Source organism: Arachis hypogaea, chromosome 18, assembly GCF_003086295.3.
Source record: "Arachis hypogaea cultivar Tifrunner chromosome 18, arahy.Tifrunner.gnm2.J5K5, whole genome shotgun sequence".
NCBI lineage: Eukaryota > Viridiplantae > Streptophyta > Magnoliopsida > Fabales > Fabaceae > Arachis > Arachis hypogaea.
The window spans coordinates 46,392,066-46,464,154 of NC_092053.1; the positions used below are offsets into that span (position 1 = coordinate 46,392,066).

At 38.3% G+C, this 72,089-nt stretch overlaps 2 non-coding genes across 2 annotated transcripts; both read right to left on the reverse strand.

Annotated features, from left to right (window-relative positions):
• Positions 1-16,404: 16,404 nt before the first annotated feature.
• On the reverse strand, positions 16,405-16,512 carry LOC112773457 (small nucleolar RNA R71). The gene has a single exon (XR_003188006.1). It is a non-coding gene; the product is annotated as a small nucleolar RNA R71 (small nucleolar RNA).
• Positions 16,513-58,985: 42,473 nt separating this feature from the next.
• On the reverse strand, positions 58,986-59,093 carry LOC112773459 (small nucleolar RNA R71). Its single transcript, XR_003188008.1, has one exon. It is a non-coding gene; the product is annotated as a small nucleolar RNA R71 (small nucleolar RNA).
• Between the last annotated feature and the right edge of the window lie 12,996 nt (positions 59,094-72,089).

Sequence of the window (72,089 nt, forward strand, 5' to 3'; positions counted from 1 at the left end):
TTTTTATTTTTATTCAGAGGGATAGGTATTGTATGTGAGTTTACATTGAATCTAATTGTATAGTATCTATTATTATTAATAATTATGTGATTTTAATTACTAAAATCTATTTTCTGAAATTTTCTTAAAAACAGAAACGCGATATCGACGTAAAGGCTCAATAGTAAATTTATAATAAAGGAAGTGAGGTCCGTAACGCCTTACTTTTGGTACGATCATGACGTGCTAAAAGTTAGGGTGTTACATTATGTATTTTATTTTATTTTACTTTAACAAAAAATTAAAACGTACCTTTTTAATTATTTTTTTAGAAAGTATAGTAAAATGAGTTATATCAATTATAATTAATTATCTATAATTAAACTAATTGATTGTGTTAATTTGTAAGATGAATAATACATAATAAATAATGTGAAATTAATTATAATAAATTAATAATTAATAAATAAAAAAATAAAGAAAAAACTTTTTTTATTGTCTTTCGATAACTACACATTTTTATTCGTTCACTTTTTCTTTATCTCTTCCTTTCACATTTATTTCTTTTAATTTATTGAACCAAATCAAGTATACTAATTATTTGTATTAACTAATTAAGTATTTTTTTATGGGCTCTACTAACTGTGCCCTTAGAGCATAGACTAAAAATTATTAAAAAATAAATATTTTTAAAATGTGTCCTTAAGAAATAACTTAGCTAAATTATTTTTTAATTTAATATGTTTGATTTATTCAACTGTATTAATTATAACTAATTAATTATATTTAATTTGATTTTATTAAAATAAATAATATTTCATCATTTAATATTTTATTTGATTCATTAAATTACATCAATCATAACTAATTAAATATTTAATTTAATTAGAATAGATATTAAATTCTTTAAAATTTTGTTTGACTCATTAAACCATATAAATATTAAATAATTTAATAAATAATATATAAGGCGATGAAATAAATGAATTTATTTAATTTAATTTATTATCTTATTATTTTATATATATATATATATATATATATATATATATATATATATATATATAAAACGAGTATTAATTAATTGATGCTTAAATAAAATGAGTATTAATTATTGAGAAGGTAACGAGTTTATACTTTGTATTAATTAATAGATACTTAAATAAATTATTTAAACTGGTCACATATATTTTTTAATTACTCTCTTATTAGTACAGTCCAGTAAATAAAATAGATATTAATAATTGTAGTGAATGAATATTTATTATTTTTAAATCAATTCATTTAATTTATTTAAAAATATTGAAGGATTCCAATTCTATATGCTACGATTTTATTTTGTTATTAATGTATATATACTCCTATATTATATATTCTATGATTCTTATATTTTCAGATAATATTTTCAAATTTTCTTTAGTTTAATTTATTATTTTTAGTCATCAGAATTTATTATTTTTAGTAATTATTTTTAGACATCAATTCAGTTTCTTTAATTCAATAATTCAATAATATATTTTAATTATATATAATTAGAATGTGCTTTTTATCCCTTTTTCCTTTTTATTTTGTGCTTCGGGTGTAATATTTGTAGTTTCTTTATTTTTATTTTTTCTATCTTAATTTTGCTAAATATTTTTATAATTTTTTTATATCAATTATTTTTTTTATATATTTTGATTAATAAAATTAATTTTTAAAGATGTTTTGAATTTGTTATAATATTTTTATAAAAGTTAATTAATAGGTTTTTCTTTAAAAAAATTTTCTTAAAATTTGTTTAATGAGATCGTATTTTAATTTTTCTCCTTTATCTATTATATTCATTGATTATATTAATCTTCTATTACAATACTTTTTTTATTTATTTCACACATTATTTATTTTACCTTCTTTTACTTCTTTTAATTATTCTCTTTGTTTTATTTTTAATTTTTTATTTTATTTTTACTCCTCATATATAAATTTATTATAATTCATCACATGTATATTCTTTTTTAATTTAAGTAACTTTTTTAGGTTATATTTTACCATTGATGCTCTATATTGTTTAGCGTGTTATTTGTTTTTAATTTTTTAATTATGTGTAAATATATTCATAAAAATATGATTTTATTTTGTCCAATATTTAGTACCGCGTTTAGTAGATAACTAACAAAATTTTCATTTATTGTTACATTGATTGAGTTTGAAGATTTTATTTTTACTTTTATACATTTGTTTATATTGTATGATTTGTATTTGTGTTAGTAACATCACGACGGTTCATACATTTTAATATTTGTGTAACAAATCTTATAAATTGTTTTTACATGTTATAATTTATTTTTGTTTTATTTGAATATTCAATTTTTAATAATAATTTTTATTTATTTATAAATATATTATTTCCTATTTTTATTTAAAAAAAATTATAAAATCGTAAATATAAATTTTTTAATTTTATCCTTAATATTTAGTTTTAGTTTTATTCTTGATATTTTAATATGTTGCAGTTATACTACTAAATAAATAACATTAAGTATAAATAATTAATTATACTAATTATTTGATTTGACCAAAATAAATATTAAATTATTTAATAAATAATGAATAAGAAAATGAAATAAATGAATTTAATTTAAATTTTTTACCTATTATTTTATACTTTTTTTTTGTACTTCCGTTATAATTTTTGTAGTTTTTTTATTTCGCCAAAATTTTCTATGATTTTGTTTTATATATTTTTTATGTATTTTGATTAATAGTTTTTAATGGTGTTACTATTTTATGAGAATGATATAGCTTGAACTTTGGTTATTTAGGAATTTACTAAGTGGCTAGAGTAGTTTCACGCCATAAACCAACGAATACTAGCAATTAGAATGATAAAAAAGACTAGCCAATCGGGGACTAAATAGGGATCGATAAACTTTTACAGGTGAAGTCTTGTCCATGTGAAATAGACTGGGATGGGATATATATATATATATATATATTCATTTTTTAAATTTGGTAATCCTAATTTCTGTCTTCAATTTAAACTCTTTTTTTTCTAGACTCATTGAAGAACGAAACTCTCGCGCGATCTAGAATTTTCTAAAAATAAATTTCCGTTGTAAGTATAGCTTCTAGACCGACAAGAATTCCTTCCTTACAAAAGTTTTGTTTGTCACTAAAGCAAACCCAATAAAATTGATAACCGAGTATTTAAACCTCGGGTCGTCTTCTCAAGGAATTGCAGGGAGGTATAATTTATTATTGGTTATGGAAAAAAATATATTTTTGGATTTTTAATGTATAAGATAAAAAGCAAGAATAGTAAATGGCAAGAAAGTAAATTGTAAGGAATTAATTTAAATAAATAATAAAACTCTTCGCAAGGTATAAGAACTGGAAGTCCTATCCTAGTTATCCTTATCAATTGTGATGAGAATTGGATTTTTCTCCCACTTTGTTAACCTCTAACTATGAAGGTAAGTTAAATGGATGAATTAATTTGAATCCTCAAGTCCTAGTCTTTCCTTGGGAAAGGCTAGAGTTATTGAAACTCGAATTAATTCTTGAAGAATTCCAATTTTTAGTCAACACCTCGAGTTTGATAACTCAAGCATCACCAATTATTTAACCAAAGCCAAAAGGGAAAATTCTAAATTAAATTAAAGACATCATAAATAGAATAAAGCAATCATAAATCTAAAACACATCAAATTATGTTTAAACATAAATTCAAATCTAACATGAAAAAGTTCATAAAGTAAATTGGGAAAATAAATAAAAGGAACATTGAACCTGAAACTCAGAAGAAATTGTAAGTTGAAATAATAAGAAGTCCTAATTCCTTTAAGAGGAATCCTAATCCTAAATCCTAAGAGAGAGGAGAGAGCCTCTCTCTCTCTCTCTAAAACTACATCTAAATTATGAAAAGTGAAATATCCATCGTCTCCCTTCATTCCTCTACTTTGCAGCCTTTAATCTGTATTTTTGGGGCTTAAAACTGGGCTGGAAATAGCCCAAAAATCGCTGGGACCGAATTCAAACACGTGCAGGTCGCTGGAATTTCTGCAGAACAACGCGTCCGCGTGATTCACGCGTGCCCGTCATTTTTCTGTACGGCCACTATAGCGAATTATATATCAAATCGAAGTACCAGACGTTAACTTTCCAATGCAACTAAAACCGCATCATTTCGACCTTTGTAGCTCAAGTTATGACTGTTTGAGTGCGAAGAGGTCAGGCTGCACAGCTTAGCAACTTCTTCAACTTCTTGTATTCCTTCCACTTTTGTATGCTTCCTTTCCATCCTCTAAGCCATTCCTGTCCTGTAATCCCTGAAATCACTTAACACACATATCACGGTATCTAATGGTAATAAGAGAGAATTAATATTAGCAAATATAAGGCCAAAGAAGCATGTTTTCAATCATAGCACAAATTATGGGAAGGAATTGTAAAACCATGCAAATAGTATGAATAAGTGGGTAAAGAGTTGATAAAAACTACTCAATTAAGCACAAGATAAACCATAAAATAGTGGTTTATCAACCTCCCCACACTTAAACATTAGCATATCCTCATGCTAAACTCAAGAGAAGCTATAAAGGAGTGAAGAGGAATGATAGAGAGTATGCAATGCAACCTATCTATGTGAATGCAACTACATGCAAAATATTTCTACCTACTTGGTTAAAAGTGAATAAGTTCTTCAAGACAAATACAACCCAAATTCCACTAATTCAAATTGTACAATAAAAAGCAAGTAAACTTGTAAGAAGATAGCTCATGAAAGCAGGGAACATAGAATTAAGCACTGAACCCTACTGATAGTGTATATCACTCTAACTCTCAAGTGTCTAGGGTCAATCACTCTATTCTTCCCTAGTCATGCTTTCTCAACCTTGTTCTTCATCTAACCAATCAACAAATATTCAGCATACCAATGCAAACATCATGAGGTCTTTTCAGGGTTGTAATGGGGCTGAGGTAAAGGTAAGGATATATGTATGGACAAGTGAGCTAAAATATGAATCCTTGAGTAATCTAAGCTATCACCTAACATATATACATTCTATATAACTTCTAAAATCATGCATAGCTACCCATAATTCCCACTTTTGCATCATATACTCATGTATCAATTTTTCTTTTAATTTGTGTCACATATGCATTGATCTTTTATTAATTTAACATTGGGGTAATTTTGTCCCCTTATTTATTTATTCATATATATATATATATATATATATATATATATATATATATATATATATATATATTCTTTTTTTCTTTTTCTCTCTCTTTTTTTTATAGAGACATAAAAACTAAAATAACATATCAATGCATATGGAATTTTTAATTTTCTGTTTTACATGAGTAGGTACCCAAATTTCTCAATATTCAAAATTAGAAACATGATATATTCCCTTATTAACCCATGTTCCTACAGTTTTCCCAAACTTAGTTGATGCACAACCTCTATCTTAAGCTAACCAAAGATTCAATTGGGATATTTAATTTGTTTTTTTCACTTAAGACTAGTGATGTGGTAAAATATAGAACAAATGGGGATTAAAAGGCTCAAAGTGGCTAACAAAGGTAATTAAAAGGGTAGGCTTATTTGGGATAAGTGAGCTAAACAAATAATGGCCTCAATCATATGCAAGCATATAAATATACTAAATAATGGACATATAGAATGGAACAAAATATAGATTACAGTTATAGAGAAGAAAACACACAAGAATAAAAATTTATGGTTAAATAATGTAACGATATAAATAAGCTCAAAATCTCACAGGTTGTGTGTTCTTTACTTGAAAAACCATGTTCCAATTTACGATCTTCAAACAAATTTAACACATAGAAAATTTTAATTTTTTTAATTTAAATTAGTAAAATTTTTCAAAAATAGGATCTTAGAAAGAAACTTATTATTTTTCAACCAAGTAGTACTTAAATGCAAACAATCAACTACACATGCAATCTATTATGCAATGCAACATTGAACAAACAAAGAAAATGGAGTATTGGTGTTGAAAAGAAGGTAACTAACCCCTGAAAGTCGGTATCGACCTCCCCACACTTAAAAATTGCACCGTCCTCGGTGCATGCTAAGATGTGCAAGTGGATGGGGGTTGGTTCCTTAGCTGGGGCTCTTTTTGTTCCTTTCCTTGCCGGTGGTTTGGGAGTAGCTTTCTTTTTACCCTTCTTGGTGGCCATCCTGAAAAGGGAAAAAGAAAGTAACTTTTAAAGCTAAGGGTTAGAGCAAGAAAGAGAGCGGGAAAGGTGGTAATCAATGCACAATAAAGAAGAATGACGTTAACACATGGTCATGACTACATGTAAAAAGTTCATCAATGGAAATATAGCAAGTACATGTAATGACAATTAAATACAAGATGTTTATTGGCATACTGGCAAAGGCATGAGTAGCATAGATCAAGCATTTCATATCCAAGTTAGATTACCAAGTCTTTTAAACTAACATGTTTGAATAACAATTATATTTAATTAATAAAATATAAAAAGGATTTTGTGAAAAGCAAGCATTTAGAGTAGTTGAATAAAAGAAATCTAAAAATAGTGCACAATGCCAAACGGGCATTTTCACAAACACATAGCATGCATGGTAAATAAGTTATTGAATGTATTAAATTGAACATGCAAGCAACCCTTTAAAAAGTAATATATAATTGTCAAACAATTATTTTAATAATCCACAAGCAAAATATAGAAAATAATGACCCAAATAAATTTCTAACACCAATGAAAATAATGCAATGAATGAAAGTATGCAAATAAATTAGATGAAATAGAATGGAAGTGAATAGGGATGAGAAGTTAAAAATATGAAGTAAGAAAGAAAGAAGAAAGAAGAAAAGATAGAAAAAAATTAGGATTAGAAAAGAAAAGATAAGATAATTGGCGCTGATCAGGATAAGTTGTGCGACGCGGACGACGCGAGCGCGTGAGTTATGCGTTCGAGCGGATAGCGCTTCTATGAAGTGACGTGGATGTGTGGGTCACGCGTTCGCGTGGAGTGATTTGTGCCATTAGCGAGAGGGCAGCCTCGCGGTCGCGCAACTCTCTGTTTTAAATGCATTTTGCCAAAAATCTGGGTGACGCGGTAGCGTGGTTGACGCGATCGCGTGAATGGCGATACATTGAAAAACGACGCGGACGCATGGGGCATGCATTCGCGTGGCGGGGCTTGTGCTTCTAGCGCGGTTCTAGCCCCACTCCATCACAACTTGCTGCCATACACCTGTTTTACGTCGATTTTTTGGGTCACGCGTTCACGTGGGTGACGCGGACGCGTGGGAGGCGTAATGTCCAAATGACGTGGCCGCGTGGTTGACACAGGCGCGTGGGCATGTTTGTGCCAAAGGCACGCCTCCAGCCATGCTCTCGCGTGACTCTCTGTTCAATTCTCTTTTCTTCAAAACGCACTGGTGACGCGGACGCGTCAGTGACGCTGCGCGTCGCGTGCATGTTTTTTTTTTGTGTAGAATGCAAAATGCAATGCTAATGTGGATGTTATGAATAATTCCATGTTCAATAAAATAAAATAAAACTTAAAAATAAACAAAACGAAATAAAATTAAAATTGAAAAAGGAAAGATCATACCATGGTGGGTTGTCTCCCACCTAGAACTTTTAGTTAAAGTCCTTAAGTTGGACATTTGGGGAGTCCTTTGTTATGGTGGCTTGTGCTTGTACTGATCCTTGAATCCCCACCAATGTTTGTAATTTCAATGGCCTCCAGGATCCCAAACTAGTTGTATAAATCCTTCAAGCAAGTTAAAGCAAGTGATAAGGCCCCATGAGTGTTGATTGATGGAATGAATTCCGGGGTCCCAGACCTTGCCTTTGCACCCGTCTTCTTGTTGATCATCATGATTCCATCCGGGTGGCACGCAATTGAAATTCTCACTAAGACATCCAAACAGCTTCCTAGATCCATTCAATTTAATATTCTTCCAACCATGATACTTCAGCCGTGAGCTTCCTACCATAATGAACCTAAGATTGTGTTGCCAATCGCTAACCATCTCCCTCTTACTCTTAAAGCCACAAAGAGCTCTAAGTTGTCCATCCGTCTCAAGCAAAGCATATTCAAGTGAGCTAATTAAGCTTAGAGATGAGAGATTTACGCACTTGAATGAAGGGATGAATGGTGATGGCTTTGGGGGAGAGGTCTCCAACAACTTTGGCAGGGTGATTTCCAGCTCCATTCCCTTGAGCTCTTCATTGACAACTTCCACCTCTTTGCAAGCTTCTTCAATTTCAATCTCTTCCTCTTGGTAGATTTCTTTCAATTCAATCTCTTCTTCATTACTTACCAAGGGCATAGGAGGTTGTGCTTCCTCTTCTTTAATCTCCATCTCTTGATCAACCTCTGCAAAATCTTCAACCATGATATGCCTTGGAGGTTGTACACCCTCTTCAACATCAAATTCAAACTTCTCGGCGGAATCCTGTATAGTTCTCGATTCCCATGGAGGTTCAGCATCTCCTAAATCTTCAACCATTTCTTCCTCTGCAACTATTATGGCTTCCTCCACTTGTTCCAATACAAAGCCATGTTCCTCATTGTCCACCGAAGTTTCTAGTGTCTCCTTCATGCTACGCTCTTCTTTTGATTCTCCACATGCAACCATGGGAGTACTTTGAGTGCTCAGATGTTCTGTAACACCCTAATATTCAAATCCTTATGCTCGAGTCATAAGTCAATGATATTACGGTGGTACGACTCTCAGGTGGATTTTTAATAAATAAATATAGGTAATTTCGAAAGGAGTATTAATCGAGAAGCCTGAAAAGAGTAGAAATAAAATCGCGAAGACGTATCTCTCACGTTTCGACAACAAAAGATAAACCGTGAAGCCGAAAACGATATACGGACAAGGCGTAGAGGAGATTAGGAGATAGATAACAGATAGATATATATAACATAAGTAAATAGCCACTAGTCGCGACCCGCGAAGTTTAGGTCGGCTAGGGTACAGTATGAAAGTAATTGACAACAGTATATCCTAATCTCTCCCGAAGGAAACATGAGAGCCTCTATAGGCAAATTCAAAGAGTTCAATACATAATATAAACTTTCCAAAACAAAGGTGGATAGATTCTAATCAAAACACAAAGTAGAGGAAATAAAGATCTTCGCCGTCTCTCAGACGACCCACAACTCACTTCTGAGCACCTGGACCTGTATCTGAAAAACAAGAGATATATACGGAATGAGAACCCCGGGCCCATGGGTTCCCAGTACGGTAAAAGTGCCAAATAAATTCAATGTACTGCAATAAAAACTCACTAAGCATCCTAAACTTCTTCACCAATTATTCATCTTAGGTTCTCGCTAATCCATGAATAGGCAACTATCATAAGGGAGTGCTAAATCTAATTCATGTTTCACATCTTTCCCAACTCGCTGACTCTTCCACGAATCAGACTTAGAATTATAAGCAAAACCATCACCAGTTGTTCTGCCTCAGCAATTCTATATCAATACATCATACACTCGCCTGGAGCTAGTGAAACCGCATCACTGCGTCTACCCAGGGAGCTACAATTATCTCATTCAATAATCATCATCATCATCATGCAATCGCATCATCAATTCATCCCATCAAGAACAGCCCTCACACCCACCGACACCAGCATGAGAGGCCTCTCAGTTGTACAAACACAAGCAATACAAGCATGTAATACACAAACATGGTACAAGTAGAACAGGTAGCATATAGTCAGGTAACATGGCATATATGATGTAGAAATCCAAGACAAATGGCAAACCCAAACAATTCAAACATATGCAAATTATGAATGCCTGCCCTGTGGCTGATGATATCATCTGTCGGTTATATAGCCAACCCGACATGTCTTGGTAGCTAACCATTGGACAGAAACACCCATTGCGGAGCAAGTAGGTTTGAGCTATAACCCCCTTGCTACTACCCGCTCAACCCAGAGCCAGTGGAATAACCACTACTGCGGCTACTACGCAGGCGGGTGTTTAAAAGCTCAACCTGGAGCGAGTGGATTTACCACTACTGCCGCTACTACCCAGGCGTCACAATCTCTGACATGGAGCAAGTGGGACGAACCACAACCGTTGCTACTACCCAGGTATCTGAAGCATTGGCCCGGAGCAAGTGGGACGAACCACAACCCTTGCTACTGTCCAGGTATCTCAAACATATATCCATTCAATCTCAATTCATATTATCAACATTCATTGTTACCAAATCTCAAACATTAACTTGGAGCAAGTGGGACAAACCACAACCCTTACTACTACCCAAGTATCACAAATAAACATTTATTCATAATCACCCTTCATTATTATCAATTCTCAGACAATGACCCGGAGCAAGCGGGACGAACCACGACCCTTGCTACTACCCAGGTATCACAAATACACATTTATTCAAAACTCCATGATTAAACTTGTTTATCATAATCCTCCTTTCCCGTCTCATACCCGGAGCAAGTGGACAACGCCACTGCCTACTACCCAGGGTCGCACATCACATTTCAATATTTTTTTCATTATTATCCATTTAACATATTCATTCATTAATCACATATATGCATTTATACTCAGCCATAAACAATAATGGCTTTGCCGTAACCCGGCAATAACTCAGCCATCCGGCTCATGGTTCAATCAAGAACCGGCCATTTGTCAAAAAATATAGCCCTTCGGCTCGTGGCATACATGGTACTTCCACCGTCATCCTCCATATCTCATATAATCATCTTTGATCATCATTGATCATAACTTTTCCCCTTGCTTCACTCGCAAGTTACCACATCCCCTAGCTCCTTTCTCATTGCTAGGCATATCATGATGATTTAATACATAAGGGGTGAGATCGGAGGCTTAGAAGTATGAGATTTGGCTTTAAAAACTCAAAAATCAACTTTGGCATAAAAACAGGGCCACGCGTATACGCACTCCACGCGCACGCGTGGATGGCCAAAAACTCATCGACGCGCAAGCGTCAGCCATGCGTACGCGTGGGTGCTCTTGCGCCCAGGCACAAAACTGCCACAACCCTGGCACAACTCTCTGGAAAATGGCTGGGCAATTGGTGTAGCGCATCGACGCGCACGCGCCAAGTGCGCCTACGCGCGTAGGGTCGTTCTGCTAAAAATTTTCTAAGTTAAAAGCTGCAGAATTTACAGATTCAACCCCCAATCTTCCGACGGTCATAACTTTCTCATTTTAAATCATTTTTCACCCGTTCTTCAAACGGCATGGACATCCCGGATCCAATTTCATTTCTAAACAGATTTGGCAGAAAACAGAGATCCATAGTCCAGGTTATGTGCCGTCAAAGTATGCCCAAAAAACCATGTTTTCATACAAAACCACAAAGTGCCATTTTCAACTCTTTCCAAAGTCAACCAAAACATGCCAATTTCAACCCTTTTTGAAATCAATCAAAATGTACCAAAATCAACATCAAGCCATCCTCAACTCACACATTGACACTTTCTCAAACTCAAATACATTTACATATCATATACTCTTCCTCATGCCAAATTTCAACAACACTATTTCCAATCAACCATCATTATACATAATCAATATCATACTCACTATCACGTGGTTTCACCCACAAATCAACCTTAATCACTCCTCAAGTATATATCACAACATACATATCTCTAATGCATCATAATACCATCAAGGCATCAATAATCATAATCACATATATGACCACATAATATATCTCAACCAAAACCAAACATGCCTCATCTATAAAATTTCACCCAAATTTACCAAATTCCACACTTCAACTCCTCAAACCTTATTGTTCAATAACCAACCCAATCATTCATATATTTATTATCTGAAATTCATCCAATCACTTGTGTCATCATACAATGCACACATCAACTTACCTTTCTTACCTTTTCCCGGCCTCCGGCCCAAAATTCACGGCCTCCGGCCCAATTTCACAATTTAAATGGATAAACCACAAATCAATACTCATTACCCAGTACATCAAATTCTCAATACACCAAGCATACAAGGTCACACAATTCTCAACCACAATCATTAATTCACATTACATATCAACTATGCATATTAGCACCAACCATTTACACAATCCAAACTTAATCCTAGGGGCATCTAGCCTAGGAATTCTCATCACAACACACGATACTTAAATGAAACTTAAACCATACCTCTTGTAGCCAAACCAATTGAGCCTCTTCTACAGAAGTCTTCACCAACCTTAGCTCGAAGCCTGATGAGCGGATAATTTATACGCTTTTTGCCATTGTTTTTAGTATGTTTTTAGTAGGATGCAGCTACTTTTAGGGATGTTTTCATTAGTTTTTATGTTAAATTCACATTTCTGGACTTTACTATGAGTTTGTGTGTTTTTCTGTGATTTCAGGTATTTTCTGGCTGAAATTGAGGGACTTGAGCAAAAATCAGATTCAGAGGTTGAAGAAGGACTGCTGATGCTGTTAGATTCTGACCTCCCTGCACTCAAAATGAATTTTCTGGAGCTACAGAACTCAAAACGGCGTGCTTCCAATTGCGTTGGAAAGTAGACATCCAGGGCTTTCCAGAAATATATACTAGTTCATACTTTGGCCAAGAATAGACGACGTAAACTGGCGTTCAACGCCAGCTTTCTGCCCAAATCTGGCATCCAGCGCCAGAAAAGGAGCCAAAACCAGAGTTGAACGCCCAAACTGGCACAAATACTGGCGTTCAACTCCAAAAAGGACCTCTAGACGTGCAACACTCAAGCTCAGCCCAAGCACACACCAAGTGGGCCCCAGAAGTGGATTTATGCATCAATTACTTACTTTTGTAAACCCTAGTAGCTAGTTTATTATAAATAGGACCTTTTACTATTGTATTAGGAATCTTTGGTCTCAGTTTTAATCCATTGTTCATCTTAGGAGACTATTGATCACGTTTTAGGGGGCTGGCCATCTCGGCCATGCCTGGACCTTCACTTATGTATTTTCATACGGTAGAGTTTCTACACTCCATAGATTAAGGTGTGGAGCTCTGCTGTTCCTCAAAGATTAATGCAAAGTACTACTGTTTTCTATTCAATTCATCTTATTTCGCTTCTAAGATATTCATTCGCACTTCAACCTGAATGTGATGAACGTGACAATCATCATCATTCCCTATGAACGCGTGCCTGACAACCACTTCCATTCTACCTTCGACTGAATGAGTATCTCTTAGATCTCCTAACCACAATCTCCGTGGCGTAAGCTAGAATGATGGCGGCATTCAAGAGAATCCGAAAAGTCTAAACCTTGTCTGTGGTATTCTGAGTAGGATTCAATGATTGGATGACTGTGACGAGCTTCAAACTCGCGAGTGCTGGGCGTTAGTGATAGACGCAAAAGGAGGGTGAATCCTATTCCAGCATGATCGAGAACCGACAGATGATTAGCCGTGCTGTGACAGAGCATGTGAGCATATTTTTCACTGAGAGGAGGGGATGTAGCCACTGACAACGGTGATGCCCTTGCATAAAGCCAGCCATGGAAAGGAGTAAGACTGATTGGATGAAGATAGCAGGAAAGCAAAGGTTCAGAGGAACGAAAAGCATCTCCATTCGCTTATCTGAAATTCCTACCAATGATTTACATAAGTACCTCTATCCCTATTTTATTATATTAAATTCGAAAACACCATTATCAATTTATATCTGCCTAACTGAGATTTGCAAGGTGACCATAGCTTGCTTCATACCAACAATCTCCGTGGGATTCGACCCTTACTCACGTAAGGTATTACTTGGACGACCCAGTGCACTTGCTGGTTAGTTGTATCGAAGTTGTGAACCATGGTATTGGCACCATGTTCTTGGCGCCATTGCCAGGGAAAGCAAAAGCCATGAATTTTACATAATCAAAGTGTAATCACGATTGCACGTACCAAGTTGCTCACGTTGCCAAGGATTGTTTGAACCTGGACATCACAATTTCGTGCACCAAGTTTTTGGCGCCGTTGTCGGGGATTGTTCGAGTTTGGACAACTGACGGTTCATCCTGTTGCTCAGATTAGGTAATTTTCTTTTTGTTTTCTTTTCAAAAATTTTTCAAAAATATTTCTAAAATTTTCTCATCTGTTTTCGAAAATAATATAAAAATGTTTTCAAAAATTTTATTCAAAATTTTTAAGAATAAATTCTAGTGTTTCATGAAGCATGTTGAAGCCTGGCTGGCTGTAAAGCCATGTCTAATTCCTTTGGGAATGAGTATGTCAGGCGTGTCATGTCTGAATTACATGCTGAAGCTTGGCTGGCCATTGGCCATGTCTAGTATTTTGGACCGGAGCTTTCATTGAAAGCTTGGCTGGCTAGTGAGCCATGTCTAATTCCTGGACTGAAGCTTTAGACTAAGAATGCAAGATTCCTGGAATTCATGTTAAAAATTTTGGAATCCTTATTTTTCCTTTTTCAATTAATTTTCGAAAAATACCAAAAAAAAAAATTCAAAAAAATTAGAAAATAAAAAAAAAAGCAAAAATATTTTTCTGTTTCTTGTTTAAGTCTTGAGTCATATCATAAGTTTGGTGTCACTTGCATATGCATCTTGCACTTTTCGAAAATATCATGCATTCATAGTGTTCTTCATGATCTTCAAGTTGTTCTTGGTAAGTCTTCTTGTTTGATCTTGATGTTTTCATGTTTTGTGTCTTTTCATGTTTTACATGTGCATTTTTCGTTTCTTAGAGTCTAAACATGAAAGATTTCTAAGTTTGGTGTCTTACATGTTTTCGTTGCATCAAAAATTTTTCAAAAATGTGTCTATGATGTTCATCTTGGCATTCATAGTGTTCTTGGTGTTCATCTTGACATTCATAGCATTCTTGCATGCATTCATTGTTTTGATCTAAAAATTTCATGCATTACATAATTTTCTTGTTTTTCTCTCTCATCATAAAAATTCAAAAATCAAAAAAATATCTTTCCCTTTTTCTCTCATCAAATTCGAAAATTTGGATTGACTTTTTCAAAAGTTTTTAAAATCAAGTTGTTTCTTATGAGTCAAATCAAATTTTCAATTTGAAAATCTTATCTTTTTCAAAATCTTTTTTCAAAAATCAAATCTTTTTCAAATTTCTTAGTTATTTTCGAAAATTCCAAAAATATTTTTCAAAAATCTTTTTCTTATTTTTATATCAAATTTTCGAAAATAACATAAACAATTAAAGTTTTGATTCAAAAATTTCAAGTTTGTTACTTACTTGTTAAGAAAGATTCAAACTTTAAGTTCTAGAATCATATCTTGTGATTTCTTGTGAATTAAGTCATTAATTGTGATTTTAAAAATTCAAATCTTTTTCAAAAACTAATTTTTATCATATCTTTTCAAAAATATCTTCTTATCTTATCTTTTTCAAAAATTTTTCAAAATATCTTTTCTAACTTTTCAAAAATAACTCCTTACCTTTTCAAAATTTGTTTCAACTAACTAACTAACTTTTTGTTTGTTTCTTAACTTTTTCAAAACTACCTAACTAACTCTCTCTCTCTAATTTTCGAAAATATCTTCCCTCTTTTTCAAAAATTTCTTTTTAATTAACTAATTATTCTTATTTTTATTTTTGATTTTAAAAAATTTTCAAAAAATACTAACTTTTTCAAAAACTATTTTCAAAAATCACTAACTCTTTTTCAAAAAAACTATTTTCGAAAATTCCTTCTCTCTCATCTTATTCTATTTATTTATTCATCTACTAACATCTCATCTCACATCTCTGCCATCCTCACAGTTGTGTTTCTTCCATTATATTACATTCTTTGTCTCCCCCTCTTTTCTTCCACTCACACAGGGATCCCTATACTGTGGTATAAAGGATCTCTATTATTATTATTATTTTTTCTGTGCCCTCTTCTTTGTCATATGAGCAGGAGCAAGGACAAGAATATTCTTGTTGAAGCAGATCCGGAACCTGAAAGGACTCTGAAGAAAAAATTAAGAGAAGCTAAATTACAACAATCCAGAAATAACCTTTCAGAAATTTTCGAACAGGAAGAGGAGATGGCAGCCAAAAATAATAATAATGTAAGGAAGATGCTTGGTGACTTTACTGCACCTAATTCCAATTTACATGGAAGAAGCATCTCCATTCCTGCCATTGGAGCAAACAACTTTGAGCTGAAACCTCAATTAGTTTCTCTGACGCAGCAGAACTGCAAGTTTCATGGACTTCCATCTGAAGATCCTTTTCAGTTCTTAACTGAATTCTTGCAGATATGTGATACTGTTAAGACTAATGGAGTAGATCCTGAAGTCTACAGGCTCATGCTTTTCCCTTTTGCTGTAAGAGACAGAGCTAGATTATGGTTGGATTCTCAACCCAAAGACAGCCTGAACTCTTGGGATAAGCTGGTCACGGCTTTCTTAGCCAAGTACTTTCCTCCTCAAAAGCTGAGCAAGCTTAGAGCTGATGTTCAAACCTTCAGACAGAAAGAAGGTGAATCCCTCTATGAAGCTTGGGAAAGATACAAATAGTTGACCAAAAAGTGTCCTTCTGACATGCTTTCAGAATGGACCATCCTGGATATATTCTATGATGGTTTATCTGAGCTATCAAAGATGTCACTAGACACTTCTGCAGGTGGATCCATTCACCTAAAGAAAATGCCTGCAGAAGCTCAAGAACTCATTGACATGGTTGCTAATAACCAGTTCATGTACACTTCTGAAAGGAATCCTGTGAGTAATGGGACGCCTATGAAGAAGGGAGTTCTTGAAGTTGATACTCTGAATGCCATATTGGCTCAGAATAAAATATTGACTCAGCAAGTCAATATGATCTCTCAGAGTCTGCATGGAATGCAAGCTGCATCCAACAGTACTCAAGAGGCTTCTTATGAAGAAGAAGCTTATGATCCTGAGAACCCTGCAATAGCAGAAGTGAATTACTTAGGTGAACCTTATGGAAACACCTATAACTCATCATGGAGAAATCATCCAAATTTCTCATGGAGGGATCAAAAGCCTCAACAAGGCTTTAATAATGGTGGAAGAAACAGGTTTAACAATAATAAACCCTTTCCATCATCCACTCAGCAACAGACAGAGAACTCTGACCAAAATACTTCTAATTTAGCAAACTTAGTCTCTGATCTATCTAAGGCCACTGTAAGTTTCATGAATGAAACAAGGTCTTCCATTAGAAATTTGGAAGCACAAATGGGCCAGCTGAGTAAAAGGATCACTGAAATCCCTCCCAGTACTCTCCCAAGCAATACAGAAGAGAATCCAAAAGGAGAGTGCAAGGCCATTGACATAAGCAAAATGGCCGAACCCAATGAGGGAGAGGAGGACGTGAATCCCAAGGAGGAAGACCTCCTGGGACGTCTAGTGACCAATAAGGAGCTTCCCTCTGAGAAACCGAAGGAATCTGAGGCTCATCTAGAGACCATAGAGATTCCATTAAACCTCCTTATGCCCTTCATGAGCTCTGATGAGTATTCCTCTTCTGAAGAGAATGAGGATGTTACTGAAGAGCAAACTGCCAAGTTTCTTGGTGCAATCATGAAGCTGAATGCCAAATTATTTGGCATTGATACTTGGGAAGTTGAACCTCCCTTGTTCATCAATGAACTAAGTGATCTGGATCAACTGACATTGCCTCAGAAGAGACATGATCCTGGAAAGTTCATAATAACCTGTACCATAGGCACCATGATCTTTAAGGCTCTATGTGACCTTGGTTCAGGAATAAACCTCATGCCCCTCTAAGTAATAGAGAAACTGGGAATCTCTGGGGTGCAAGCTGCTAAAATCTCATTAGAGATGGCAGACAGTTCAAGAAAACAGGCTTATGGACAAGTAGAGGACGTGTTAGTAAAGGTTGAAGGCCTTTACATCCCTGCTGATTTCATAGTTCTGTATACTGGAAAGGAAGAGGATAAATCCATCATCCTAGGAAGACCTTTCCTGGCCACAGCAAGAGCTGTGATTGATGTTGACAGAGGTGAAATAGTCCTTCAATGGAATGAGAACTCCCTTGTATTTAAAACTCAAGGATCTCCCTCTGCAACCATGGAGAGGAAGCAGAAAAAGCTTCTCTCAAAGCAGAGTTAACCCAAGCCCCCACAGTCAAACTCTAAGTTTGGTGTTGGGAGGCCACAACCAAACTCTAAGTTTGGTGTTGAACTCCCATATCCAAACTCTAAGTTTGGTGTTGGAGAGTTTCAACAAAGCTCTGCACATCTGTGAGGCTCCATGAGAGCCCACTGTCAAGCTATTGACATTAAAGAAGCGCTTGTTGGGAGGCAACCCAATTTTTATTTATCTAACTATATTTTCCTTAGTTATATGTCTTTGTAGGCTCATGATCATGTGGAGTCACAAAATAAATATAAAAATTAAAAACGGAATAAAAAACAGTAGAAGAAAAATCACACCCTGGAGGAGCATCTGTCTGGCGTTCAGTGCCAGAACAGAGCATGGTGCTGGCGCTGAACACCCAAAATGGGCAGCTTCTGGGTGCTGAACGCCAGAACAGGCATGGTTCTGGCGTTCAACGCCAGAAATGGCATACAGCTGGGCGTTGAACGCCTAAAATGGCCACCAACCTGGCGCTGAATGCCCAGAGTTGTGTGCAAAGGCATTTTTACATGCCTAATGGGTGCAGGGATGTAAATCCTTGAACACCTCAGGATCTGTGGATCCCATAGGATCCACTCAGGATCTGTGGACCCCACAGGATCCACTCAGGATCTGTGGACCCTACAGGATCCCCACCTACCTTCACTTACTTCTTCTCACCACTCTCTTTCACACAACCCCATAAACACTCTTCCCCAAAAACCCTTCACCAATCACCTCAATCACTCTTCCCCAAAACCCTTCACCTATCACATCCACCCACTCTTCCCAATAAACCTACCTCATAAACTCCACCTACCTTCAAAAATTCAAAACCAATTTCCCACCCAAACCCACCCATATGGCCGAACCTTAACCCCCCTACCCTCCCTATATAAAGACCTCCATTCTTCATCAAATTCACACAACACACCCCTCTACACCCTTCTTGGCCAAAAACACTTCCCACTCTCCCTCTCCTCCATTTCTTCTTCTTCTTCATCTTTTCTTTCTTTTATTGCTCGAGGGCGAGCAAAATTCTAAGTTTGGTGTGGTAAAAGCATAAGCTTTTTGTTTTTCCATTACCATTGATGGCACCTGAGACCGAAGAATCCTCTAGAAAGGGGAAAGGGAAGACAAAAGCTTCCACATCCGAGTCATGGGAGATGGAAAAGTTCATCTCTAAAGCCCATCAAGACCACTTCTATGATGTTGTGGCCAAGAAGAAGGTGATCCCTGAGGTCCCTTTCAAACTCAAAAGAAATGAGTATCCGGAGATCCGACATGAAATTCAAAGAAAAGGTTGGGAAGTTCTAACAAATCCCATCCAACAAGTCGGCATCCTAATGGTTCAAGAGTTCTATGCTAATGCATGGATCACCAAGAACCATGATCAAAGTAAGAACCCGGATCCAAAGAACTATGTTACAATGGTTCGGGGGAAATACTTAGATTTTAGTCCGGAGAATGTGAGGTTGGCGTTTAACTTGCCCATGATGCAAGGAGATGAACGCCCCTACACTAGAAGGGTCAACTTTAATCAAAGGTTGGACCAAGTCCTTATGGACATATGTGTAGAAGGAGCTCAATGGAAGATGGACTCCAAAGGCAAGCCGGTTCAACTAAGAAGATTGGACCTCAAGCCTATAGCTAGAGGATGGTTGGAGTTTATTCAATGCTCAATCATTCCCACTAGCAACCGGTCTGAAGTTACTATAGACCGGGCCATAATGATCCATAGCATCATGATTGGAGAAGAGGTGGAAGTTCATGAGATTATACCTCAAGAACTCTACAAGGTAGCTGACAAGTCTTCCACTATGGCAAGGTTAGCCTTTCCTCACCTCATTTGCCACCTATGCAATTCGGCTGGGATTGACATAGAGGGAGATATCCTCATCAAAGAGGACAAGCCCATCACTAAGAAAAAGATGGAGCAAGCAAGAGAGCCCATTCATGGAGCTCAAGAGGCGCAAGAAGCTCATTTCCATGAGATCCCTGAGATGCCTCAAATGCACTTTCTTCCACAAGATTATTGGGAGCAAATCAACACCTCCCTAGGAGAATTGAGTTCCAATATGGGACAACCAAGTGTGGAACATCAAGAGCACTCCATCATGCTTCATGAAATAAGGGAAGATCAAAAAGCAATGAGGGAGGAGCAACAAAGACAAGGAAGAGACATAGAAGAGCTCAAGGACATCATTGGTTCCTCAAGAAGGAAACGCCACCATCACTAAGGTGGATTCATTCCTTGTTCTTGTTTCTTCTGTTTTTCGTTTTCTATGTTATGTGCTTATCTATGTTTGTGTCTTCATTACATGATCATTAGTAGTTAGTAACTATGTATTAAAGTTATGAATGTCCTATGAATCCATCACCTCTCTTAAATAGAAAAATATTTTAATTCAAAAGAACAAGAAGTACATGAGTTTCGAATTTATCCTTGAACTTAGTTTAATTATATTGATGTGGTGACAATGCTTCTTGTTTTCTGAATGTATGCTTGAACAGTGCATATGTCTTTTGAAGTTGTTGTTTAAGAATGTTAAATATGTTGGCTCTTGAAAGAATGATGACTAGGAGACATGTTATTTGATAATCTGAAAAATCATAAAAATGATTCTTGAAGTAAGAAAAGCAGCAAAGAACAAAGCTTGCAGAAAAAAAAAAGAAGAAGAAAAAAATAGGCAAAAAAAAAATAGAAAGAAAAAGAAAAAGCAAGCAGAAAAAGCCAAAAGCTCTTAAAACCAAGAGGCAAGAGCAAAAAGCCAATAACCCTTAAAACCAAAAGGCAAGGGCAATAAAAAGGATCCCAAGGCTTTGAGCATCAGTGGATAGAAGGGCCTAAAAGGAATAAAATCCTGGTCTAAGCGGCTAAACCAAGCTGTCCCTAACCATGTGCTTGTGGCGTGTAGGTGTCAAGTGAAAACTTGAGACTGAGCAGTTAAAGTCAAGGTCCAAAGCAAAAAAAGAGTGTGCTTAAGAACCCTGGACACCTCTAATTGGGGACTTTGGCAAAGCTGAGTCACAATCTGAAAAGGTTCACCCAATTATGTGTCTGTGGCATTTATGTATCCGGTGGTAATACTGGAAAACAAAGTGCTTAGGGCCACGGCCAAGACTCATAAAGAAGCTGTGTTCAAGAATCATCATACTGAACTAGGAGAATTAGTAACACTATCTGAACTCTGAGTTCCTATAGATGCCAATCATTCTGAACCTCAATGGATAAAGTGAGATGCCAAAACTATTCAAGAGGCAAAAAGCTATAAGTCTCGCTCATATGATTGCACCTATGTTTCATTGATAGTTTGGAATTTATAGTATATTCTCTTCTTTTTATCCTATTTGATTTTCAGTTGCTTGGGGACAAGCAACAATTTAAGTTTGGTGTTGTGATGAGCGGATAATTTATACGCTTTTTGGCATTGTTTTTAGTATGTTTTTAGTAGGATGCAGCTACTTTTAGGGATGTTTTCATTAGTTTTTATGTTAAATTCACATTTCTGGACTTTACTATGAATTTGTATGTTTTTCTATGATTTCAGGTATTTTCTGGCTGAAATTGAGGGATTTGAGCAAAAATCAGATTCAGAGGTTGAAGAAGGACTGCTGATGCTGTTGGATTCTGACCTCCCTGCACTCAAAATGGATTTTCTGGAGCTACAGAACTCAAAAAGGCGGGCTTCCAATTGCGTTGGAAATTAGACATCCAGGGCTTTCCAGCAATATATAATAGTCCATACTTTGGCCAAGAATAGATGACATAAACTGGCATTCAACGCCAGCTTTCTGCCCAAATCTGGCATCCAGCGCCAGAAAAGGAGCCAAAATCAGAGTTGAACGCCCAAACTGGCACAAATACTGGCGTTCAACTCCAAGAAGGACCTCTAAACGTGCAACACTCAAGCTCAGCCCAAGCACACACCAAGTGGGCCCCGGAAGTGGATTTATGCATCAATTACTTACTTTTGTAAACCCTAGTAGCTAGTTTATTATAAATAGGACCTTTTACTATTGTATTAGGAATCTTTGGTCTCAGTTTTAATCCATTGTTCATCTTAGGAGACTATTGATCACGTTTTAGGGGGCTGGCCATCTCGGGCATGCCTGGACCTTCACTTATGTATTTTCATACGGTAGAGTTTCTACACTCCATAGATTAAGGTGTGGAGCTCTGCTGTTCCTCAAAGATTAATGCAAAGTACTACTGTTTTCTATTCAATTCATCTTATTTCGCTTCTAAGATATTCATTCGCACTTCAACCTGAATGTGATGAACGTGACAATCATCATCATTCCCTATGAACGCGTGCCTGACAACCACTTCCGTTCTACCTTCGACTGAATGAGTATCTCTTAGATCTCCTAACCACAATCTTCGTGGCGTAAGCTAGAATGATGGGTTATTCAAGAGAATCCGGAAAGTCTAAACCTTGTCTGTGGTATTCCGAGTAGGATTCAATGATTGGATGACTGTGACGAGCTTCAAACTCGCGAGTGCTGGGCGTTAGTGACAGACGCAAAAGGAGGGTGAATCCTATTCCAGCATGATCGAGAACCGACAGATGATTAGCCGTGCTGTGACAGAGCATGTGAGCATATTTTTCACTGAGAGGAGGGGATGTAGCCACTGACAACGGTGATGCCTTTGCATAAAGCCAGCCATGGAAAGGAGTAAGACTGATTGGATGAAGATAGCAGGAAAGCAGAGGTTCAGAGGAACGAAAAGCATCTCCATTCGCTTATCTGAAATTCCTACCAATGATTTACATAAGTACCTCTATCCCTATTTTATTATATTAAATTCGAAAACACCATTATCAATTTATATATGCCTAACTGAGATTTGCAAGGTGACCATAGCTTGCTTCATGCCAACAATCTCCATGGGATTCGACCCTTACTCACGTAAGGTATTACTTGGACGACCTAGTGCACTTGCTGGTTAGTTGTATCGAAGTTGTGAACCATGGTATTGGCACCATGTTCTTGGCGCCATTGCTAGGGAAAGAAAGAGCTATGAATTTTACATAATCAAAGTGTAATCATGATTGCGCGTACCAAGTTGCTCACGTTGCCAGGGATTGTTTGAACCTGGACATCACAATTTCGTGCACCAAAGCCTCACCAAAGCTCCTCAAGCAATACCAATCTTCCAAATGTGCACCAACATCACCAAATACACTAACATAACCAATATCACATACATACATCAACCTAGGGCTCATAAAAATGACAAATCACAAGGGTTTGAGCACATCTTACCTCAGCCCATATGAAGTAGGGATAGAACCCACTTAGAATTCATGTTGGAGTATCCCTAAACACCTAAAATCACAAGATTTCAACACTAACTACCAAAAAATGTGTAACAGTGGGGAATTTCGAAAACTGGGCAGAGATGAATGGAATACTCACCACCAAACTTAGATAGAATTGTAGAGGATGAGAAGAGCAACGCGTGGCCGCAAATGGCTCGTCAATCGGAGCTCCGTAGCTCAAGTTATGGTGGTTTGAAGATCAAAGAGAGTTAGGTTTTCTCTCTTCTCTTCTCTCTTCTCGAATCAGTGCCCCAACCCTTCTTTTTAGGGTAAAATGAGCGGAAATGCTCACAACTAATGTTTATATATGTTGGGTCTTGGGCCCACTTAGGCCCGGTTCACTTATTTTTGCCCATTTGCCCGATTTTGGGCCAAAACCTTTAAGATTAGCGCTCTAAATCGCACTTTAAATATTTCTACCTTCCCTAATTATAATTCCTCATTTCTTAATCTTATTTACCCATAATCAATTTCCTCAGCTGTAGTACCAGACAGATCTCAGCTGGTACTGCCGGTCAAAATTCCACTGCACGCTTTTACGCAGAAAACTATATTTTCTGACTCGGAAAAATTCACTGAATCCAAATATCATATTTAAATTATCAAATTCCAATTGCCAAATCTTCCAACCATATTCGCTCCTATTTAACTTATTATTTAATTAATTTCGGTTAGACCGGGTATTACATGTTGAGAAGCTAATTTATTTACTACCTCGATTAAGGCAGTTGCGAGTTCCAGTACATCCCTTTGCATCTTCGCTTGCCCTTGAAGAAGACCACGAAGGATGTCATCCATTGGAGATTGGGGTGGATATGAGGGTTTATTATTTTGGAGAAAGGGTTCATAATAGGAAGGTGGTTCTTCTTTATAAGGATATGGAGATGGTGAATATTGAGGTGGTGGTTCTGGGTGTAGTTCATATGGTGGTTGGTGTGGTGGATATAGGTTAGGGTCATATGGTGGTGTTTGGTGGTAAGGGACTTGTGAGTATGGCGGTCCAGAGTTGTGTTGAGGAGATGGTTCATAAGCCTATGGCGGGACTTGTTGGTAACTATATGGGGGTCCACCATAGTCATCATTTTGGTATGCATCACAGAATGGTTGTTGGTTATAGTGCATTGGAGGGGGTTGTTGCCAAGAGGGTTGATCAAATCCTTGTGGCTCCTCCCATCTTTGATTCTTCTAACCTTGATGCTATTTTCATTATAGTTTCCATTCCTTACAACAACATTGGAACCAAACTTAAAGCGATGGGGGTGAGAACTCATAATAGCAAATAAAAATTAAAAACGAAAATAAAACAAATTTAAATTAAAAGGTTATTGAAATTTAAATTTGAATTTTGAATTTTTAAATTTTGAAATTTGAAATTTGAAATTTAAATATTGAAATTTGAAATTTGATTTTGAAATAAGATAAGGTTTTGAAAAAGATATGATTTTTGAAAAAGATTTGAATTTTAAAATTTAAAACCAAGATAAGATAAGATAAAAATTTTAAAATAGAAATCTGAATTTTTTTTCGCAAATTTCAAAAATTCAATTAAAATAAAGAGAAAAGATATTTTTGAATTAAATGAGGAAAGAAAAAAACAATAAAATGACACCAAACTTAAAATTTTTTAGATCAAAACAAAGAGAACAACTAAGAACAACTTGAAGGTCAAGATGAACACAAAGAACAAATTTTTGAAAAATTTTTAATAACTAAATAAAAACCAATAACCTCTTAATTTATGAAAAAGCAAAAATAAAAACAAAAATAAAAACAAATAAACAAGCAAAAAGCAAATATTTACAATAACCAATAATAAGGCACATGTTTGCAATTCCCCGGCAACGGCGCCATTTTGAAGAACGAAACTCTCGCGCGATCTAGAATTTTCTAAAAATAAATTCCCGTTGTAAGTATAGCTTCTAGTCCGACAAGAATTCCTTCCTTACAAAAGTTTTGTTTGTCACTTAAGCAAACCCAATAAAATTAATAACCGAGTATTTAAACCTCGGGTCATCTTCTCAAGGAATTGCAGGGAGGCATGATTTATTATTGGTTATGAAAAAAGATATATTTTTGGGTTTTTAATGTATAAGATAAAAAGCAAGAATAGTAAATGGCAAGAAAGTAAATTGTAAGGAATTAATTTAAATAAATAATAAAACTCTTGGCAAGGTATAAAAACTGGAAGTCCTATCCTAGTTATCCTTATCAATTGTGATGAGAATTGAATTTTTCTCCCACTTTGTTAACCTCTAACTATGAAGGTAAGTTAAGTGGATGAATTAATTTGAATCCTCAAGTCCTAGTCTTTCCTTGGGAAAGGCTAGAGTTATTGGAACTCGAATTAATTCTTGAAGAATTCCAATTTTCAGTCAACACCTCGAGTTTGATAACTCAAGCGTCACCAATTATTTAACCTAAGTCAAAAGGAAAAATTCTAAATTAAATTGAAGACATCATAAATAGAATAAAGCAATCATAAATCTGAAACACATCAAATTACGTTTAAACATAAATTCAAATCTAACATGGAAAAGTTCATAAAGTAAATTGGGAAAATAAATAAAAGGAACATTGAACTTGGAACTCAGAAGAAATTGTAAGTTGAAATAATAAGAAGTCCTAATTCCTTTAAGAGGAATCCTAATCCTAAATCCTAAGAGAGAGGAGAGAGCCTCTCTCTCTCTAAAACTACATCTAAATTATGAAAAGTGAAATATCTGTCATCTCCCTTCATTTCTCCACTTTGAAGCCTTTAATCTATGTTTTCTGGACTTGAAACTGAGCCAGAAATAGCCCAAAAATTGCTGGGACCGAATTCAAACACGTGCAGGTCGCTGGAATTTCTGCAGAACGATGCGCCCGCGTGATTTACGCGTGCGCATCATTTTAGTGTATGGCCAATATAGCTAATTATATATCAAATTGAAGCCCCGGATGTTAGCTTTCTAACGCAATTAGAACCACATCATTTAGACCTCTGTAGCTCAAGTTATGACTGTTTGAGTGCGAAGAGGTCAGGCTGGACAGCTTAGCAACTTCTTCAACTTCTTGTATTCCTTCCACTTTGTATGCTTCCTTTCCATCCTCTAAGCCATTCCTACCCTGTAATCCCTGAAATCACTTAACACACATATCACGACATCTAATGGTAATAAGAGAGGATTAATATTAGAAAATATAAGGCCAAAGAAGCATGTTTTCAATCATAGCACAAATTCTGGGAAGGAATTGTAAAACCATGCAAAATAGTATGAATAAGTGGGTAAAGAGTTGATAAAAATCACTCAATTAAGCACAAGATAAACCATAAAATCGTGGTTTATCACTCATCCTTAGCCTTGATTTTGTATCTACTCTTCCTTTAACTCACTTTCTCTGCCTCTTAAGTTCGTTATTATGTCGCTCAGTCTCACTCTAAAATATTATATTATGTTATTATGTTTGTAACACCCTAACTAACAAAGCTCACGCTTCCGGCTGCGCGACTCTGATAGCTCGGACATTACGACGACACTTATACTATTTAGTACTAAAATATGAGTCTGTTTAAAACTTTAAACCACAAAACCACTCCCAAAAATAATTTTGCTATACAACGTACATCCATACATACCATACAACTTACAAAAAACTCATAAAGAGCACGTCCATATATATATATATATATATATTACAAGCATTATCCAATACAATCCATATCCCTCTTACAGAACATCTCAAGATAAAGGTGAGGGTACAATAAATAATAATTAAAACAATACGAAGCATCTCAACAACAACTAATTAAACTCTTCGTAACTTCTGCGCCCATATCCTGAAAGGGGAAAAATGTAAGGGGTGAGAACATCATCCTCGAAAGGGTTCTCAGTAGAGGGTTTTTGGGAATTACTGTAATAGGATACATGAAGATAACTGCACCAGTGATTAATAACCGTCTCATGCCTCTTTTCAAAAACAACGGTTTACAATGAAAGTAAAGTCGGAAATCTTTTCTAAAAGAGGAACCATTCAATTGTCAAAGACTCAAAAGCCTTTCAAAAAGGTTTAACCATGCTGAACCAAATTAGCATTTCATACTTTTCCAAACCAAAAACACAAAACCGAAACCAATCATTGGTCCATCTCATTTCAACCATGGCCCTAGGCCCAAACAATCCAACCATCAACCAATCACCACAAACCAACAGAGTCCCAGTTGCAAACACAGATAGGAAGTTCAAGCACAAACAAACAATTACAGCAAGTAGAACAATTAGCAGTTAATCACATAGGCAAACCAAGTACAATATGCACACCCAAACAATGTCACATAGATGCATATGATGTATGCCTGTCCCTAGTGGATGATGATATCATCTGTCGGTTATATAGCCAACCCGACACGTCCTGGTAGCTAACCATGGACAGAAACACCCATCGCGGAGCAAGTAGGTTTGAGCTACAACCCCATTGCTACTACCCGCTCAACCCAGAGCCAATGGAATAACCATTACTGCGGCTACTACCCAGGCAAGTGTTTAAAAGCTCAACCTGGAGCGAGTAGAATCACCACTACTACCGCTACTACCCAGGCGTCACAGTCTCTGACTTGGAGCAAGTGGGACAAACCATAACCCTTGCTACTACGCAGGTATCTCAAGCATATATTCATTTAGTCCCAGCCATGGATCAACAACCATCTCAGCCATCCGGCTTAAATTCATAATTCATAGTCAGCCATACGGCCCATAACTCATTCGACAATCAGCCATAAATCAATATCATACACAGCCATTCTGGCTCACGGTTCAATCCAGAACCAGCCAATATTCATAATCATACACAACAAAATACTAATGCGAGGCTCTTCGAAATATACTTACTTACCAAAATAACACAAAGGAACAGCTGCGATTCCGAACCGACCCGACAACATCCCCGTAGCAGCAAAAAGCTCCGGTGGCTCAACAACAACCTTAGTTTCGACGCACATTTATTGGAACTCAACCCTGTGTAACCAAGATCTCAGAATCTCTAACGAAGTATAACAGGGCACTAACTTTAAGGGGTTTCGAAAACCAAACGCTTACCAAGAAAAGACGGTTTCTAGCGGCCACAATACCGATCCCAGCAGCCAACGGCGTGGCGGCTATGACAACAACAGCAATGGAGTTTCAAAGGTGGCAGAAACCCCTCATTCCACGGCTCCCATGGTGGCTTCCGACAGAGACCGTAGCGGATTTGAATGGCGGCGGCAGCTAGCTTCCTTTAATGGCAACAAGAACAACGGCAGCGCCTAAGGATTCCGGCGGCGCCCAAGGATTCCGGCGGCGGCAGCGGCGGACCATTGATGTATTGCATGGTTTTACTTCTCCTTCCATATTATGTGATGTATGTGAGAAACATGTTTTCTATGCTTTAAAATTAATTATTTTAATTACCTTTATTTCCATTTGATACCGTGATTAGTGTGTTGAGTAGTTTCAGATCTTCTAAGGAAGGAATGACTCAAAGGATGGAAAGAAAACATACAAAAATGGAAGGAAAGCACAAAACGGAGTCCTTGAAGAAACTGGCATCCACGCGATCGCATGGACGACGCGATCGCATGCCAAGCGCGAAGAAGCAATGATGCGGCCGCATGACTGACGCGACCGTGTGACAAGAAAAGCTCCGAATAACGCAACCGCGTGACCCACACGGACGCGTGACAGAGGCCACGCACCAGAAATTGTAGAAAACGCTCATAGCGAATTCTGAAGCCCATTTTGGCCCAAATCCAAGTCCAGAAGGCATAGGCCAGAGGTTATGAAGTGAGGGAATACATCCATTCAAGGGGAGCTCTCGCCAATTTTTACTTCCCATGAATTAGAATTAGTTTTGAGGGAGGCTCTCTCCTTTCTCTTTAGGATTAAGATTTAGACTTAGGATTTTTATTCGCTTTCAGGATTATCTCTTTTGATCAGGTTCAATATTCCTTTTATTTACTTTTGCAAGTTATTTTATGAATCCTTTCATGTTACGTATTACTCTTTTATTAATGTTATTTGAGGTATTTCAGTTTAATATTGATTTCTTTTATTTATGCTATTGTTGTTTTTACTCTGAAGACATTTTTATTCCAGTAGATTTACTTCTCCTTTTGATTTTGGTTAAGAAATCAGTAACTCTGGAGTTATCAAACTCAAACAAGATTGATAATTGTTATCTTTGTTAATTGAATTGAACTTCAATAATCCCAATCTTTTCTTAGGAAACAAATAGGATCCGAAGATCAACCCAATTAATCTCTTGACCTTCCTTTATATTAGTAAAGGCTAACAAAGTGGAATTAAGATTCAATTATTATCATCATTGATAAGGATAGCCAGGATAGGACTTCTAATTTCTCATACCTTGCCAAAAGTTTATTTTACAGTTATTTATTTATTTTTAATTGCCATTTAAATTATTTGTCATATTCATTCCTCATTCTTGAAACCCCAAATCTACAATCTCCATAACCAATAATAAGAACATACTTCCCTGCAGTTCCTTGAGAAGACGACCCGAGGTTTGAATACTTTGGTTATCAATTTATTTAGGGGTTTGTTACTTGTGACAACCAAAACGTTTGTATGAAAGGACTTTTGAAGGTTTAGAAACTATACTTGCAACGAGGATTTATCCGCAAATTTCTAGACCACGCAAAAGTTTCTCTCATCAAAATGGCGCCGTTGCCGGGGAACTGCTAACGTGTGCCTTATTATTGGTTATTGTAAATATTTTTCTTTTACTTGTTTATTTATTTCTGTTTTTCCTTTTTAATTTTATTTGCTACTATGAACTCTCACCCCTCTCGCTTTGTGTTTGGTTCTAACTTTGTTGAAGGAAATAGAAGTTATAGGAGGAATATGCATCAAGGTCAGACCAATCAAGGATGGATGGAGCCAAGAGGATCTAATCAACCCTTTAGGCAACAACACCCTCCAAGATATCACGGACAACGACCATTCTACAATGCATACCCAGCTGAAAGATATGATGGACAACCTTGTGACTACCAACAAGCCCCACCCCGTGCCTATAGACCAACCTCTCAACATAACCATGAACCACCACACTCACAAGCTTCTCTTCACCATTTGCCACCGTATGATCCTTTCCTACCCCAGTTCCAATCCAATCACCCCCAAGCACCACCACTTCCCTATGTTTCATGTCCAAATCCATCACCCCGAGAATCAGAGGTTCACCTCAAGGCAACAGTAAATAAACTTCAAACAACCATTCGACAACTGGAGCAAGCAGTAATTCAATTAGCTTCTAGACGCGCGAACATTCAAGGACCAACCACAGCCCCATGTGGACAATCTAATGAAGAGCGTAGCATGAAGAAGACACTAGAAACTCCAGTGGACAAGACAGAGTATGAATTCGTACTAGAACAAGTAGAAGAAGCTGTCATTGTACAAGAAGAAGAGTTGGTTGAAGATCTAGGAGATGCCGAACCTCCATGGGAATCCAGAGTTGAGGAGAACTCCGTCAAGGACGTTACAGTTGATGCTAAGGATGATATTGCACAACCCCCAAGGCAAGTCATTTATGAAGAACTAGACGGAATAACCCAGGACACAAATTCCCTTGATGATGATAGTCACAAGTCTAGCTCTCTTAGTAATGAACTTGCATCCGCAAGTGAATTCTCTGAGATCGAAGAATCTTCCTCAAGTGAATACGAAGATGACGCGGAGGTAGATTTCTCTCAACCTCCAATCTATGACTCAAGTGATGAGGAAGACATAGAAGACTTTGACCAGGACTCAGATGCATTTGAAGAACCTTACAAGGAAGTGGAGAAATTTACAGAAGAGCACAAGGGAGAAAAACTTGCAGAACCACCAGAAACACCTACCACAAGCTTCAAGTGGGTACAATCCTTAACCTTTAACTTTACTTATTCACTTGAATATGGTTTACTTGAAATAGATGGCCAGCTTAGAGCTCTCTGCGGCTTTAAGAGTAAGAGGGAAATGGCTCGCACTCAGAGCTGGTGCACAAGGTTCAATAATGCTCCACGCTTCAACTCGAAGTGCACGGATTGGTATCATGCTCAATTGAATGGATCTCGGAAAATGTTTGGTCACTATGGTGAGAATCTACTTTCTAAACCGCCCGGATGAAAAAATATAGATCAAGACAGAGGCAGATTTAAACACAAGGCTTGGGATCATGGATTCTATTCTGACATTCGTCACCCCGGGAGCTTGACAATCTGTTTGAAGCTGCTCAGAAGCTTTACATGCCTAGTTTGGAACCCCGGAGGCTATTGGCATTCCAAGCATTGGTGGAGATTTTTGGATGAATTTAAGCATAAGCCACCATAACAGGAAGCTCCTCCAATGTCCAACTTAAGGACTTTAACTAAAAGTGCTAGGTGGGAGTCAACCCACCATGGTATGATCGTTTCTTTTTAATTTTTATTTAGTTTTATTTGTTTTCAAGTTTTATTTTATTTTATTATATTGAACCTGGAATTTTGCATCTCACTCATATTAATCATTGCATTCTGCACTTTTCATGCATATGTATAAAAAAAAATGGGTGCGCGACGCGACCGCATCACTCATGCGATCGCGTCATATTGCGAAAAACACTACCCACGCGATCGCGTCAGCCACGCGGCCGCGTGATATGGAAATCGGCGTAAGGATCCAACGTCCAGAAAGTTGGGCTGGAATCGTGCGGCCATTGTGCCTCTAGCACAAAATGGCCCACGCGATCGCATGCCCCATGCGATCGCGTCACATGCCCCATGCGATCGCGTCACATGCACACAACCAATCACACGCGACCGCGTGAGCGACGCGATCGCGTCGCATGGATTGCACAAATCCCAAAAGGAGATAGAGAGTTACGCTGAAACGACGCTGGAATCATGCGTTTAGCACAATTTCCAACGACGCGTTCGCATGCCCCATGCGATCGCGTCATCCCCTCTCTAACCCCTCCATGCGATCGCGCGACGCACGCGATCGCGTCAACCCCATTTTCACCACAACCACGCGATCGCGTGCCCCATGCGATCGCGTGGATTCAAAATTATAACCCCCCCATTCACGCGATCCCTACCAGTCGCGCAGCCCTCCCCCCCCCCCCAAACCCTCTCCTCCCTCTCTTCCTCTCCCACCACCAACCACCGCCAGCCACCGTCCGACCGCCGACCACCCAAACCCCCCCTCTTTTTCCCTCCTCTTCCTTCTTCCTCCACCCACAATTAAGCAACTTCATTATGCCGAGTATTCACGAGACTGAGATACCAGCCGCTATGATCACCCTCCTATGGTGTGTGATGGAGGGTAAGGACCTGTACTTGCCACGCTTTATCCGGCACTATATGGCTAGGGTCCACGTCCGAGGCACTCTCCCCTTTCCCTATTTGGTTACCCAGCTGAGCCGTCAAGCTGACGTGCCTCGGGAGGATGCTGATGAGAGGCCACCTGCTGCAGAATGTAAGAAGATTATCCCGCACAGCAGGAACTTTCTGGCCTTGGGTTACAGACCTCCAGCCCTCCCTGGTGACACTGCCACACCATCTGCCGGCCCCTCTTCCTCTACAGCTACACCTTCCACCACCACTGCACCTCCACCTGCCCCAGAGCCCATCTATCATCTAGTGCACCGCCTGTTTCGACGGCTTGACCAGATGGAGCGTCGCAACAAGTGACGCTATGAGCACCTGAAACTGATGATACACTCTGGCGACATCCCCTCCGAGCCTGACACACCATCCGAGGCATCTGAGGAGGAGGCGGATGATCTCGAGGCTGATACCCATCCCCAGGGAGAGACAGAGCAGGCATGCACAGAGCAGGCTGCACCACAGCCAGAGGTTCCACCTCAGATTCAGGCTGCAGATCCTGAGATTCCTATCCAGACAGCACCTCCTCTACAGCAGCCAGAGCCTCAGCCCACCACCACAGAGACTTCAGCTATCATTCCTTCCAGTGATGACACCCCTTCACACCCTGCTTGATTGAGCATCAGGGACGATACTTCATTTTAAGTGTGGGGAGGTCGCCATCTCTGGCGTATTATCTTGGTGAACCACTACAGACTCTTTTTCTTTTATTTTGGATATTTTTCTGTATTTTTCTCTCTATTTTTATTTTTATTTTCTGAGTATTTAAACATTGCTACTTTTATGTATTTTTACTCTATTCCTGCATTTTGCATTTTTAGTTCATATTTTAGTTATTTTGTTTAGTTTGCAATTCTAACTTATTAGTGGATTAATTAGTATAGTTTACCCTTTTTAGCATAAGATAGGTTAGTTTAAATTGGAAAATATAAAAAGGAAGTAAGCTAGGAACTTGAACATAACAGAATCAAATCCATAAACCTTGTATATGTAGCATTACATCATGTAGTTAAACTAACAACATTTCATCAAGGAGAAACATTAAAACCTTAAAGGCCACCCTAAATAATTTTTTTATGAGAATAATGGGAATTTTTAACTAAACCTGCATAACATATATGAATGATATATAATGTTTGAGTTAGAGAACACACAGCCTGTGAGTCTTGAGCTTAATTGTATGGTTGCATTCAAACCATAATTTCATCCTTGTGTGTTTTGCTTCTTTTTATTCTGATGTTCTTTACTTTGTTTAATCTATATGTCCAGTTGTAGAATATAGATACATACCAAGAAAGTGATTGAGGCCATTATTTGATTTTAATCCACTTGTCCCAAAAATAGCCTACCTTTTACATCACCTTTGTTAGCCCCCTTGAGCCTTTAAATCCCCCTTTTTTTTAATAACCACATTACTAGCCTTAAGCAGAAAAACAAAATAAAAATTTCAAGTTGAATCCTTGGTTAGTTTAAGATAGAAATTGTTTATTGTTTAAGTGTGGGAAAACCTATTAGAAACATAGAAAGAAAGGGCAGGAAGTTGAATGAAATAAAATTAATCAAAATAAATTTTTTTGGAAACATGCTCATGTGAGATTAAAATAATTAATTTACCATGTGCATTAAAATAATAATAATAATAATAATAATAAAATAATTTATTATAATATTTTAATTTTCAGCATTTGAATAAAGGGGATACAAAAGAATTCCCCAAAATGCAAAATAAAAACAATGCACATGGGATAAAAATAAAGATCAAGACATGAGCATGTAACATCAAAAGTGAAAAAAAATGGGAAAAGAGGTGAAGAAGCTCTAATTTAGAAAGTATGTATCTTAGGTGAAATCTTAGACTAATCAAGGATTCACTTAATTAGCTCACTTAGCCTTATACATATACCCTTACCTTTACCTTGGCCCCATTATAACCTTACTTAAGACCTCATGATTTTTGGTATGACTATATTCTATAATTGTTGATTGGTTAGATGAAGAACAAAGTTATAGAAAGTAGGAATAAAAAGAAGAATAGAGTGATTAACCCAATAAACACTGAGTGACTAGAGAGTAAACACAAAATCCAGTGAGGGTTCAATAACTCATCAACATATATCTATGCTTAATTTACTAATTGTTTTGCAAGTTTGTAAAATATTTTTCTTTCCCATCTCATTTGCAAAGGTGCTATATTATTTAAGGGTTGGCTATGTATATATATGATTCCTTGAGAATGTGAATTAATTTAACTACATGTAAGCTTTATATATGAGTGAATAAATTAGAGTTGCATGACTCATTTAGGTCGTTGCATTTAGAATAGGTTGCATTGCATAACATTCCACCACTTTAATCTTACCACTCTTTACCTTGGAATTAGCATGAGGACATGCTATTGTTTAAGTGTGGGGAGGTTGATAAACCCATATTTTATGATATATTTTGTGCTTAATTTGACTGATTTATTCAATCCTTCACCCACTTATTCATATTAATTGCATGGTTTTACTTCTCCTTCCTTATTATGTGATGTATGTGAAAAACATGTTTCCTATGCTTTAAAATTAATTATTTTAATTACCTTTATTTCCATTCGATGCCGTGATTAGTGTGTTGAGTAGTTTCAGATCTTCTAAGGAAGGAATGACTCAAAGGATGGAAAGGAAACATACAAAAAAGGAAGGAAAGCACAAAACGGAGTCCTTGAAGAAACTGGCATCCACGCGATCGCATGGATGACGCGATCGCATGCCAAGCGCGAAGAAGCGGCGACGCGGCCGCATGACTGACGCGACCGTGCACCTTAAGCATAACACATATGACGCGGCCACATGACTGACGCGACCACGTGACAAGAAAAGCTCCGAATGACGTGACCGCGTGACCCACGCGGACGCGTGACAGAGGCTACGCACCAAAAATTGCAGAAAACGCTCATAGCGAATTCTGAAGCCCTTTTTGGCCCAAATCCAAGTCCAGAAGGCATAGGCCAGAGGTTACGAAGTGAGGGAATGCATCCATTCAAGGGGAGCTCTCGCCAATTTTTACTTCCCATGAATTAGAATTAGTTTTGAGGGAGGCTCTCTCCTTTCTCTTTAGGATTAGGATTTAGACTTAGGATTTTTATTCGCTTTCAGGATTATCTCTTTTGATAAGGTTCAATATTCCTTTTATTTACTTTTTCAAGGTACTTTATGAATCCTTTCATGTTACGGATTACTCTTTTATTAATGTTATTTGAGGTATTTCAGTTTAATATTGATTTCTTTTATTTATGCTATTATTGTTTTTACTCTGAAGACATTTTTATTCCAGTAGATTTACTTCTCCTTTTGATTTTGGTTAAGAAATCAGTAACTCTGGAGTTATCAAACTCAAACATGATTGATACTTGTTATCTTTGTTAATTGAATTGAACTTCAATAATCCCAATCTTTTATTAGGAAACAAATAGGATCCGAAGATCAACCCAATTAATCTCTTGATCTTCCTTTATATTAGTAAAGGCTAACGAAGTGGAATTAAGATTCAATTATTATCATCATTGATAAGGATAGCCAGGATAGGACCTCTAATTTCTCATACCTTGCCAAAAGTTTATTTTACAGTTATTTATTTATTTTTAATTGCCATTTAAATTATTTGTCATATTCATTCCTCATTATTGAAACCCCAAATCTACAATCTTCATAACCAATAATAAGAACATACTTCCCTGCAGTTCCTTGAGAAGACGACCCGAGGTTTGAATACTTCGGTTATCAATTTATTTAGGGGTTTGTTACTTGTGACAACCAAAACGTTTGTATGAAAGGACTTTTGAAGGTTTAGAAACTATACTTGCAACGAGAATTTATCCACAAATTTCTAGACCACGCAAAAGTTTCTCTCATCACAGACCTCTCAAGTTACCTATCCTTCTTCATCTGCCAATGATGACTTACTACAATCTATTGGTCGGAGACAGCAGACCATGGAAAACAGCATTAATGCCACTCTGAATGGTCTGAACGCTACTTTGCAAGCTCTTGTCTCACAGATTGGTTCAATGAATAACTCCAATAATCAACCTTTGAGCTCTAATGGGATTCCCTCTCAATCATTACCCAATCCCAAGAGTGGTATTAATGCCATCACCCTGAGGTCCGGAACCACACTGTAGGAGAGGAACCAGAAGGAGCCAAACCCACCAGAACACGCCTCAGCTGAAGAGGTAGTGGAAATAGAAGATGTTGAAGAAGAAGAGGACATACAGGACATGGCTGAAGAAGAAGAAGTTCAACCACAGGAGGAAGCACTAAAAGGCGCAGACACTGCAAAAGACACCACTCCTATTCCATTTCCACAACTTGCAAGGAAGCCCAGGAAGCAGCTGGAACCTGATCCAAAAATGGTAGAGATATTTCAAAAGGTTGAGGTAACTGTTCCTCTATTTGATGTTATTCAACAGGTACCTAAATATGCAAAGTTTCTAAAAGATTTATGTATACATAAAGACAAAATTAATGAATTAGAAACTATTCCTTTAGGAAGTTCCATATCTGCTTTAATGGGAGGTTTACTTGAAAAGTGTAGTGACCCAGGTCCTTGTATAGTTAATTGTACTATTGGTGATGTGATAATTTTTGACTGCATATGTGATTTAGGAGCATGTATAAGTATAATGCCTTTTTCTATATATGATATTTTGAGGCTCCCTCCCTTAAAAAGGTCGGTAGCTCGTTTTGTGTTAGCAGATAAAAGCATTATTACAGTGGTTGGAGTTGCTGAAGATGTCTTAGTGGGCATTAAGGGACTCACGTTTGGTGCACGAATTATGAATCACACTTTTCACAACTCGTACCACTGACCAGCAAGTGACTGGGTCGTCCAAGTAATACCTCACGTGAGTAAGGGTCGAATCCCACGGAGATTGTTGGTTTGAAGCAATCTATGGTTATCTTGTAAATCTTAGTCAGGAAGTCAATTATGTTTATCAGTTGAATTGCAAATAAACAATAGAGCATGGATTAAAGGTTACTTGTTATGCAGTAATGGAGAATATGTTGGAGTTTTGGAGATGCTTTGTCTTCTGAATCTCTGCTTTCCTCTGTCTTCTTGTTCATGCACGCACGTCCTCCTATGGCAAGCTGTGTGTTGGTGGATCACCGTTGTCAATGGCTACCTTCCATCCTTCCAGTGAAAACTACGCTCACGCGCTCTGTCACAGCACGGCTAATCACCGGTTGGTTCTCGATCCGGTTGGAATAGGATTTACTATCCTTTTGCGTCTGTCACTAACGCCCAGCCTTCAGGAGTTTGAAGCCCGTCACAGTCATTCAATCCTTGAATCCTACTCGGAATACCACAGACAAGGTTTAGACTTTCCGGATTCTTATGAATGCTGCCATCATTTCTAGCTTATACCACGGAGATTCTGATTAAGAAATCTAAGAGATACTCATTCAATCGTATATAGAACGGAGGTGGTTGTCAGGCACACATTCATGATTTGAGGAAGGTGATGAGTGTCACAGATCATCACCTCCATCACAGTTAAGCGCGAATGAACATCTTAGATAGGAACAAGCGTGTTTGAATGGAAAACAGAAATACTTGCATTAATTCATCGAGACACAGCAGAGCTCCTTACCCCCAACAATGGGGTTTAGAGACTCATGCCGTCAGAGAATACAAGGTTTTGATCTAAATTTTCATGAGATACAAAATAAGTCTCTAAAAGTTGTTTTTATACTAAACTAGTAGCCTAGGTTTACAAAATATGAGTAAACTATGATGGATGATGCAGAGATCCACTTCTGGGGCCCACTTGGTGTGTGATGGGGCTGAGATTTAAGCAATCCACGTGCAGAGGCCATTTGTGGAGTTGAACGCCAGTTTTTGTGCCAGTTTGGGCGTTCAACTCCAGCTTTTGATCCTTTTCTGGTGCTGGACGCCAGAATTGGGCAGAGGACTGGCGTTGAACGCCAGTTTACGTCATCTATCCTTGTGTAAAATATGTACTATTACATATTTATGGAAAGCCCTGGATGTCTACTTTCCAACGCAATTGGAAGCATGCCATTTCGAGTTCTGTAGCTCCAGAAAATCCACTTTGAGTGCAGGGAGGTCAGAATCCAACAGCATCAGCAGTCCTTTTTCAGCCTGAATCAGATTTTTGCTCAGCTCCCTCAATTTCAGCCAGAAAAATACCTGAAATTACAGAAAAATACACAACTCATAGTAAAGTCTAGAAATATGAATTTTTCCTAAAAACTAATGAAAATAGACTAAAAACTAACTAAAACATACTCAAAACTATATGAAATTAACCCCAAAAAGCGTATAAAATATCCGCTCATCACAACACCAAACTTAAACTGTTGCTTGTCCTCAAGCAACTAGACAAATAAAATAGAAGACTAATAGGTTGAGAAGCAATAATATCTCAGAGTTTTTGATTGAAGCTCAGATTCTAATTAGATGAGCGGGACTAGTAGCTTTTTGCTTCTGAACAGTTTTGGCATCTCACTTTATCCATTGAAACTCAGAGTGATTGACATCTATAGGAACTTAGAATTTAGATAGTGTTATTGATTCTCTTAGTTCAGTGTGATGATTCTTGAACACATCTTCTTTATGAGTCTTGGCCGTGGCCCTAAGCACTTTGTTTTCCAGTATTACCACCGGATACATAAATGCCACAGACACATAATTGGATGAACCTTTTCAGATTGTGACTCAGCTTTGCTAAAGTCCCCAATTAGAAGTGTCCAGAGTTCTTAAGCACACTCTTCTTTTAGCTTTGGACCTTGACTTTAACCGCTCAGTCTCAAGTTTTCACTTGACACCTTCACGCCACAAGCACATGGTTAGAGACAGCTTGGTTTAGCCGCTTAGACCAGGATTTTAGTCCTTTAGGCCCTCCTATCCACTAATGCTCAAAGCTTTGGGATCCTTTTTGCCCTTGCCTTTTGGTTTTAAGAGCTTTTGGCTTTTTCTGCTTGCTTTTTTTTTTTTCTGCAAGCTTTGTTCTTCGCTGCTTTTTCTTGCTTCAACAATCATTTTTATGATTTTTCAGATTATCAAGAACATGTCTCATGTTCATCATTCTTTCAAGAGCCAACATATTTAACAGTCTTAAACAACAAATTCAAAAGACATATGCACTGTTCAAGCATTCATTCAGAAGACAGAAAGCATTGCCACCACATTTAACTAATTAGAATTTCTCTTATTAAAACTTGAGATTTTATTGCCTCTTATTCAAAAGATCTACTACTTTATTCATGTTTGCTGATGATGAGAAAAATAAACTATAGCTTAATTGGAGATAAAATCAAAATAGATACTAATTACTATTATATGACTCCTAAGGTAAACTTCTATAAGGACACTGTCATAGAGTTAAGGAAGAAATTGGAAATTAACAACCTTTATTCTGGGGGAACGGGGGTTCCTCTGATCCTTGGGGTGCTTGATCCTGCAAGAGAAGACTTTTGGCGCTTCAATTCCCTTAAGTCACGCCCTTGCTCCTCTTGTTCTTTAAACATATAGGTCAGCATTTGACTGTGTTCCTTTTGTTCTTTTATTATTTGCTCCATAGCTTCCCGTATCTTGGTAACAGACGTCTCAAGATACTCCTAGTATTCAGATTGAAGGATCTCTGGGAGGAATTCCTGTGCTCTCTTCTTGATGGGATCATCCTGTGCTTGTTGTTTTTCCATTGATGCTTTGGTGATTGGCTTCTCAATTGGGATATACTCAGTTATTCCCATCCTCACTCCAGCGTCCTTGCAGAGCAGAGAAATCACGCTTGGATAAGCCAACCTGGCCTCTTTGGAATTTTTGTTAGCAATTTTGTAGAGTTCAGCTGAAATCAGCTGATGAACCTCTACTTCCTTTCCCATCATGATGTAATGGATCATCACTGCTCTTTTAACTGTGACTTCAGAACGGTTGCTAGTGGGCAACAGAGAACGCCCAATGAAGTCTAGCCATCCTCTGGCGACTGGTTTGAGATCCTCCCTCTTGAGTTGATTTGGGACACCCTTTGTGTTGGTGGTCCACCTGGCTCCAGGGATACATATGTCCTCTAGAATCTTATCCAGGCCAATGTCTGCTCTCATCATCCTCCTGTTGAAGGAGTCTGGATCGTCCTTTAGCTGAGGTAGCTTTAAGATCTCCCTGATCTTGTCAGGGGTGGTATGAACAATCTTTCCTCTGACCATGGTCCGAAATTCATAGAAGGCAGTTCCAGATAGTTTTTGCTTGTCAGTTTGCCACATATTAGCATAGAACTCCTGGACCATTTCCTTCCCACTTTCGTTTCAGGATTAGCTAGGACTTCCCAGTTCCTGATTCGAATTTGCTCCTGGATCTCCGGATATTCATCTTCTTTCAGATCGAATCTAACTTCCGGGATCACTGATCTCAGACCCATTATTTTAAGATAATGGTCTGAATGTTCTTTAGATAAGAACTTCCCTTGATTCCAAAGTGGTTTTGGAACGCTCTCTTTCTTGCCTCTTGGAGTGGGTTGTTTTCCTTTAGGAGCCATGATCTTAGTGATCTCGGATAAACACACCAAACTTAGAGGTTTGCTTGTCCTCAAGCAAAAGAAAAGAAAGGAGAGGGATAGAAGGAGAGCTAGGTGCAATTGTTGATGGAGGAGGAGGGAGGCCGAACCCAAATTTAAAGGGATGGGGGGTGGGTTTTCGAAAAAAAATTGGAAAAGATAAGATAAAAAGATTGAGTTGAAAAAGATAAGATAGAAGATAGTTTAATTTTGAAGAGATATGATAGATTTTTGAAAAAGATAAATCTGAATTTTGAAAAAGATAATATGGAGATTTGAAAAAGATATGGATTAGTTGAAAAGATTTTAGAGTGAAAAAGATATATTTGTTTTCAGAAAAGATTTGAAAAGAGTTGGATTGAATTTGGAAAGAGGGATTTTTAGAAATTAAGGATTTTAGAAATCAGGGTTCTTGACATGTTTATGTAAAAATCATGCATTGAAGCATAAAATTTGAAATTAGAATGGAAATACGTGTGGAAAAATGAATTTGGCTCCTCCCTGCCTTCCTGGCGTTTGAACGCCCAAACACTGCCTGTTTTGGGCGTTCAGCGCCCAAATGCTGCTCTCCTGGGCGTTCAACGCCCAACTGCTGCCATTACTGGCGTTCAACGCCCAGTGGGTGCCCATTTCTGGTATTAAACGCCCAGCTTGCTACCATTACTGGCGTTCAGCGCCCAGTGGATGCCCATTTTGGGCGTTGAACGCCCAAAATGCACTTTTACTGGCGTTTTCTTGCCAGTGAGCTCTTTTTTTCTGTTTTGTGTGCCGAGGTGTAAATGATTCCTCACCTTAGTGTCAGTGAATTTTATATAAACAAATAAAAATAAAAATAAGAATAGGGCAAAATGCTTAGAGGATTGTTGCCCCAGGGCTGGGTTGCCTCCCAGCAAGCGCTTCTTTATTGTCTTTAGCTGGACCTTGCTGAGCTTTTAATCTAGCTTCAGCCTTGAGCATTCTTGCTCAATGTTGCCTTCAAGATAATGCTTGATTCTCTGTCCATTGACAATGAACTTCTTATCAGAATCAATATCTTGAAGCTCCACATAACCATATGGTGATACACTTGTAATCACGTATGGTCCCCTCCACCGGGATTTCAGTTTCCCGGGGAATAGCCTGAGTCTAGAGTTAAACAACAGGACCTTCTGTCCTGGTTCAAAGATTCTAGATGACAGCTTTCTATCGTGCCATTTTTTTATTTTTCTTTATAAAGCTTGGCATTTTCGAAAGCTGTGAATCTGAATTCCTCTAGCTCATTTAGCTGGAGCAATCGTTTTTCTCCTGCTAATTTGGCATCAAAGTTTAGGAATCTGGTTGCCCAGTAGGCCTTATGTTCCAGTTCCATGGGCAGGTGACATGCCTTACCATACACGAGTTGGTACGGAGATGTCCCTATGGGGGTCTTGAATGCTGTCCTTTAAGCCCACAGAGCATCATCCAAGCTCCGTGCCCAATCCTTTCTACGGGTATTTACTGTCCGTTCCAGGATTCTCTTTAATTCTCTGTTAGAGACTTCAGCTTGCCCATTGGTTCATGGATGATATGGAGTGGCCACCTTGTGGCGAATTCCATACCGAACCATGGCAGAGTAAAACTGTTTATTGCAGAAGTGAGTGCCCCCATCACTAATTAGTACTCTAGGGACACCAAACCTGCTAAAGATATGTTTCTAGAGGAACTTCAGCACTGTTTTAGTATCATTGGTGGGTGTGGCTATAGCCTCAACCCATTTTGATACATAGTCAACTGCCACCAGAATATAAGTGTTTGAGTATGATGGTGGGAAAGGTCCCATGAAGTCAATTCCCCATACGTCAAACAACTCAATTTCCAAGATTCCTTGTTGAGGCATGGCGTAACCATGAGGCAGATTACCAGCTCTTTGGCAACTGTCACAATTACGTACAAACTCTCGGGAATCTTTATAGAGTGTGGGCCAATAGAAGCCACATTGGAGGACCTTGGTGGCTGTTCGCTCACCTCCGAAATGGCCTCCATATTGAGATCCATGGCAATGCCACAGGATCCTCTGTGCTTCTTCTCTAGGCACACACCTACGGATAATTCCGTCTGCACATCTCTTAAAGAGATAAGGTTCATCCCACAAGTAGTACTTTGCATCAGTAATTAATTTCTTCTTCTGTATCCTGTTGTAATCCTTGGGTATGAACCTTGCAGCTTTATAGTTTGCAATATCGGCAAACCATGGTGCTTCCTGAATGGCAAATAAATGCTCATAGGAAACGTTTCAGAGATCTCAAGAAAGGGGAGGGACGTCCCTTCCACTGGCTCTATCCGGGACAGATGATCAGCCACTTGGTTCTCTGTCCCTTTTCTGTCTCTTATTTCTATATCAAACTCTTGCAGAAGCAATACCCATCTGATGAGCCTGGGTTTTGAATCCTGCTTTGTGAGTAGATATTTAAGAGCAGCATGGTCAGTATACACAATCACTTTTGATCCTACTAAGTATGATCTGAACTTGTCAATGGCGTAAACCACTGCAAGTAGTTCTTTTTCTTTGGTTGTGTAATTTTTCTGGGCATCATTTAGAACGCGACTGGCATAATAAATGACATGCAGAAGCTTGTCGTGCCTCTGTCCCAATACTGCACCAATGGCATGATCACTGGCATCACACATTAGCTCAAATGGTAATGTCCAGTCTGGTGCAGAAATGACTGGTGCTGTGACCAGCTTAGCTTTCAGCGTTTCAAACGCCTGCAGGCACTCTGTGTCAAACACAAATGGTGTGTCAGCAGCTAGCAGATTGCTTAGAGGTTTTGCGATTTTTGAAAAATCCTTTATAAACCTCCTATAGAATCCTGCATGCCCCAGAAAGCTTCTGATTGCCTTAACATTGGCAGGTGGTGGTAATTTTTCAATTACCTCTATTTTTGCTTGATCCACCTCTATTCCCTTGTTTGAGATTTTATGCCCAAGAACAATTCCTTCAGTCACCATGAAGTGACACTTTTCCCAGTTTAAAACTAGGTTGGTTTCTTGGCATCTTTTCAGAACAAGTTTCAGGTGATCAAGGCAGGAGCTGAATGAGTCTCCATATACTGAGAAGTCATCCATGAAGACTTCCAGAAAATTTTCCACCATATCAGAGAAAATAGAGAGCATGCATCTCTGGAAGGTTGCAGGTGCATTACATAGCCCAAATGGTATCCTTCTATAAGCAAACACTCCGGATGGACATGTGAATGTTGTTTTCTCTTGATCCTGGGGATCTACTGCAATCTGGTTATAGCCTGAGTAGCCATCCAAAAAGCAGTAATAATCATGACCTGCTAGTCTTTCTAGCATCTGGTCTATGAATGGTAAAGGAAAATGATCCTTTCTGGTGGCTGTATTGAGCCTTCTGTAGTCAATACACATGCGCCACCCTGTAACTGTTCTTATAGGAACCAGTTCATTTTTTTCATTATGAATCACTGTCATGCCTCCCTTTTTTGGGACGACTTGAACAGGGCTCACCCAGGGGCTATCAGAAATAGGATAAATAATCCCAGCCTCCAGTAATTTGGTGACCTCTTTCTGCACCACTTCTTTCATGGCTGGATTTAGCCGCCTTTGTGGTTGCACCACCGGTTTGGCATTATCCTCCAATAAGATTTTGTGCATGCATCTAGCTGGGCTTATGCCCTTAAGGTCACCTATGGACCACCCAAGAGCTGTCTTGTGTGTCCTTAGCACTTGAATAAGTGCCTCCTCTTCCTGTGAATTTAAAGCAGAGCTTATGATCACTGGAAAAGTGTCACCTTCTCCCAAAAATGCATATTTCAAGGATGGTGGTAATGGCTTGAGCTCGGGTTTAGGAGGTTTTTCCTCTTTCAGAAGAAAGTTCAGAGGCTCTTTCATGTCCTCTGAATCCTCCAAATCAGGCTGAACATCTTTAAAGATGTCTTCCAACTCTGATTCGAGACTCTCAGCCATGTTGATCTCTTCTACCAAAGAGTCAATAAGATCAACTTTCATGCAGTCTGTTGATGTGTCTGGATGCTGCATGGCTTTGACAGCGTTCAACTTAAACTCATCATCATTGACTCTCAGGGTTATTTCCCCCTGTTGGACGTCAATGAGGGATCGTCCAGTTGCTAGGAAGGGTCTTCCTAGAATGAGAGTAGCACTCTTGTGCTCCTCCATTTCCAGCACAACAAAGTCAGTGGGAAAGGCAAATGGCCCAACTCTGACAATCATGTCTTCAATCACGCCTGATGGGTATTTAGTAGAACCATCAGCAAGTTGGAGACATATCCGGGTTGGTTTAACTTCTTCAGTTAAGCCAAGCTTTCTGATAGTGGATGCAGGTATTAGGTTGATGCTTGCCCCAAGATCGCATAAAGCTGTCTTGGTGCAATTACCTTCTAATATGCATGGTATCAGAAAACTCCCAAGGTCTTTAAGCTTTTCAGGAAAGCTTTTCAGAATGACTGCACTGCATTCTTCAGTGAGGAGAACTCTTTCTGTTTCTCTCCAATCCTTCTTATGACTCAAGATCTCTTTCATGAACTTGGCATAAGAAGGTATTTGCTCAAGTGCTTCTACAAATGGAATCTTTATTTCAAGAGTCCTGAGATAATATGCAAAGCGAGCAAATTGCTTATCCTGCTCCTCTTTCCGGAGTTTTTGAGGATAAGGTATCTTGGCTTTATATTCTTCAACCTTAGTTGCTGCAGGTTTATTGCCTACAGAAGTGGTTGAAGAAGCCTTTTTAGAGGGGTTGTTATCAGCATTTGTGTGTGTCTGATCCCTCACTGGCAATTGAGTGCCAGAGTTAGAAGCTGGAGTGAAACTGGACGCCAGCTCCTTGTCTGCTCCTGGCGTCTGAACGCCAGAATTGTGCCCATTTTGGGCGTTCAGCGCCAGATCCTGCCCATTTTGGGCGTTCAACGCCAGATCCTTGCCCATTTCTGGCGTTGAATGCCAGTCCTGCTTTGTTTCTGGCGTTGAACGCCAGTTTTGGCCATGGTCTGGGCGTTCAGCGCCAGCCTTCCACTAATTTTCTGGCGTTTTAGCGCCAGAATTATTTTTTCCTGGGCTCTTACTGTCCTCAGGTGAATTTTGGGTGGTTTGCTCATTTCTTAGCTTTTTGCTGCCTTGAGGTGGGGTATTTAATGTTTTCCCACTTTTAGTTGAACTGCTTGGCATTCTTCTGCTATTTGCCTTGACAGCTGCTGCTTTGTTTGCTTAAACTGTTCGTCCATATGTATATTAGCCATCCTTGTCTCTTGTAACCTGTCTTTAAATTCGGCTAGCTGCTTTGTTAGAAAGTCCAATTGCTGATTGAATTCAGCAGCTTGTTTTACAGGACTGAATTCAGCAGTTACTGTTTTAACCTCTTCATTCCTGGAAGGGTTGCTGCTTAGGTACAGATGCTGATTCCTGGCAACTGTATCAATGAGCTCTTGAGCCTCTTCAATTGTCTTTCTCATGTGGATAGATCCACCAGCTGAGTAATCTAGAGACATCTGAGCTCCTTCTGCAAGCCCATAGTAGAAGATGTCTAACTGAACCCACTCTGAAAACATTTCAGAGGGGCATTTTCATAGCATCTCTCTGTATCTCTCCCAGGCATCATAAAGAGATTCATTATCTCCTTGTTTAAAGCCTTGGATATCCAGCCTTAGATGTGTCATCCTTTTTGGAGGGAAATATTGATTCAGGAATTTTTCTGTCAGCTGTTTCCATGTCCATATGCTGGCCTTATGTTGGTTATTCAACCACCTCTTAGCTTGATCTTTTACAGAAAATGGAAACAGTAATAGTCTGTAGACATCCTGATCTATTTCTTTATCATGTACTGTGTCAGCAATTTGTAAAAACTGTGCCAGAAACTCTGTAGGTTCTTCCTGTGGAAGACCGGAATACTGGCAACTTTGCTGCACCATGATAATGAGCTGAGGATTCAACTCAAAGCTACTGACTCCAATGGAGGGTATGCAGATACTACTCCCATATGAAGCAGTAGGGGGGTTAGAATATGACCCCAGAGTCCTCTTGGACTGTTCATTTCCGCTTAGGTCCATGATGGACAAAGGGAGATGATGTAAAATAGGAAAAATATTTTTATTTATTTATTTATTTATTTATTTCGAAAACAAAATAAATCAAAATAAAATAAATAAAAATGAGTGAAAGATTTTCGAAAAAAAAAATTGAGGAGAGAGAAAGTGGTTAGAAGATTTTGAAAAGGATATGATGATTTTTGAAAAAGGTTTTAAATTTTGAAATAAAAATCTGAAGTTTAGAAATAGATTTCGAAAATTTGCTTTTAAAATAGAGAGAAAAGATATTTTTGATTTTTAAGAGGAAAGAGAAAAATAATAAGATAGTACAAGATTTAAAATTTTTAGATCTAATGCTCCTTATTTTCGAAAATTTTGGAGGGAAAACACCAAGGAACACCAAACTAAAAAATTTTAAGATCAAGACACAAGAAAAACTCAAGAACACTTTGAAGACTCACAAGAACACAAGAACATGAAGGACGAACACCAAACTTAAAATTTTTAGAAAACCACAATAAATTTTCAAAAATTTTAAGAAAAATCAACAAGAAAACACCAAACTTAAAGTTTGGCACAGAATTTAGTAGAAAAATTATTTTTTTGAAAAAGATTTTAAAAATAAAATAAGGATTCTAAAATTTCAACACGACAATAATAAGAGACTCTAAACAAAAAAAAAAAGGAGAAATTTTTCCTAATCTAAGCAACAAAATAAACCGTTAGTTGTCCAAACACGAACAATCCCCGGCAACGGCGCCAAAAACTTGGTGCACGAATTATAAATCACACTTTTCACAACTCGTACCACTGACCAGCAAGTGCACTGGGTCATCCAAGTAATACCTCACGTGAGTAAGGGTCGAATCCCATGGAGATTGTTGGTTTGAAGCAATCTATGGTTATCTTGTAAATCTTAGTCAGGAAGTCAATTATGTTTATCAGTTGAATTGCAAATAAACAATAGAGCATGGATTAAAGGTTACTTGTTATGCAGTAATGGAGAATATGTTGGAGTTTTGGAGATGCTTTGTCTTCTGAATCTCTGCTTTCCTCTGTCTTCTTGTTCACGCACGCACGTCCTCCTATGGCAAGCTGTGTGTTGGTGGATCACCGTTGTCAATGGCTACCTTCCATCCTTCCAGTGAAAACTACGCTCACGCGCTCTGTCACAGCACGGCTAATCACCGGTTGGTTCTCGATCCGGTTGGAATAGGATTTACTATCCTTTTGCGTCTGTCACTAACGCCCAGCCTTCAGGAGTTTGAAGCCCGTCACAGTCATTCAATCCTTGAATCCTACTCGGAATACCACAGACAAGGTTTAGACTTTCCGGATTCTTATGAATGCTGCCATCAGTTCTAGCTTATACCACGGAGATTCTAATTAAGGAATCTAAGAGATACTCATTCAATCGTATATAGAACGGAGGTGGTTGTCAGGCACACGTTCATGATTTGAGGAAGGTGATGAGTGTCACAGATCATCACCTCCATCACAATTAAGCGCGAATGAACATCTTAGATAGGAACAAGCGTGTTTGAATGGAAAACAGAAATACTTGCATTAATTCATCGAGACACAGCAGAGCTCCTCACCCCCAACAATGGGGTTTAGAGACTCATGCCGTCAGAGAATACAAGGTTTTGATCTAAAATGAATAAGTCTCTAAAAGTTGTTTTTATACTAAACTAGTAGCCTAGGTTTACAAAATATGAGTAAACTATGATGGATGATGCAGAGATCCACTTCTGGGGCCCACTTGGTGTGTGATGGGGCTGAGATTTAAGCAATCCACGTGCAGAGGCCATTTGTGGAGTTGAACGCCAGTTTTTGTGCCAGTTTGGGCGTTCAACTCCAGCTTTTGATCCTTTTCTGGTGCTGGACGCCAGAATTGGGCAGAGGACTGGCGTTGAACGCCAGTTTACGTCATCTATCCTTGTGTAAAGTATGGACTATTACATATTTATGGAAAGCCCTGGATGTCTACTTTCCAACGCAATTGGAAGCATGCCATTTCGAGTTCTGTAGCTCCAGAAAATCCACTTTGAGTGCAGGGAGGTCAGAATCCAACAGCATCAGCAGTCCTTTTTCAGCCTGAATCAGATTTTTGCTCAGCTCCCTCAATTTCAGCCAGAAAAATACCTGAAATTACAGAAAAACACACAACTCATATTAAAGTCCAGAAATATGAATTTTTCCGAAAAACTAATGAAAATAGACTAAAAACTAACTAAAACATACTCAAAACTATATGAAATTAACCCAAAAAAGCGTATAAAATATTCGCTCATCAACGTTCCCCACTGATTTTTAAATCCTGAAAATGCCCCAAAATGACTCAGACAAGCCATCATCAATCCTACTCAGAAGACCATTCCTGAAAACCTCAAAGTTTAAATTAGATACTTTTTTAGGAACATACTCTTTTGAAATAGATGGCCGAGTAGTGATCTTCAATCTGAATGGAGTTATGAAGCATCCTCCAGAGGATCACTCTATCCTCAAGTGTGACATTATAGATGAAACCGTGGCTGAAGTCCACCAGGAGGAATTTGAAGAGAAGCACATAGGACAAGGTCCAAGTGTGGGGACACTCTCAGAGGACAATGACAGTGCCTTACCACTGTTACCAGCTCCAAACAACCCAGAGCCTGAACATGATCAAAAGTTAGAATTAAAACCCCTTCCCCCACACCTCAAATATACTTACCTTGAAGACGGACAGAAGTTTCCGGTTATCATTGCAAGGGAACTCACTTTTCATTAGGAAGAGCAGCTATTTGGTGTGCTGAGAAGGCACAAGAAGGCAATTGGGTGGACTTTGGCAGACATAGTAGGCATAAACCCTCAAGTCTGTGAGCATAGGATATTTTTAGAAGAGGGAGCAATACCTGTCCGTCAACCCCAGAGAAGACTGAACCCCACTATCCTAGAGGTTTTCAAAAAGGAAGTGACCAGACTACTAGAGGCATATATCATCTATCCCATCTCAGACAGTGAATGGGTAAGCCCAGTACAAGTGATGCCAAAGAAGTCTGGAGTCACTGCAGTGAAGAATGAGCATGGAGAGCTCCTGACAACCAGAGTTCAGAACGCCTGGAGGGTCTGCATTGACTACAGATGCCTCAACCAAGCAACCCATAAGGATCACTATCCTCTTCCATTCATTGATCAAATGCTGGATCGCCTGTCAGGTAAATCGCATTACTGTTTTTTAGATGGTTACACAGGTTATTTCCAGATTCATATAGCTCCTGAGGATCAGGAAAAGACCACTTTTAGATGTCCTTTTGGGACTTATGCTTATAAGAGAATGCCCTTTGGCTTGTGCAATGCACCAGCTACTTTCCAGAGGTGCATGATGAGTCTTTTCTTTGATCTTATTGAGGACTGTATGGAGGTTTTTATGGATGATTTTAGTGTTTATGGCGATTCCTTTAGCCTTTGCTTAGATGGATTATCTAGAGTATTAGATAGATGTGTCAGTACAAACCTGGTATTAAATTTTGAAAAATGCCACTTTATGGTTAAACAAGGGATTGTACTAGGACATGTTATGTCTAATAATGGCATTTCTGTAGATCCAGCAAAGGTAGATGTTATTTCTAGTTTACCTTACCCCTCTTCTGTGAGGGAGGTCCGTTCTTTCCTTGGCCATGCAAGTTTTTACAGGAGGTTCATTAAGGACTTCAGTAAGGTAGCACTTCCCTTATCCAGACTACTGCAGAAAGATATTGAGTTCGAGTTCAGTGAAAATTGCAAACAAGCGTTTGATAAGCTGAAGACCACACTGACTCAAGCTCCAATTGTAAGAGGACCAGACTGGAGCCAACCATTTGAAATAATGTGTGATGCTTCCAACCATGCAGTAGGAGTAGCACTGGCTCAGTGTGAAGGTAAGAATCCTTTTGTTATTGCTTACGCGTCTAAAACCTTAGATGCCGCTCAGTCGAATTACACTACTACTGAGAAAGAGCTTCTTACTATTGTTTTTGCTCTGGATAAATTCCGAGCCTATTTACTTGGTACGAAGGTAGTAGTGTATTCAGACCACGCAGCTCCAAAGTATTTATTATCTAAAAAGGAGTCCAAACCAAGGCTTATACGTTGGATACTGCTATTACAAGAATTTGATTTGGAAATTAAGGACAGGAGTGGTAACCAGAATTTAGTGGCGGACCACTTGAGTTGCCTTGAGCACATTACAGATGACTCCACTCCTATAGCTGATAATTTCCCATTTGATCACCTGCAAGCAGTATCTGAGATAGTCCCTTGGTATGCACCTGTAGCTAATTATCTAGTTAGCCGCACCTTCCCTCTGAACTTTTCTAAACATCAAAGAGACAAGCTGAAAAGCGAGTCTAAATATTATATATGGGATGACCCATATTTATGGAGATGTGGCACTGACCAGATAATTAGACAGTGTGTGCCTCAATCAGAATTCCAGTCCATTTTAGAGGCCTGTCACTCATCTGAGAGTGGAGGACATTTTGGCCCTCAAAGAACTGCTAGGAAAATCTTAGACTGTGGATTCTGGTGGCCTACTCTTTTTAGAGACGCTGCTGAATTTTGTAGATCTTGTTTCCCATGCCAGAAATTTGGTAATATATCCAGGAGGGATGAGATGCCTCAACAGATTATGCTTTTCTGTGAAATTTTTTATGTTTGGGGCATTGACTTCATGGGTCCATTTCCAAATTCTAATGGTTATTTTTATATTTTGTTAGCTGTGGATTATGTTTCCAAATGGGTAGAAGCAATTCCTACCCGCAATGATGATGCTAACATTGTTGTTTCCTTTGTGAGAAACTATATTATTTGTCGCTTTGGATCACCACGAGCAATCGTGAGGGATCAAGGCACCCATTTTTGTAACAGGAGACTAACAGGACTAATGAAGAAACATGGGATAATTTATAAAGTTACAACAACCTACCATCCTCAGACTAATGGACAAGCCGAGGTTTCAAATAGAGAGATAAAGCGTATCTTGCAGAAGATAGTCAAACCTCATAGAAGAGACTGGAGCACCAGGCTACAAGATGCACTCTGGGCATACAGAACAACATACAAAACACCCATTGGGATGAGTCCTTTCTGCTTAGTTTATGGAAAAGCTTGTCATCTCCCTATTGAAATACAGCATAAAGCCTTTTGGGCAGTAAAGGAATGCAACATGGGAATTGAGAGAGCCGGAGCTGAAAGGAAGTTGCAACTGCAAGAACTGGAAAGCCTTCGCCTAGAAGCTTGAGAACTCAAGACTATACAAAGAGAAGATGAAGGCTGATCAAGAGGAAAGAGTTCCAACCTGGGGACTTAGTCCTCCTTTATAAATCTCGACTGAGGCTCATGCCAGGCAAGTTGAGATCAAGATGGGAAGGTCCATACAGAGTAGAGAAGGCTGAACCATACGGAGTCTATCACCTAAGTCATCCTTCAAGCTCTGAACCTATCAAAGTTAATGGACATCGTTTAAAGCTGTACCATGGTGAGAAGCTGAAGAAAAACAAGGAGCTCGAGATCTTCCTCTTGGAAGATCCCGACATAGCCGAAGACTGAGCTAGTGGAGCGTCCAACTTACGGACGTTAAAGCAAAGTGCTAGGTGGGAGACAACCCACCATGGTATGATCGTTCTTCTCTTTACTTTTAGTTTTCTTATTCAACAACTCTTCTCTTCATTAGTACATTTCGTGCATCTGTATTTACATACCTTTATTTAAAAAAAAAATCACGCGACGCGACCGCCTTGACGCGTCCGCGTCGCAGGGAGCTGGGAGACAATAATAATATGAACAGAACGTTACGCAAGAGCAGGGCTGGAGGCGTGCCAATGGCACAAATCACCCCACGCGATCGTGTCGCCGACGCGACTGCGTCATATGGAATACTGGCCTCCCACGCGACCGCGTGCTCTACGCGGCCGCGTGACCTGGATTTCGACGTAATAAGGGTGCACAGCTGAAAGTTGTACTAGAGTGGTGCTGGACTGGCGCTGGACGTGCAGTCCCTCTCACGCGATCGTGTACCCCACGCGACCGCGTTGTATCCCAATAATTGACCACTCACGCGATCGCATGCCCCATGCGATCGCGTCACCCAAAATTTGGCACTATTATGATTTTGAACAGAGAGTTGTGCGAGTGCGAGGCTACCCTCATGCCATTAGCCTAAAACAGGTCACGCGACCGCGTGACCGACGCGATCGCATCATTGAGTTTAAGCGCAAGTCGCGCGACCGCGTGCCCCACGCGACCGCGTCGCTTGCGCCGCACAGTTTTCCTGATTTGCCAAATTATCATATCTTTTTCTCCCCAAATCCTATTTTCTCTTATCCCCCCTTATTTCTTCTCCCTCCCTTTTTCCCTTCTTCCTTCTTTCTCGCTTTTTACTCTCTCTCACCCCCATTAACAAGGTTCTTCTTATTCTCCTTCCCTCCTTACTTTTCTATTATTTTTATATGTTATCTTCTTTTCTTTTCTTTTCACCTTCATTATTCATATTTTCTTTTTCTTTGTTTTTCCTTTTTACTTGGTGTTATCAATTTATGTGAGTCATTATTTATTATTATATGCTTGTGGAGTGTTGTAAATTTGTTTGACAATTATATATTACTTTTTAAGGGATTACTTGCATGTTCAAATTCTTATTTTCAAGAGCTTCTTCTACATGCATGCTATGTGTTTGTGAAAAAGCCCATATGGCATTATGAACTTCTTTACATTTTTCTACTCTCATATTCAATGCTTGCTTTTCACAAAGTCCCTTTACTATTTTATTCATTGAATTTAATTGTCATTACAAACGTGATGGTTTGTTACGAGTGATGCTTGATCTATGCTACTCATGCCCTTTGCCGGCATGCCAATAAAACACCTTGCATTCACTTGTCATCATATGCACTAGCTATTTTCCATTAATGAGTTTTCACATGTAATCCGGACCATGTGTTAACATCATTCTTCTTTATTGTGCATTGATTATCACTTACACCACCCTCTTCCTTGCTCTATCCCTTTAAATTTAATTTACTTTCTCTTCCCTTTTTCAGGATGGTCACTAAGAAAGGAAAAGAGAAAGCTATTCCCAAACAACCAGCAAGAAGAGGTACAACGAGAGCATTAGTGGCAGAACCCTCTTCAACTGCAGTAAAGCCCTCAACAAAGAAAATTAAGAGGATTATAAAGGTTGACGATAAAGAAAGAGCCTTCCCAGCAAAGGACACTGCGCGATTCCCCAATCGCTACTGTGAGCAGATGTTCCCCATCCTGGCTGAAAGGAGTTACAACAACGAATACATTCTTCTTCTCCCGCCCAATATTGCTACCTTTGTCGAGCCGCAAATTGCCCGAAGGCAATGGGGTTTCCTACAGAGACAGCCAAGGAAGGTCAATCTTTCTTGGGTAGTGATGAGCGGATAATTTATACGCTTTTTGGCATTGTTTTTAGTATGTTTTTAGTAGGATCTAGTTACTTTTAGGGATGTTTTCATTAGTTTTTATGTTAAATTCACATTTCTGGATTTTACTATGAGTTTGTGTATTTTTCTGTGATTTCAGGAATTTTTGGCTGAAATTGAGGGACTTGAGCAGAAATCAGATTCAGAGGTTGAAGAAGGACTGCTGATGCTGTTGGATTCTGACCTCCCTGCACTCAAAATGGATTTTCTGGAGCTACAGAACTCGAAATGGCGCGCTTCCAATTGCGTTGGAAATAGACATCCAGGGCTTTCCAGAAATATATAATAGTCCATACTTTGGCCAAGAATAGACGACGTAAACTGGCGTTCAACGCCAGCTCTCTGCCCAAATCTGGCGTCCAGCGCCAGAAAAGGAGCCAAAACCAGAGTTGAACGCCCAAACTGGCACAAAAGCTGGCGTTCAACTCCAAGGAGGACCTCTACACGTGTAACACTCAAAGCCCAGCCCAAGCACACACCAAGTGGGCCCCGGAAGTGGATTTATGCATCAATTACTTACTCATGTAAACCCTAGTAGCTAGTTTATTATAAATAGGACCTTTAACTATTGTATTTGGCATCTTTGGATTACCTTATGATCCTTTGATCACGTTTTAGGGGGCTGGCCATCTCGGCCATGCCTGGACCTTCACTTATGTATTTTTAACGGTAGAGTTTCTACACTCCATAGATTAAGGTGTGGAGCTCTGCTGTTCCTCAAAGATTAATGCAAAGTACTACTGTTTTCTATTCAATTCTTCTTATTTCGCTTCTAAGATATCCATTCGCACCCAAGAACGTGATGAAGGTGATGATTATGTGTGACGCTCATCATCCTTCTCCCTTATGAACGCGTGCCTGACAAACACTTCTGTTCTACATGAAATAAGCTAGAATGAGTATCTCTTAGATCTCCTAACCAGAATCTTCGTGGCGTAAGCTAGAATGATGACGGAATTCAAGAGAATCCGGAAGGTCTAAACCTTGTCTGTGGTATTCCGAGTAGGATTCAATGATTGAATGACTGTGACGAGCTCCTAACTCGCAATTGCAGGGCGTTAGTGACAGACGCAAAAGGATAGTAAATCCTATTCCAGCATGATCGAGAACCGACAGATGAATAGCCGTGCCGTGACAGGGTGCGTGAGCATATTATTCACTGAGAGGATACGATGAAGCCATTGACAAGGGCGATGCCTCCAGACGATTAGCCGTGCTGTGACAGGGCATTGGATCATTTTCCCGAGAGATGACCGAAAGTAGCCATTGACAGTGGTGATGTATCACATAAAGCCAGCCATGGAAAGGAGTAAGACTAATTGAATGAAGATAGCAGGAAAGCAGAGGTTCAGAGGAACGAAAAGCATCTCCATTCGCTTATCTGAAATTTCTACCAATGATTTACATAAGTACCTCTATCCCTATTCTATTATTTGTTATTCGAAAACACCATTATCAATTTATATCTGCCTAACTGAGATTTGCAAGGTGACCATAGCTTGCTTCATACTAACAATCTCCGTGGGATTCGACCCTTACTCACGTAAGGTATTACTTGGACGACCCGGTGCACTTGCTGGTTAGTTGTATCGAAGTTGTGACAAATTATGAATGTGTAATCACGATTACGCGTACCAAGTTGCTCACGTGCTAGGAATAGTTTGAGCTTGGACATCACAATTTTGTGCACCAAGTTTTTGGCGCCGTTGCCGGGGATTGTTCGAGTATGAACAACTGACGGTTCATCTTGTTGCTCAGATTAGGTAATTTTCTTTTTTGTTTTCTTTTCAAAAATCTTTCAAAAAAATTTTCTCATCTGTTTTTCGAAAAAAAAAAATAATAATAATAATAAAAATGTTTTCAAAAATTTTATTCAAAATTTTTAAGAATAAATTCTAGTGTTTCATGAAGCATGTGAAGCCTGGCTGGCTGTAAAGCCATGTCTAAATTCTCTTGGACTGAGGCTTCCAAACCATCAGAGGCAAGTTACATATTTGATAAGTAATGAGCAGCAATTTGTTATCAAGAGCAATATACTCTGGTGTTAAATGCTGAAGCTTGGCTGGCCATTGGCCATGTCTAGTGTTTTGGACTGGAGCTTTCTTTGAAAGCTTGGCTGGCTAGTGAGCCATGTCTAATTCCTGGACTGAAGCTTTAGACTAAGAATGCAAGATTCCTGGAATTCATGTAAAAAAATTTTGGAATCCTTATTTTTTCTTTTTCATATAATTTTCGAAAAATACCAAAAAAATTAGAAAATAAAAAAAAATCAAAAATATCTTTGTGTTCTTGTTTGAGTCTTGAGTCATATCATAAGTTTGGTGTCATTTGCATGTGCATCTTGCATTTTTCGAAAATTCTCATGCATTCATAGTGTTCTTTATGATCTTCAACTTGTTCTTGGTAAGTCTTCTTGTTTGATCTTGATGATTTTTTGTTTTGTGTCTTTTATTGTTTTTCATATGCATTCTTGAATTCTTATTGTCTAAGCATTAAAGAATTCTAAGTTTGGTGTCTTGCATGTTTTCTTTGCATAAAAAAAAATATTTTCAAAATGTGTTCTTGATGTTCATCATGATCTTCATAATGTTCTTGGTGTTCATCTTGACATTCATAGCATTATTGCATGCATTCATTGTTTTGATCTAAAAATTTCATGCATTGCATAATTTTCATGTTTTTCATAAAAATTTCAAAAAATCAAAAAAATATCTTTCCCTTTTTCTCTCATCAAATTCAAAAATTTGAATTGACTTTTTCAAAAATTTTTTAAAATCAAATTGTTTCTCATGAAGTCAAATCAAATTTTCAATTTGAAAATCTTATCTTTTTCAAAATCTTTTTCAAAAATCAAATCTTTTTCAAAATTCTTAGTTATTTTTGAAAATTTTAAAAATATTTTTCAAAAATCTTTTTCTTATTTTTGTATTAAATTTTCGAAAATAACATAAACAATTAATGTTTTGATTCAAAAATTTCAAGTTTGTTACTTGCTTGTTAAGAAAGATTCAAACTTTAAATTCTAGAATCATATCTTGTGATTTCTTATGAATCAAGTCATTAATTGTGATTTTAAAAATCAAATCTTTTTCAAAAACTAATTTCTATCATATCTTTTTAAAAATATCTTCTCATCTTATCTTTTTAAAAAATTTGATTTCAAAATATCTTTTCTAACTTCCTAACTTCCTATCTTCTCAAAATTTGTTTCAACTAACTAACTAACTTTTTGTTTGTTTCTTACCTTTTTCAAAACCACCTAACTAACTCTCTCTCTCTCATTTTCGAAAATATCTTCCCCCTTTTTCAAAATTTCTTTTTAATTTATTAATTATTTTAATTTTTAATTTTTAAATCTTAATTTTCGGAAAAAAAAATAAAAAAATACTAACATTTTTCAAAAACCATTTTCAAAAATCATTAAAAATAATTTTCGAAAATTTCTCCTTCTTTCTCATCTTATTCTATTTATTTATTCATCTACTAACATCTCTTCCTCACATCATCACCAAATTCGAACTCCCTCTTCTATCTGTGTTCGAATTTCCTCTTCTTTTCTTCTACTAACAATAAGGAACCTCTTTACTGTGACATAGAGGATTCCTCTTCTTTTCTTTTTCTCTCCTCTTTCTTATGAGCAGGGACAGAGAAAAAGGCATTCTTGTTGAAGCTGATCCAGAACCTGAAAGGACTCTAAAGAGAAAATTAAGAGAAGCTAAATTACAACAACCCAGAGACAACTTGATTGAAAATTTCGAACAAGTAAAGGAGATGGCAGCCGAACCCAACAACAATGCAAGGAAGATGCTTGGTGACTTTACTGCACCAAATTCCAATTTACATGGAAGAAGCATCTCCATTCCTGCCATTGGAGCAAACAACTTTGAGCTGAAACCTCAATTAGTTTCTCTGATGCAGCAGAACTGCAAGTTTCATGGACTTCCATCTGAAGATCCTTTTCAGTTCTTAACTGAATTCTTGCAGATGTGTGATACTGTTAAGACTAATGGAGTAGATCCTGAAGTCTACAGGCTCATGCTTTTCCCTTTTGCTGTAAGAGACAGAACTAGATTATGGTTGGATTCTCAACCCAAAGACAGCCTGAACTCTTGGGATAAGCTGGTCACGGCTTTCTTAGCCAAGTACTTTCCTCCTCAAAAGCTGAGCAAGCTTAGAGCTGATGTTCAAACCTTCAGACAGAAAGAAGGTGAATCCCTCTATGAAGCTTGGGAAAGATACAAATAGTTGACCAAAAAGTGTCCTTCTGACATGCTTTCAGAATGGACCATCCTGGATATATTCTATGATGGTTTATCTGAGCTATCAAAGATGTCACTGGACACTTCTGCAGGTGGATCCATTCACCTAAAGAAAACGCCTGTAGAAGCTCAAGAACTCATTGACATGGTTGCTAATAACCAGTTCATGTACACTTCTGAAAGGAATCCTGTGAATAATGGGACGCCTATGAAGAAGGGAGTTCTTGAAGTTGATACTCTGAATGCCATATTGGCTCAGAATAAAATATTGACTCAGCAAGTCAATATGATCTCTCAGAGTCTGCATGGAATGCAAGCTGCATCCAACAGTACTCAAGAGGCTTCTCATGAAGAAGAAGCTTATGATCCTGAGAACCCTGCAATAGCAGAGGTGAATTACTTAGGTGAACCTTATGGAAACACCTATAACTCAACATGGAGAAATCATTCAAATTTCTCATGGAAGGATCAAAAGCCTCAACAAGGCTTTAATAATGGTGGAAGAAACAGGTTTAACAATAATAAACCTTTTCCATCATCCACTCAGCAACAGACAGAGAACTCTGAACAAAATGCTTCTAATTTAGCAAATCTAGTCTCTGATCTATCCAAGGCCACTGTAAGTTTCATGAATGAAACAAGATCTTCCATTAGAAATTTGGAAGCACAAGTGGGCCAGCTGAGTAAAAGGATCACTGAAATCCCTCCTAGTACTCTCCCAAGCAATACAGAAGAGAACCCAAAAGGAGAGTGCAAGGCCATTGACATAAGCACCATGGCCGAACCTGTAAGGGAAGGAGAGGACGTGAATCCCAAGGAGGAAGACCTCCTGGGACGTCCAGTGATCAATAAGGAGCTTCCCTCTGAGGAATCAAAGGACTCTGAGGCTCATCTAGAGACCATAGAGATTCCATTGAACCTCCTTATGCCCTTCATGAGCTCGGATGAGTATTCCTCTTCTGAAGAGAATGAGGATGTTACTGAAGAGCAAACTGCCAAGTTTCTTGGTGCAATCATGAAGCTAAATGCCAAATTATTTGGCATTGATACTTGGGAAGTTGAACCTCCCTTGTTCATCAATGAACTAAGTGATCTGGATCAACTGACATTGCCTCAGAAGAGACAGGATCCTGGAAAGTTCATAATACCCTGCACCATAGGCACCATGATCTTTAAGGCTCTGTGTGACCTTGGTTCAGGAATAAACCTCATGCCCCTCTCTGTAATAGAGAAACTGGGAATCTATGGGGTGCAAGCTGCTAAAATCTCATTAGAGATGGCAGACAGTTCAAGAAAACAGGCTTATGGACAAGTAGAGGACGTGTTAGTAAAGGTTGAAGGCCTTTACATCCCTACTGATTTCATAGTCCTGGATACTAGAAAGGAAGAGGATGAATCCATCATCCTAGGAAGACCTTTCCTGGCCACAGCAAGAGCTGTGATTGATGTTGACAGAGGTGAAATAGTCCTTCAATGGAATGAGGACTTCCTTGTGTTTAAAACTCAAGAATCTCCCTCTTCAACTATGGAGAAGAAGCAGAAAAAGCTTCTCTCAAAGCAGAGTCAACCAGAGCCCCCACAGTCAAACTCTAAGTTTGGTGTTGGGAGGCCACAACCAAACTCTAAGTTTGGTGTTGAACTCCCATATCCAAACTCTAAGTTTGGTGTTGGAGAGTCTCAACAAAGCTCTGCACATCTGTGAGGCTCCATGAGAGCCCACTGTCAAGCCATTGACACTAAAGAAGCGCTTGTTAGGAGGCAACCCAATTTTTATTTATCTAACTATATTTTCCTTAGTTATATGTCTTTGTAGGTTCATGATCATGTGGAGTCACAAAATAAATATAAAAATTAAAAACGGAATCAAAAACAGCAAAAGAAAAATCACACCCTAGAGGAGCATCTGTCTGGCGTTCAGCGCCAGAACAGAGCATGGTTCTGGCGCTGAACGCCCAAAATGGGCAGCTTCTGGGTGCTGAACGCCAGAACAGGCATGGTTCTGGCGTTCAACGCCAGAAATGGCACACAAATGGGCGTTGAACGCCCAAAATGGCCACCAACCTGGCGCTGAACGCCCAGAGTTGGGTACAAAGGCATTCTTACATGCCTAATGGATGCAGGGATGTAAATCCTTGAACACCTCAGGATCTGTGGACCCCATAGGATCCCCACCTACCTCTACTCACTTCTTCTCACCACTTTCTTTCACACAACCCGATAAACACTCTTCCCCAAAAACCCTTCACCAATCACCACAATCTCTCTTCCCCATCACCTCTTCACCACTCACATCCATCCACTCTTCCCCATAAATCTACCTCATAAACTCCACCTACCTTCAAAATTCAAAACCAATTTCCCACCCAAACCCACCCATATGGCCGAACCTTAACCCCCGCTCCCTTCCCTATATAAAGCCCTCCATTCTTCTTCAAATTCACACAACACAACCCCTCTATACCCTTCTTGGCCGAACCACATCACCCTCTCCCTCTCCTCCATTTCTTCTTCTTCTTCATCTATTCTTTTGTTTATTGCTCGAGGGCGAGCAATATTCTAAGTTTGGTGTGGTAAAAGCATAGCTTTTTTGTTTTTCCACTACCATTGATGGCACCTAAGACCAGAGAATCCTCTAGAAAGGGGAAAGGGAAGACAAAAGCTTCCACATCCGAGTCATGGGAGATGGAAAGGTTCATCTCCAAAGCCCATCAAGACCACTTCTATGATGTTGTGGCCAAGAAGAAGATGATCCCCGAGGTCCCCTTCCAACTCAAAAGAAATGAGTATCCAGAGATCCGACATGAGATTCAAAGAAGAGGTTGGGAAGTCCTAACAAAACCCATCCAACAAGTCGGCATCCTAATGGTTCAAGAGTTCTATGCCAATGCATGGATCACCAAGAACCATAATCAAAGTAAGAACCCGGATCCAAAGAACTATGTTACAATGGTTCGGGGGAAATACTTAGATTTTAGTCCGGAAAATGTGAGGTTGGCGTTCAACTTGCCAAACATGGAAGAGAACGCACGCCTCTACACAAGGAGAGTCAACTTTGATCAAAGGTTGGACCAAGTCCTTATGGACATATGTGTAGAAGGAGCTCAATGAAAGATTGACTCCAAAGGCAAGCCGGTTCAACTAAGAAGATTGGACCTCAAGCTTGTAGCTAGAGGATGGTTGGAGTTCATTCAATGCTCAATCATTCCCACTAGCAACCGGTCTGAAGTTACTATAGACCGGGCCATCATGATCCATAGCATCATGATTGGAGAAGAGGTGGAAGTTCATGAGATTATACCTCAAGAACTCTACAAGGTGGCTGACAAGTCTTCCACTATGGCAAGGTTAGCCTTTCCTCACCTCATTTGCCACCTATGCAATTCAGCTGGGATTGACATAGAGGGAGATATCCTCATTAAAGAGGACAAGCCCATCACTAAGAAAAAGATGGAGCAAGCAAGAGAGCCCATCCATGGAGCTCAAGAGGCGCAAGAAGCTCATTTCCATGAGATCCCTGAGATGCCTCAAATGCACTTTCCTCCACAAAATTTTTGGGAGCAAATCAACACCTCCCTAGGAGAATTGAGTTCCAATATGGGACAACTAAGGGTGGAACATCAAGAGCACTCCATCATCCTTCATGAAATCAGAGAAGATCTAAAAGCAATGAAGGAGGAGCAGCAAAGACAAGGAAGAGATATAGAAGAGCTCAAGTACATCACTAAGGTGGACTCATTCCTTGTTCTTACTTTCTCTGTTTTTTGTTTTCTATGTTCTGTGCCTATCTATGTTTGTGTCTTCATTACATGATCATTAGTAGTAGTAACTATGTCTTAAAGTTATAAATGTCCTATGACTCCATCACCTCTCTTAAATGAAAAATGTTTTAATTCAAAAGAACAAGAAGTACATGAGTTTCGAATTTATCCTTGAACTTAGCTTAATTATATTGATATGGTGACAATGCGTCTTGTTTTCTGAATGTATGCTTGAACAGTGCATATGTCTTTTGAAGTTGTTGTTTAAGAATGTTAAATATGTTGGCTCTTGAAAGAATGATGACTAGGAGACATGTTATTTGATAATCTGAAAAATCATAAAAATAATTCTTGAAGCAAGAAAAAGCAGCAAAGAACAAAGCTTGCAGAAAAAAAATAGAAAGAAAAAGAAAAAAGCAAGCAGAAAAAGCCAAAAGCTCTTAAAACCAAGAGGCAAGAGCAAAAAGCCAATAACCCTTAAAAACCAAAAGGCAAGGGCAATAAAAAGGATCCCAAGGCTTTGAGCATCAGTGGATAAGAGGGCCTAAAAGGAATAAAATCCTGGTCTAAGCGGCTAAACCAAGCTGTCCCTAACCATGTGCTTGTGGCGTGTAGGTGTCAAGTGAAAACTTGAGACTGAGCGGTTAAAGTCAAGGTCCAAAGCAAAAAAAAAAAAAAAAAGAGTGTGCTTAAGAACCCTGGACACCTCTAATTGGGGACTTTAGCAAAGCTGAGTCACAATCTGAAAAGGTTCACCCAATTATGTGTCTGTGGCATTTATGTATCCGGTGGTAATACTGGAAAACAAAGTGCTTAGGGCCACGGCCAATCATTCTGAACCTCAATGGATAAAGTGAGATGCCAAAACTATTCAAGAGGCAAAAAGCTATAAGTCCCGCTCATTTGATTGGAGCTATGTTTCATTGATAGTTTGGGATTTATAGTATATTCTCTTCTTTTTATCCTATTTGATTTTCAGTTGCTTGGGGACAAGCAACAATTTAAGTTTGGTGTTGTGATGAGCGGATAATTTATACGCTTATTGGCATTGTTTTTAGTATGTTTTTAGTAGGATCTAGTTACTTTTAGGGATGTTTTCATTAGTTTTTATGTTAAATTCACATTTCTGGACTTTACTATGAGTTTTTGTGTTTTTCTGTGATTTCAGGTATTTTCTGGCTGAAATTGAGGGACTTGAGCAGAAATCAGATTCAGAGGTTGAAGAAGGACTGCTGATGCTGTTGGATTCTGACCTTCCTGCACTCAAAATGGATTTTCTGGAGCTACAGAACTCGAAATTGCGCGTTTCCAATTGCGTTGGAAAGTAGACATCCAGGGCTTTCCAGAAATATATAATAGTCTATATTTTGGCTAAGAATAGACGACGTAAACTGGTATTCAACGCCAGCTCTCTGCCCAAATCTGGCGTCCAGCGCCAGAAAAGGAGCCAAAACTAGAGTTGAATGCCCAAACTGGCACAAAAGCTGGCGTTCAACTCCAAGGAGGACCTCTACACGTGTAACACGCAAAGCCCAGCCCAAGCACACACCAAGTGGGCCCCAGAAGTGGATTTATGCATCAATTACTTACTCATGTAAACCCTAGTAGCTAGTTTATTATAAATAGGACCTTTAACTATTGTATTTGGCATCTTTGGATTACCTTATGATCCTTTGATCACGTTTTAGGGGGCTGGCCATCTCGGCCATGCCTGGATCTTCACTTATGTATTTTTAACGGTAGAGTTTCTACACTCCATAGATTAAGTAGTGGAGCTCTGCTGTTCCTCAAAGATTAATGCAAAGTATTACTGTTTTCTATTCAATTCTTCTTATTTCGCTTCTAAGATATCCATTCGCACCCAAGAACGTGATGAAGGTGATGATTATGTGTGACGCTCATCATCCTTCTCTCTTATGAACGCGTGCCTGACAAACACTTCTGTTCTACATGAAATAAGCTAGAATGAGTATCTCTTAGATCTCCTAACCAGAATCTTCGTGGCGTAAGCTAGAATGATGGCGGCATTCAAGAGAATCCGGAAGGTCTAAACCTTGTCTGTGGTATTCCGAGTAGGATTCAATGATTGAATGACTGTGACGAGCTCCTAACTCGCGATTGCAGGGCGTTAGTGACAGACGCAAAAGGATAGTAAATCCTATTCCAGCATGATCGAGAACCGACAGATGAATAGCCGTGCCGTGACAGGGTGCGTGAGCATATTATTCACTGAGAGGATAAGATGAAGCCATTGACAAGGGTGATGCCTCCAGACGATTAACCGTGCCGTGACAGGGCATTGGATCATTTTCCTGAGAGATGACCGAAAGTAGCCATTGACAGTGGTGATGTATCACATAAAGCCAGCCATGGAAAGGAGTAAGACTAATTGAATGAAGATAGCAGGAAAGCAGAGGTTCAGAGGAACGAAAAGCATCTCCATTCGCTTATCTGAAATTTCTACCAATGATTTACATAAGTACCTCTATCCCTATTCTATTATTTATTATTCGAAAACACCATTATCAATTTATATCTGCCTAACTGAGATTTGCAAGGTGACCATAGCTTGCTTCATACCAACAATCTCCGTGGGATTCGACCCTTACTCACGTAAGGTATTACTTGGACGACCCAGTGCACTTGCTGGTTAGTTGTATCGAAGTTGTGACAAATTATGAATGTGTAATCACGATTACGCGTACCAAGTTGCTCACGTGCCAGGAATAGTTTGAGCCTGGACATCACAATTTCGTGCACCAGGTAGTCGAGTTCTATTCCAATTTCCACCTGCCGACCCTGCAGTCTGTCTATGTCCGTCAGAAGCAAGTCCCTATTACAGAAGAGGCCATTCAAAAAGTTCTAAGTCTTCCCCCTATTCCAGAAGGATCAGACGCCTTTCAAGAAGCCGCACTCAAGCGTCAGCTGTATCAATTTGACTGGGACGCCGTTCTAAGAGTTATCACACTACCTGGCAGCCGATGGATCTACGGATACCATCGTACCCACCCTAAGGGAATTTCAGCTTTAGCACTTACCTTGGAGGTTCGCGTCTGGGCACAGATTATGTCCCATTACGTCTTTCCGAGCACTCACGAGTCCTCCTTCACTGCGAACATGGCCGTTCTACTATGGTGCATCCTTACGAACCAACCTCTGAATCTACCAAGACATATCCGGAATGCCATGGGACACGTACAAATCGCGGGCAATCTACTTTTTCCCGCCCTGGTCTTAGATCTTGTCTCAACAGCCGGAGTCTCCTACAGAGCTGGGGACACCAAAGCCATGCTTCCACAGGATGATCAATATGTCCCCAACGGGAAGTACCTTAGACTTCCAGCAACCACTACCAGCCAGCCTACTGAACCAGTTGAAGATATTCATTCTTCAACACCACAAGCACCTACAATAGCCCAACTGCTCCAGCAGATACTTGAAAAGTTGGATCGGCATGAACAGAAAGCTAAGATGAGAGAGTGCCGTAACAAGCGCCGATTCACATACCTCAAGGAGCTGCTCATGGGAAAATTCAAGGACTCAGACACCCCAGAATCCACTTCTTATACCAGCACAGGGAGCCATGATGGTCCCGACTGTAGAGATACTGCCACCAGCCCACCTTTGTTCTTGACAGATGGCACCGAGGACGGTGCAAAGCCTTAAGTGTGGGGAGGTCGGTCAGTACCTGACTTCCGGAGGTAATTTCTCTTCCCTAGCACCAATAAATTAGGATATTTAGCTAGATTTTTCTTTTATAGAATAGGATAAATTGCATAGTAATAGATTAGTTGCATTTATGTTCTGCTTGATTAAAAAGATAATAAGTTTCTTCTAAGACCCTATCTTTGGAACAAAATTTCACTAATTTTAATTAAAACTTTTATGTTAAATTTGCTTGAAGTTGCATTTGGAACATGATTTTTGAGCTAAAGAACACACAACCTGTGAGATTTGAGCCTTTATGAATGGTTACATTATTTAACCATAATTATTTTATTCTTGTGTGTTTACTTCTCTATGATTGTAATCTATATTTTGTTTCATCTTATATGTCCAATGTTTATTATATTTATATGTTTACATATGATTGAGGCCATCATTTGTTTAGCTCACTTATCCAAATAAAGCCTACCCTTTCAATTACCTTTGTTAGCCACTTTGAGCCTTTAAATCCCATTTGTTCTATATTTTACCACATTACTAGCCTTAAGCGGAAAAACAATTATATATCCCAAATTGAATCTTTGGTTAGCTTAAGATAGAATTGTGTGAGTCAATCAAGTATGGGAAATTGTGGGAACAAAGGATAATAAGGGAATGAGTCATGATAATATTATGGGAATTTGGATACCTACTCATGTGAAACTATAAGAATTAAAAATCTATGTGCATTGATAAGCTGTGTTATTTTTATGTTTCTATGTTTATAAAAAAAAAATCCAAAAATATTCCACAAATAAATAAGAGGACAAAATTACCCCAATGCTAAGTCAAGCATTCAAAGATCAATGCATGTATGATAAAATCAAAATAAAAGATTGAAACATGAGTATGGAATGTGAAAGGAAATTTCTGGGTAGCTAGGTATGAATTTTAAAAGTTACATAGAATATATATAGGTTATGTTAAAGCTTGGGTTAATTAAAGATTCAATTTATAAGCTTACTTAGCCATATATGCATCCTTACCCTTACCTTGGCCCCATTACAACCTTGAAAATACCTCATGATGTTTGCATTGGTATATTAAATGTTGTTGATTGGTTAGGAGAAGAACAAAAATTAGAGAGCATGATTAGAGAAGGATAGAGTGATGACCCTATACACTAGAGAGACTAGAGTGTACATACATCATCAGTGAGGGTTCCGTGCTTGAATTTCTATGTTCTCTGCTTTCATGAGCTATCTTCTTGCATTTTTATCTGTTCTTACTGTATAAGAATCGAGTTAGTGGAATTTGATTTGTAATTGTTTTGAAGAAGCTTACTTACTTTTGATCAAGTGGACAAAAATCATATAGTTGCATTCATATATATAGGTTGCATTGCATTTCATAGGTTTTACATGTTCTTACTCATTCATTTTATCTCTTTCAACTAAGCATGAGGACATGCTAATGTTTAAGTGTGGGGAGGTTGATAAACCACTATTTTATGGTTTATATTGTGTTTATTTATGTGGTTTTATCATGATCTTTACCCACTTCTTCATTAAATAAGCATGCATTTATAATTCCTTCCTAAAGTTATTGCACGATTGAAAACTTGCTTCCTAGAGACTTTTAATTATGTATTTTATTTCTCCCTTATTCCATTCGATGCCGTGATCTGTGTGTTAAGTGTTTCAGGCTTTATAGGGCATGAATGAGTTAGAGATTGGAAAGGGAGCTTGCAAAAATGGAAGGAACACAAGGAATTGAGGAGATGACCAGCGAGAAGTGACGCGGCCGCATGGATGACGCGACCGCGTGGCAAAGCAGAAAGCCGAATTACGCAGCCGCATGGATGACGCGACCACGTGACATGCGCGATCTGCATAATCTGCAGAATCGTTAGGGGCAATTTCGGGCCTAATTTTGACCCAGTTTTCGGCCCAGAAAAGCAGACTAGAGCCAGAGAACATGCAGAAACCAACAACAACATTCATTCCGCATAGTTTTAGTTTTTAGATCTAGTTTTCCTCTCCTCTAGGTTTTTTCTCTACACATTCATGGTTTTTAGGATTCGTTATTTTTCATTGTTTTTGTATTGGGATATTGAGAAGAGTTATTGCCTCATCAAGACTTCGACATTCTAGTTCGTTCTCTTTACTTGTCTCTTACTCTTCCATGTTCCTTAATTTACTTAATTTTACCATTGGATTTTTTTAGCATTTATCAATACAAGAATTACTTTTATTTTTAATTAATCTTTTGATCATTATTTATCATGTCTTTCTTTAATTCCCTTTCTTATATTATGAATTTTGCATTTACAATGAGCGACTAGTTCCCTAACTTGATGGGGAGTTGATTGAAAGGAACCCTTGAGTTAGGATGCTCAAGAGAAAGATTGTAATTGGGTTTATTGCTGGATTGCTCTCTAGTCACTAACACCAATCCTCCCAAGAGCGGATTGGAACTTGTGGGTAGAACAGCATTCCAACTTGTTTAACTTTTCCTTACTTAGCAAGGGACAACTAAACAGAATAACCCCCAATTATCAATTAATCTTGAGAGTACTGCAACAAGAATAGGCTTCCAGGTAATCAACTCCCAATCAAGGCTTTTATTTAAATTTATATAAATTCTCTAATTTAATTTTCTGCCATTCAACTCAAACCTTTTTCAAAACATCCGATTAATAAAATAGCACACTTTTCTGCAAGTCGTTGGGAGACGACCTGGGATTCATACTCCCAGTATTTTCATTTTAATTTCTGTGACACCCCTCTAAATTGATAAGCGGATTTCTGGTTGGTTGAGACTATACTTGCAACGCATATTTTATAATCATTCTTAACTCGCCAATTTTCGCCCGCATCAGCGGCGATGTCGGGGCACGGCGCGACAGTGCGGTGCGACGCTCTCCTTCCTCTTTGGCCAGACAACGGCGCAGTGGCGGTGAAGCCCAGCGCGCGGTGCAGTCTCTTCCCTCTCCTCCTCTCCTTCTCCTCCACGGATCCCGTTTCTCCGCAGTGGTTCACTGCTTCTGTTTTTCCTTCGTGGGTTAAGGGAAACAAACTGTGTGTGTTGAGGGAGGTGAGGCTGCGGCTACTAGGATGAAGGGAGTTAGGGTTTCATTTTTGAAACCTAGGGTTAGGGGCACTTTGGTAACTTTACTAAAATTAGGGAATAGAGTAATTGAAACCCAAATTAAATCCAACACTAGATGTATATAGAAAATACTATTTGCTCATCAATTTTTACAAATTACTTTCAATAAAATGCCCAAATCAAATAATTAGAAATAATATACTTAATTTCTTCATTTTTCCAAAATAGCAATAGTAACATTTAAAATATTACTTATCTAATCCAAATCGTATAAAATCCTTATTACTTCATAACTATCAACTTTATAATTCAAATATAGAAAATAATCTAATAATTATAAAATTGGATAATAATCATAACTTATCTCAAATTCAATAAATCAAAACTTGCCTTAATTACTTTTAATAAAATAATTTCTGAAATTAAGGCTATAAATAACCATATGATTTGAGACTTGATCATAAAAAGACTTTTCAAAGGTTCTGGGTCTTACATTCTACCCACCTTATAAAAATTTTCGTCCTCGAAAATTGATACAAAACGAAAGAAATCTCATAACAGTTCACCCTTGAACACATTTAAGGAAGAAGCAAAAATATCTCAACATATAAACATATATACGGTTTTCAAATACTTGAATGATTGTATGCATAAAGATATAAAGGCATGAGTGTGATTGTAAAGCAAACGTTATAAGATAGGCTCAATGCACAAGGTCATATGATCTCAATGCCTCACAAAAACTTGAGGTGCCAAAATAGGGTGCAAATCAAGATAGGCATTCACAAAGCAAAGATGACATGGTTCAAACTTGTGATAGTAAAGCAAGGCATCGAAGACTATAAAACATGATGGGGTTAAAACGACGTGCTTAACATCCGCACACTAATCTCATATCAACCTTAAGGCTTCAACTTTCCAACTCCGTCAAGCACTTTTCAACCTCATAGCCAATCATAAGCCTAACACCCGCAAGCTCGTTTACAAGGGACAAAACACCCACAACTCATCATAACGTTACACACCTACCGCTTCACCTTCCATATACACATATCACGTCTTAAAGAACTAACGCATCGTGCTACTACGTCTACAAGTCACACGTGATATCAAAACAATTCTCGAGTCTACTCAGAAGAAAACAAGATCATAGAAAGGGGAGACAAATGTCAAGGACAATACTCATAGATTAGAAAGAATATATCCAATTCCAGATAAACAAGGATCCTCAAGCAAAGAAGTTTGCTAGAAACAAATTAATTGACAACTTCAAAGGTAACCCTTGTATCAAAGAAATCCAACAGGACCAATAAGAAGAAAATCAGCGCATTAGTTTGAAACAAATTCAAGCTGAGTCGAAGAAGTATGAAGTCTACAGAAAATAATATCTCAGACCCAAGACAAAGCTCACAAAACTCGAGCATAATTAAAATACTTCCGAATACATTGTTCGTAAAAGAATCGAAAACTTGCAAAAATCACTTCACAGTCTGAAAGAGAAGTTAAACAACAATCATCCTTCAAGAGAGTAATAAAAGCATAAACGTGGCTTTGCTCTAATTCAATTTCATGTTGAAGTAGATTATGTAGAGTTTTAAAAAAAACAACATGCACACAGGTTTGGTTAAGCACTAAAATATTTCCTCAAATATGTTAGAAAGATAATTAGGTGCACAACCTAACCAAAAACAATCATAAAACCCGGAAGAGAAATCAAATGCTTGTTCATAATTTCCCAAAGTCCATATTCGAACAAGCATGTATAAAAATTATAGCAAGGACAAAAGAGAAAGTTAAACTCTTTTTAGAAAAAGAAAATCCGAGGTAAAAGTTTGCTTATAAATTGGTAAGGGAAATAAGTGGTGCGTTACCAACGAACCGGTTTCCACTAAACAAGGAAGCTTTTCAAAACTTCATTTAAAATAGCGCATGCCAACTTTAAATTAACTTCGTCAAAATCGAGCAATGGTTTCAATCTCAATCAAGCAATAGAAAGCAAATTCCGTTTAATATTTCTTCAAAGAGAATTCGAAACATCTTTAAAAGTTCAAAACAAGACTCCAAAAGTGCTCTTGAAATCACCATCTCAAAAGAACATTCAAGAAGTTTAAGATGTACTAAAAAGGAGTCAAGCCATGCAAGAAAGGGTTTTAAATCAAAGTAGTTCAAACAAGATTCACTAGTCGTGAGACATCCAACAAGCTTCCAATTGACCCAAAAGAAAAAGTCGTAGGAAAAGACAACTCAATCATTAGTAATTTCTCAAGGATAAATCTTTGACTAAAAACTCTTGTAGAGATAATGAGAGAATAAACGAGGCACTATTTTGAAACGAATCAAACTGACTCATATAAGAATGAGATTCACCAGAGAAAGGAAAAACCAAGATCAATGGTAATGTTCATAAAATGTAAGAGATTAGTTAAAAACAAAGTCAAGTATGACATTCATATAGATGGAAGGTTTAATAGAGAATTTAGTCCGTTCATAGGAAGAAA